The sequence below is a fragment of the Callithrix jacchus genome, chromosome 5 (assembly GCF_049354715.1).
Source record: "Callithrix jacchus isolate 240 chromosome 5, calJac240_pri, whole genome shotgun sequence".
Classification (NCBI taxonomy): Eukaryota; Metazoa; Chordata; class Mammalia; order Primates; family Cebidae; genus Callithrix; species Callithrix jacchus.
Window position 1 is genome coordinate 132,904,084 of NC_133506.1, and position 60,994 is coordinate 132,965,077.

General features: G+C 49.0%; 2 long non-coding RNA genes and 1 other non-coding gene across 3 annotated transcripts; 2 read left to right on the forward strand and 1 right to left on the reverse strand.

Annotated features, from left to right (window-relative positions):
- Positions 1-33,677: 33,677 nt before the first annotated feature.
- LOC103793391 (uncharacterized) lies at positions 33,678-35,058 on the reverse strand. The gene is made up of 3 exons (XR_620414.6): positions 34,870-35,058; positions 34,649-34,725; positions 33,678-33,976 (listed from the first exon to the last, which is right to left on the reverse strand). It is a non-coding gene; the product is annotated as an uncharacterized LOC103793391 (long non-coding RNA).
- Positions 35,059-46,473: 11,415 nt separating this feature from the next.
- Positions 46,474-54,275, forward strand: LOC103793393 (uncharacterized). The gene is made up of 6 exons (XR_620416.5): positions 46,474-46,813; positions 46,953-47,070; positions 48,757-48,861; positions 50,423-50,606; positions 51,993-52,171; positions 53,387-54,275. It is a non-coding gene; the product is annotated as an uncharacterized LOC103793393 (long non-coding RNA).
- On the forward strand, positions 47,106-47,289 carry LOC118154362 (small Cajal body-specific RNA 16). The gene has a single exon (XR_004744229.1).
- Positions 54,276-60,994: the final 6,719 nt, after the last annotated feature.

Here is a 60,994-nt window from a genome sequence, read left to right on the forward strand (position 1 = left end):
ATACTAAATAAGAGAATACATAAATATATTAGAGGGAATCTCAAAAAAAAACAAAAACAAAACGGCACAACATTATTATCACACTCTCTGAAAATTAATCTTGATTTCTCCATAACATCAAATATCCAGTCAGTGTTCAAACTTCCCTAAATGCCTTAATTTTTTTAAGTTTTCTTTTAATCAGGATTCAAACAAATTTCAAACACTTGGCCAGGTGTGGTGGCTTACACTTGTAATCCCAGCACTTTGGGAGCCCATGGTAGGCAGATCACTTGAGGTCAAGAGTTCAAGACCAGCCTGGCCAACACGGTGAAACCCCATCTCTACTAAAAAAAAAAAAAAAAAAAAGCCAGATGTGATCTCAGTTACACAGGAGCAGCTACTCAGGAGGCTGAGGCAGGAAGATCTCCTGAAACAGGGAGGCAGAGGTTACAGTGAGCCGAGATCACACCACTGCACTCCAGACCGGGTTGACAGAGCGAGACTCCATCTCAAAAACAGTAACAGCATTGTAATTGGTTGGTCTGTTTCTTAGGTTTCTTTTAATCTGTCAACTTCCCTTGCAGTTTATCTCTTAAAAAGGAGGATCATTGGTTCTGCAGAGGACCCCACAGCCGAATCTTATGCCCTGTGGTGGCCACGTGCCTCTATCTCCTGCGTTGCCAGAAAGTTTTCATGGATTGGAAGTTGGACCAAGCAGCTTATCAGGTTCAGATTTGAGGTAGTGGTAGGACTACTTTCTCAGCCATTCTCATCAGGATTCTATAATGCCTGGTGCTCTCTCCCTCTCTCTCTCTCTCTCTGCAAGTGGAAGCTATTGATAATTTTTATTGCCAGGAACTGGTAATCCACACAGTTGAAGGAGACATGTGCAATAAGCATATCTGACAAAGGAATTGTATCTGGGACACACCGAGAACCCTTACAAATCATTAAAGAAAGGTAAACACCCTTCTTGGGTGACAAACCACTCCTTTTGAATAAAAAAAATTCTAAGCTTTTTCTCCTAGAACTGAATGCAAACATTAAAATTGATGATGAGAGAAGACTTAGACTGAATTTGGGGAGAGAGTGAATGCAGAGGAACACAATGACAAATCACCCATGCCCTCAACCACAGGAGTGAACATCTCACATTTATTTTATTTTATTTTATTATTTTATTTTCGAGATGGAGTCTCACTCTGTCTCCTAGCCTGGAGTGCAGTGGCATGATCTTGGCTCCCTGCAACCTCCACCTCCTGGGTTGTAAGAAGTAAAATTTCCTCTTCAAAGTTTCCTTTCTTGTTAAAGAATAAATCGTAAGTGTGCCAGTAACTCTTTGTTAAGCCCTATCCTATGTAGCTGTTAGACATGCTTACAGACACATAGTACGTTCTATATCCTTGTACTTTAACTAAGATATCTGCGCCGGACGTGCTCACAGGCAGGTCCCAGCTCACAGCCTATGCCCCTTAACCATTTAGAAAAGTTTTAAGTTGTTAGCCAATCAGGTTTTAGTTTACATTGTGAGGTTTGGCTCCAGATATCAGACACAGCAATGGATATCAGACAGAGCAGTAAGGACAACCCCAAATGCAAAAGGGATAAATATGTCTGCTTTGCCTTTGTTCATTGTACTCTCCTGGCAAGATGGCTAGGGAGAGTACCCTTCCTGCAATGCAGGAAGTAAAAAAGTAAAAATTGCTTTGCTGAGAGATCCATTGTCTCAGTGCTGATATTTCTTTGCGCACCGAGCATGTTTCTAACATGGGTTCAAGCAATTCTTCTGCCTCAGCCTCCCGAGTAGCTGGGATTACAGGCACATGCCACCACACCTGGCTGATTTTTGTCTTTTCCGTAGAGTCGGGCTTTCGCCATATTGGCCAGGCTGGTCTTGAACTCCTGACCTCAGGTTATCCACCTGCCTTGACCTCCCAAAGTGCTGGGATTACAGGCATGAGCCACCATGCCTGGCCTCACATGTTTATTGAAGGAGGAGAAGAAAGGCTCCTTTGGAGAAACCTGTAGATCAATTTCCCAAGCCTGACTAACCAAGATTCTTCAGAGGTGCTGAGGGATTTATGTGATGGCAAAAAAAAAAAAATCAATGTCAATAATTAATCTCGAAGTCTTCTTGTTGCAGTCAGTGATAAGAGAAAGCCGCACAGCGCCCAAGTCTAGCAGATCCACAGAGAGCACTCTGGGACAAAATGCATAAACACTAGTAAATTACTTCAAAGCTTTTCTCTTTTTTAATTAACTGGAGTAATTTTGTAATAATCCCCATGGCTTGTGTCTTAAAATGGAAGTCAGTTAAGGATTGAATCCATCCTCCCACGGCATTCCTGTAGTTCTGGGGCTCCGACCACGAGTGCTCAACCCCTCGGGATGGCGGTGACTGAAAGGCTTTCATAAAACACACAGAACTTGCCAACTTCACTCCAGCCTCGGCAGATGGTAACAAGTGTCAGAAGCATTTAATTAGCCCCTGCATTTGCTCATGATTTAACAAGCCCTGTCTAGCAGCGTACCTGCGATATGTGGAGCTGCAGAGGCATCAGCTTCTGAAGGGCTATAAAAAGCTTTTTGAGAATGATGGGTTTGAGTGTTTCAAGTTCCCAGACTGCCATAAAAGGCAAAGGCCAGGCTCCCCCATTCCTCTTGACTGTGTGCTCACACAGCAAATTGAGCTTCCAAAGGCAATTAATTCCATACTCCTTAATTCCACAGGGGATCATGGGCTGTGCACACAGTTTCATAGCACCACTGAGCCAGGGGGACCTTGCCCTATATATAAACTCTCGTGTTTATACGCCTTGGAGATGCTTTTCAAAGGCAATTCGCTCACATTATCATGTTGGGGCCTCACAAAATCCTGTTAAGAACAGTTATTATTCCCATTTGAAGGGTTAAAAAAAAGCCCTGTCCAAAGTCTGAAGTCAACAGGGAGTGAAGTCCCTTCAGAACCTGTCTGCCTCCATTCTGAGCCTCTGGTGCAGGATCCAGCCAGCCTGGCCCCTGCAGGAGGTCTCAAAGGCAGGACTGTAACCTTCATCCAGGAATTGTGGCAGCTCCACAGTGCCGGGCACTTAACCATTCACTCAGGGAGAGCGACTCCAGCAGTTCACGAGGAAGATCATCCTGGGGTGTTGTTGTCTGGATGGTCAGGAGGTGAAATACAGACCCTGTGGCTTTGCTGCAGGCCTCGGTCCTCAGTGGACCTGGAGACGACTGGGTGTGCCACCTCCACCTCCCAGTTCCAGCCATTCTCCTGCCTCAGCTCCCCAGGTAGCTGGGATTATAGGCATGAGCCACCATGCCTGACTAATTTTTTGTATTTTTAGTAGAGACGGGGTTACACTGTGTTAGCCAGGGTGGTCTCGATCTCCTGACTTTCTGATCCACCCGCCTTGGCCTCCCAAAGTGCTGGGATTACAGGCATCTGCTTTGTGGGAGAGCTCCGTCCCCCTGGAGATAACAACCAAGCTAGGCCCGGCCACCCAGCAGGCCCTCTCCGGGAGGGCAAACCCAAATTCCTCACTCTCTCTTGGGGAGAAGGTGTCTCCGCCCTGAAAAACCATCCGCCGTCATGGCATACGCATGGGAGATGAGAGATTCTGGGCTCAATCTTTGTGTGTCCCCGCATTCCAGGCTGACCCCTTGACTGTGGTGGACAAAGGAACCACTCTAGGTTTTTTTTTTTTTTTGCAGACCGAATTCAGGAAACGCATCCTCCAGCCCCGGCTCTCCGGCTTTGCCAGTGGAGAGTTTTCTGCCGAGCTGGAAGGCTGCGCCCTGTCACGCACCAGGTGTGCGAGGTCCAGAGCCTTGGCAGGGAGGACGATGAGGAAATGGTTTGGAAAGAAACCCAGCAGCAGCTGTGGAGGCAGAGCCAGTAGCCCATTGGCTGAGAGGCCACATTAGCATCCCTTGGCTCCTTCAGGTGAAGCAAGTTTTACATCCAAAAGCTCCGAGGGTCACAAGGCGCCCACTCTCGGCTGGAGCCGTGGGGAAAGTGGCTGCAGGCTACAGAGGAAGGTCCTCTGCCTACCTGCACTTGAAGCGCCTGCTTGCTTCTGTCCCAAAACAAGTAAATCCAGCTCTCTAGGGTGAGTTGTGTGTATTTTGTTTCTTTTTTTTTGAGATTGAGTCTTGTTCTGTTGCCAGGCTGGGACTACAGGAACATGCCACCATGCTCGGCTAATATTTTGTATTTTAGTAGAGATAGGGTTTCACCACGTTGGCCAGGATGGTCTTGATCTTCTGGCCTCATGATCCGCCTGCCTCAGCCTCGCAAAGTGCTGAGATTATAGGCGTGAGCCACCGTGCCCGACCTCTGGGGTGAGTTTCTAACATCAGTGTTTTGTAATAGGAGAATGTGAGTACCAGCCAGAGTTGAAAATCATCCCACCAGGGACCACCAGTGCAGGGATTTCTCAGCCCTCACTGCACACTGGGATTCTCTGGGAGCTTCAACAATACTGGCTCCAGGACCCCTCTTCAGAGATTCTGATCTCCTGCTCACGGTGCAGTGGGGTGCTGGGAGTTTTGAAAGCCTCCAGGTGGGTTCGATGTTCAGACGGCCAGAGCCACTGCACTGATGCTTTTTTTTTTAAATTATAAAACAAGCTCCTGCAAGCTCTGGCTTTGAGAAAGCACTCTACTCTTCATTTTCTTCTTCTTAGAGAGGGGTCTATGTTGGACTCCTGGGCTTAGGCAATCCTCCCGCCTTGGCCTCTCTAGTAGCCGGGGCCTCACCTGGCTGAGTCTGTTCTGTGTAGCATCTGCACACAGGTAAAATTGACCTTGAAAATCTCATTGGCAAATTAATGGACAGGTAACCCCCAGGAATGATGTCATTTCCCTCGTGAGCACTAATGCTCCCAGACGCATCGTGGCCTTTAAACACTGTCTGAACCCCTTTGTGGAAGTTCTCATTTGCACATCGCCAGTGCAGCAGGGAAGCAGTTGCTTGTCTCCAGCTCCTATTTCCTCAGCTGTAAAGTGGAGCCCAGTGATGTGCTTGTGGTTACTGGGTTTGGGGAAAGCCAGGGCTCCAACCCAGGCCTCAGATTCCGGGCTCAGGACCTCTCCCACTTCACCGGCTCATGAGACACACTAGCACCAGGACCAGGAGGAGAGGTAGGCTGCCCGGGGTCAGAAGGTGGTGGTCTTTCTGCAGAAAAAGAACATCAGGGCCGGGTGCAGTGGCTCATGCCTATAGTCCCAGCAGTTTGGGAGGCTGAGGCGGGTGGATCACGTGAGGCCAGGAGTTCAAGACTGGCCTGAACAACATGGTGAAGCCCATCTCTACTAAAAACACAAAATGACCAGGCATGGTGGCGCATGCCTGTAATCCCAGCTACTAGGGAGGCTGAGGCAGGAGAATCACTTGAACCTGGGAGGCAGAGGTTGCAGTAAGCTGAGATGGCACCACTGCACTCCAGCCTGGGCAACAAGAGTGAAACTCAGTCTCAAAAAAAGAAAAAGAACATCAGAGATTGGGGAAGATCCCTGGCCACTGTGATGGTGAGGCTCCCCCAAGGCTAATTCCCCATCCCGCAAAGGCAAGAGCCCTTTCCAGATGCTCCTGCAGAGATGACAAACCGTGAGAAGGGTGCTTAGCCCTGGAGCAGGCTGGTTGGGAGGGTGGGGCTACCTTTGAGGGTGACCAGTTGGGGTGAGCCCCAGCAGGTGCAGGGCAGGGCTCCTGGGGCTGGTGACTCGAAGCCTGTCCTCCCCTTGGGATGCCGGGAACTCCCTGACATCAGGGCTCCTGCCTGGCTGTGGCTGGCATTTGGTTCTGGGTGACTCTGTCTCTTGGATCATAGAGGACGCAGAGGAGGACCCTCTATTTGGCAGGATGTCAGAGTCGCCAGGACCTCACCTCCCGCTCGCTCCTTCAACGGAGCTGTCAGAGGACTTCAGCCCAGTCCTGAAGGCAGCACAGACACAGGGCCTGCATTTTAGTCCTTGTATCACAGCCCCCACCGGGATAGATTGTGTTTCTTTCCAGAGACAGAAAGGGGACGCTCAGGGCTTTCTGTAATGTTTGTTGTATCAGTTTTGTTCTTCCCATTAGAGAAGGGTGGGGAGGAAGCTGTCCCTCTGCTGGCTGCCCCTGCCTTGCTCCGGTGGCTCCTCAGGGCTCACAGCACATGCCCAAGTCCTGAGTGTGCCAGGTGAGTCCTCCACTGGCAGCTCCTTCCCCCACCCAATGCCAGCCCATCTTGCATAAGCCACACCCTTCATGCCCTTTGGTGTCAGAAGCCCCTTGGCTTGGGGACCCCCGTGCCTTCCGTCCTGAAGACCCCATGCCTAGCACAGTCCCTGGCCCACTGCACCCCAAGGATGCCACTGAGTGAATGCCTTCATGGCTCCTCCTCCCTCCTCCTCCCTCCTCCTGAAATACTTGTTTTCCGCTCCTCCATCTGGAAATATGACTGTTTTCTCGTCCAGACACAGTGATGCAATAGTGCCAGGCTCACAGGTTGTGTGAGGGGCAGGGGAGTGATACAGGGGAGCATCTGGCACATTTGGGCATAAGGCAGTCACTGCACAGCCCCCAGCCACCACCACTGCAATCATGGGCAGTATCATAGTGGGACAGAGATTGGGCTTTGGACTCAGACAGGCCTGTGTTCTAATGGACTCTGCTTTTTTTTTTTTTTTGAGACAGAGTCTAGTTCTGTCACCCAGGCAGGAGTGCAATGGCACAATCTCGGCTCACTGCAACCTCTCCCCGCCAGGTTCAAGTGATTCTCCTGCCTCAGCCTCCCAAGTAGCTGGAATTACAGGCATATGCCATCATGCCTGGCTATTTTTGTATTTTTAATAGAGATGAGGTTATTCCATGTTGGCCAGGCTGATCTTGTACTCCTGACCTCAGGTGTTTCGCCCGCCTCAGCCTCCCAAAGTGCTGGGATTACAGGTGTGAGCCACCTCGCCCGGCTGTCAACTCCGCTCTTACTCATGGTGTGGACTTGGCCATGGGACTGAGCACAGGGCCTGCTCAGGGGCTAGTATCACCGGGAAGACAGTCCAAGCAAGCATGGCATCAGGGCGTTCAGGCTCTCTCCTGCGTGCTAAAGGGAAACTCGGCCAGGGGGACTCAGGGATGCCTATGGGGCAGTTCCAGGCCTTCCTTTCGATGGCCAGTGGGCCTCTCCCTGGGTGCCTGGGGCACTTTTTCACCCAGCAGCTGGCTGCCTGGAGTGGGTACCCCCAGGGGCTGGGTGGTCCTGCCCACATGGGTTGGCCTCTGTCCACCATTCTGCCCTTTCTACCCACTCAGTTTCCTGCGAATAGTGTCCGGCCACTGTCTGCATCCTCTTCTCCTGCGCTGGGATGAGGGAAACTTCAGACAATAGTCTGGGACTGGGGGAGCCCTGGGAAATCCTGAGGCTCCTCAGGAGGCCAGTGGAGTGAGGATTTGGGTCCCCAGGCCAAAGTCAGGCTTGCATTTGATGCCCTGGTTACCTTTGCAGCATCCAGGACAGGGTGGTGTGGAGATAGTGAGAGGGTCCTGGCAAGGACCTGCCCAGGTGGCACTTCACTTCCCCAGTGCTCATCTGTCATGCCACTGGAACCCACATCCTGCTGGGAGGCCCTCCTCCCTGGCCACCTTCCCTTTCTACCAACACACCAATGGTTCTTTTTCTCTCTCTGCCTTTGCTTCCCCAACTCTCCCCGCACCCAAACCCCCCCGCCACCCTCAGATCCCAGCTCCATCCTGGAGCCAGGCCCCACCGGGACTTTATTCCTGCAGGGCCTGCAGGGGTCATGATGATCTGTCAAATCTAGTTCTCCCCCTCCCGATGGACTAGGAGAGGGAACGGTGGGACTCCTTCCTGAAGGCCCCTCCCCACATGGGATGGGGAGAAAGAGGAAAGAAAAAAAGTGCGAATCACTGGGATAGATGACAGCCATATTTGGTGGGGGAGACTGAGGGCTGCAGGCATTCCGAGAGATAGGAGGACTCTGGGCTACCTGGCGTGTGTGGGCACAGACAGAGCCTGGGACAGGGCAGTACTAGGGACTCTCAGGGGCTGGAGAGCAGAGGAGAGGCAGCTGGGAAGCTCCCAGGGAGGCAGGTCAGTGGGAGCTTTGGATGGACACAGAGGAGACTGTCCTCCAAGCCAGGCCACCCACAGCACCTGGGGTGGAAACAGAAAACTCCCAGCTCTCTTTCCAAGGTCGACAGGTCACAGCAGAGCCAGGCCAGGACCACAACTCTGCAGGACAGCAGGAGGAGTGAGGCATCCTCCCTCTCTGCCACCTCCCCAGTGGCCTCCTGGATTGCTCTCAGCTGTGCCAGAATCTCCAGCACACTCAGCCTGGCCCAGCCAGGCCCCCCAGGGACCAGCCTACCCCATCTTTTCCTTGCCTCCAGAAAAGCACAGCCTGCCCGCTCAGGAGCAGCTGACCTGAGGGCACTTCCTGTAAGCCAGTAAATCGCTGGTGTCTGCTTCAGTCACGGCTCTGTGCAGGTGACTACAGGTAAGCAGGCGCCTAGAGGCTTGGCTTGTGCCACCATCTGCATTTTTTTTGTTAATCCTGGAGTGTCTTGTCACATTCTCTCTAACCGGTGGAGAGGCATGTGTGCATGTGTGTTTGAGTGTGTCTATGTGCACCTGTGTATATGTGTACTTGTGTGTGCATCTGTCTATATATGTGTGCATGCATGCATCCCTGTGTCTGTGCATGTATCTGTGTGCTCACATCTATGTATATTTGAATGTGTATGTCTACATGCACCTGTATGTACCTGTGTGTGCATCTGTGTGTGTGTATGTATGTGTGTGTGCATCCGTGTGTGTCTATGCATGGGTGCACGTGTCTGTGTGCTTCTGTCTGTGAGTGCATATGTATATGTCTGTGCATCTCTGCATGTGTGCATGTCTGTGTGTGCAAGTGTACACATGGCTCTCTGTGCCTGTCTCCCTGTGTGTCTGTGTGTGTGCATACATGTATGCTTGCAATCTCTGGGCGTGAATCCCAGTGGCTGATAGCAGGGATGAGATTGTTTTGCCTCAGGAAGCCCGGGGCAGAAACATTCCCTCTACACGATCAAGGCCTTCGGTGGCTGCTCGGAACCCACAGCATTCCCGGCTGCACACACAGGCACATGGGCTTGTGCACACTCACACCAGGGCCTGAGCTCTCCCAACACACACTCCACTCTCCCGCGAGCTGAGGCAGGAGGCAGGAGGCCCGCAGAGCCCCAGCCCACAGGCCTCCATTCCCAGCAGGCGCCCGGGGCCCCACGCTTTCCTGCAAGCACTGCCTGCCCGCCCCTCCCTGGCTGCCCTCAGAGAGCCCCCAGCCGGGCTGGGGAGCAGGCAGGGACACCCCAGACTCCTGCCACAGCTCCAGCAGGGAGAGCAAATGTCCTCTGTAGAAGGCACCAGGCCTCCCCAGCACCCCCAGAGCCCATCGCAAGCCCAGGCGCAGAGAAATTGTCCCAAGCGCGCTCTTCATTCTCGCCTTCAGCCCTGTTGGCACCACCCGGTGTTAGGGACGCCTCCCTGCCCTCGCCATGAGAACATTTTCCTTCTTTTTCAGGCCAACAATGAGGCTCCTCGCAGTGTCGGGAGCGCCCCCTAGTGGCCAAGACGCGCAGCACAGCGTCTGGGACACCCGAGGTCCAGGTGCCTGCCCAACATCTGAAAGGCGGGATGGGATGCAGCGGGCAGACGTTCACCCGCTTCAGTCCCCACTGATCTTCTTATCTCCAGAGTCCCTGGTGTTGAGGGAAAAAACCTGCACTTGGGTGCTTTTCAGAGAGCTGAGCCTTTGGATACCTGGAAACATAATACCTCCCTGGGACTAATGGCATCCTCAGGGCTCACCCGGGACTCCGCCTATACCTTTAGTAGCAGCAATTCTCTGGGAACACTTCGAAGCCCTCTTTGCAGATTATTTAGATTGGGTGGGGCTAAACTGGGCATGGTGGCTCATACCTGTAATCCCAGCACTTTGGGAGCCTGAAGCAGGAATCTTACTTAAACCCAGGAGTTTGAGACCAGCCTGGGCAACATAGTGAGACCCCCATCTCTACCAAAAAAAAAAGTACCTGGGCGTGGTGGCATGTACCTGTTGTTTCAGCTACTCAGGAGGTTGAGGCTGCAGGAAGCCAGGGTTGTGCCATTTGCACTCCAGCTTGGGCCGCAGAGCAAGACCCTGTCTTGAGAATAAAGATAAAAAGCCAGATGTGGTGGCTCACACCTGTAATCCCAGCACTTGGGGAGGCCAAGATGGGCGGATCACCTGAGGTCAGGAGTTTGAGACCAGCCTGGCCAACATGGCAAAACCCCGTCTCTACTAAAAATACAAAACATTAGCCAGGCGTGGTGGCCAGTGTCTGTAATCCCAGCTATTTGGAGGCTGAGGCAGGAGAATTGCTTGAACCCAGGAGGTGAAGGTTGCAATGAGCCAGGATTTTGCCACTGGACTCCAACCTGGGTGACAGAGTGAGACTCTGTCTTTAAAATAAATAAATTTTAAAAAATATAAAAAGATTGGGTGGGGATCTGGGAGGGGCAGTTCTCACCCCATCCAGAGCAGGTGCCAGGGACAGAAAGTGTGACCCTACAATTTGTGGAACCAGCTCCTGTCAAACTCTGTCCTCTCACAGGCAGAGGAAGGACAGAAAGAAAGATCTTTTGTCTTAAAATTTTTTCCAATTATAAACAGAAATCATTATCATGAGAGCCAATGTCTATATACCATATACCATCGGGCAAGCCCTGCCCTAAGCCTTTCAGACCCATTAACTCATTGAATCCTCCCAACATTTTCAATGTAGAAAATTGGTAAAATACAAAATTACAAAGAAGGAAAATAAAATGCATGGTTCCATCATGCATTTCCTCCCAGTTCTTCATCTATGCATGTGGATTTTTTTTTTTTTTTTTTTGAGATGAAGTCTCGCTGTGTTGCCCAGGCTGGAGTGCGATGCTGCCATCTCAGCTCACCGCAACCTCCGCCTCCCAGGTTCAAGCAATTCTCCTGCCTCAGCTTCCTGAGTAGCTGGGATTATAGGTGTGTACCACCATGCCCGCTGATTTTTGTGTTTTTAATGAGACTGGGTTTCATGATTTTGGCCAGGCTGGTCTCAAACTCCTGACCTCAATTGATCCACCTGCCTCCACCTCCCAAAGTTCTGGGATTACAGGCATGAGCCATCTCGCCCTGCCGCATACAATTTTAGAACAAAACAGTGATCCTGCAACAGAGCACACTTCTGCTTTTTCTTCCTAATATAATCTCATGGCCCAAGGTCATTCGTCTTGGGAAATACTCTTAATGGCTGCTTTGTATTCTGTCTTCTGAATGTACTGTCATGTATTTAACTGTTCTGGGGGGAGGGGGGAGACTTCTGCTTTTATTACAAAAAGCCTGTGGGTTGGGAACTCAAGGGGCTTGTTTCACTCCAGCCTTTGAGCCTGCTGTGTATTGACAAGGGTAAGAGCAGTGACAGTTTCCTAAACCCCCGTCTCTGGGAATCTCAGGTGTGTGTGTTACTTACGTGTGCAAGTGATTGTGTGAATGTGTGTTCCGTGCTTAGACCTGCCCTATCATATGCATACTTCCTGGGAATCTGTCCGGCAGTGGTTCATGCCTGTAATTTCAGCACTTTGGGAGGCCGAGGTGGATCACAAGATCAGGTGTTCGAGACCAGCTGGCCAACATGGTGAAACCCTGTCTCTATTAAAAATACAAAACAAATTAGCCAGGCGTGGTGGTGTGCCCCTGTAATCCCAAGTACTCAGGAGGGTAAGGCAGGAGAATCGCTTGAACCCAGGAGGTGGAGGTTGCAATGAGCCAAGATCATGCCACTGCACTCCAGCCTGGGCAACAGAGTGAGACTCTGTCTCAAAAAAAAAATTAGCCGGGCTTGATGGCGTGCACTTATAGTTTTAGCTACTTGGGAGGCTGAGGCAGGAGAATTGCTTGAACTCGTGAAATAGAGGTTGCAGTGAGCCAAGATAGCACCACTGCATTCCAGCCTGGGTGACACAGTGAGACGCCATCTGAAAAAAAAATTTTTTTAAGCTATGAAAACAGCTGGGCATGGTGGTGGCTCATGTCTGTAATCCCAGCACTTTGGGAAGCCAAGCCGGGTGGATCACCTGAGGTCAGGAGTTCAAGACCAGCCTGGTCAACATGATGAAACCCTGTCTCTACTAAAAATACAAAAATTAGCTGGGCATGGTGGTGCCCGCCTGTAGTCCCAGCTCAGGAGGCTGAGGCAGGAGAATTGCTTGAACTGGGGAGGCAGAGATTGCAGTAACCTGAGGTTACGCCATTGTATTCTAGCTTGATGACAGAGTGAGACTCAATCTCAAAAAGAGAAAAAAAAAAGATGGTTAAGTTTTTAAATACAGAGACAAAGTCTTACCCTGTCACCCAGGCTGGAGTGCAGTGACGCAATCTCAGCTCACTGAAGCCTCAACCTCCTAGGCTCAATCATGGATCCTCCCACCTTGGCCTCCCAAGTGCTGGGATTATAGGTGTGAGCCACCGTGCCTGGCCCAAGATGGCTAATTTTGTGTTATGTGAGTTTTGCTTCAGTTAAAAAAAAAAAAAAAAGCCACACTAATAGCACCTGTCAAGCCAGGCTTTCGCACAAAGTATCCCTTTATGGTCAAATCTTTTTTTTTTTTTTTTAGAGACAGGGTCTCACTCTATGATATAGCTGGCCTAGAATTAGAACCAGTACAATGCCATTTTAAAATGGGAAAACTGTTTCCATTCTCCTCACAATGACTGCTAGCCACGGCTTCTGTAAACTACTGAGATTACCTTGCAAAATGCAAAGAGAGGACAAGCTGCATACTTTCTCTTATCTGTAACTGCCAGAATTGCTGGCCTTTGTTTACCAAAGTAAGCACCCCCAGATAATTCCATCCTGGCGCCAAGTAACCTAAAATTATGTGGACCCCACACCTGTCCAAATGATGTATAAACTAATGTTTACCTTGACCTCTATAAACCACTTAAATGACAATAGGAATGACAAAAGTCCCCTGGCCCTCGGAATGTCTGGAGCCCCCTCACCCTCGTCTCAGCCTGGGAAGTGATTGACAGCTTTTATTCCCATCTCCGCTCCTCACCCCCACTCCCAAGGTGGTTTTGTGGGTATAAAAAGGTCTTGTCACTCTTCTTTCTGGGCCACAGGTTGGAGAGACGTGAGTCCTCCGTGGTCGCCGGCAATATTCGCTGCAGTTTGGCATACTTTTGTTCTGGTGTTGACTTTCTGTGCTGAGTGCGATATAACAACTCTGTCTCCCAGGCTGGAGTGCTTGCTGGAATCCTGACCTCCTGGGCTCAATCAATCTTCCTGCCTCAGCCTCCTGAGTAGCTTGGACTACAGGTATGCACCACCTCACCTGGCTAATTAAAAATATTTTCTAGAGACAGGGCCTCACTACGTTTTCCAGGCTGGTCTCAAACTCTTGACTTCAAGTGATTCTCCTACTCTTTGGCCTCCCAAAGTGTTGAAATTATGGGTGTGAGCCACTGTGCCCACCAGTGGTCCAATTCTGTCTTCCTCTTTTGCTGCCTGTCTCTTAAAGCCTGCCCCATGGGCTCCGACGGTGAGATTTAGACCTGAGTTGGTCACACACACTTGTCCTCCTCATCCTATTCTCCCCAGTTCCTTAATGTGGCATCTGTATTTGCCAGAAAAGGACTTCAGTTGCCATGGGAATCTGAATGGCCTTTGCTGAGGATTTTGGACCTTATTTTTATTTTTCAGACCATGTCTAAAAGAAACAAACAGCCCTAAGGCAGGGTTTGGGTGGCAGCCAAGCTACTGTGAGGCTCAGCTGTCCTGCTCACATAGCACTGAAAGGAAAGTAACGAAGCTAATCCAATAACCCACTGATTTGCCTCCTTAAGCCACAGCCAGGATCAGAAATCCCTTTTAATTCTCCTGGGCGACTGTAGCCTCCCCTTACGAAATGAGCCAGGGAGCATCCTCACTTCCTCTACCCTGCCCGATGGAATTTGTAGGAGACTGGCCAGGCATGGTGGCTCGCCTGAATCCCAGCACTTTGGGAGCCCAAGGCAGCTGGATCACCTGAGGCCAGGAGTTAGAGACCAGCCTGGCCAATGTGGTGAAACCCTGTCTCCACTAAAAATATAAAAACTAGCCAGGTGGCCGTGCGTGGTGGCTCACACTTGTAACCTCAGCACTTTGGGAGGCCGAGGTGGGGCAGGTCACGAGGGAGGTCAAGAGATTGAGACCATCCTGGCCAACATGGTGAAAACCTGTCTCTATTAAAAAAAAAAAAAAAAAAAAAAAAAAAACTAGGCAGGCATGTGGTGTGTGCCTGTAATCCCAGCTACCCAAGAGGGCAAGGCCGGAGAATCACTTGAACCCAGGAGGTGGAGATTGCAGTGAACTGAGATTATGCTATTGCGCTCCAGCCTGGGTGACAGCGTGAGACTCTAAAACAAAACAATAACAGAAAAAGCTTACAGGAGCTTGCAGATTCCCCTCTCCATCCACCCTCCCCTCAAATCTCCTAAGAACCCAGGGGCATCTCTTCCTGGGAGAGACTTTGCCGCTGGTCCATCCAACAGCTGAACCAGCAGGTGTGGGCACAGCACAGGCACAGTGACTCCTAGTGTGGCCGTCAGGCAGTCCCTGGTGTCTCAGTCTGACCTTAAGATGTGGACACAGGGAAAAGGGTTGTGATCTTTCCCACCCTCATGTCTCAGCATCTGGCTCCCAACATACCCCAGATTCATGCCATAGTCAGTGGGCTGGCTGGGCACCGCGTACTGCTCCATCCACTGTGTGTCGTGCTGTCGGGCAATTGCTTCTTGCTGGATCTGTTTAGTTACTTTTGGCTGCAGTAACACAGACCTAGAATCCATTATTACTAAGGGATAGGCTGTCTCACAGGGCAGGGACTGTGGAGGAAGGGCCCGGAGGGGCTGTGCCAGCTGAGCCATATTGTAACTCCTCTTTTCCAGGGCCAGCCTTAGCACCAGGACACGTCCCCTCAGGGCCATCAGATGGCAGAGGTCATACTAGGCATTGAATCCAGACCCAGCGACATCTAAAGGAAGAGTTAGCTGAGCACAGTGGCTCACACCTGTAATCCCAGTATTTCAGGAAGCTGAGGCCAGAGGATTGCTTGAGCTTGGGAGGTTGAGGTTGCAGTGAACTGTAATTGTGTCACTGTACTCCTATACGGGTGTCATAGCGAAATGCTGTCTCAAAAAAGAAAAGAAGAAGAGTTGTGAAGAACGTTCCTAGAAGCTCTCCAGGAGCTTCCCCTCAGCACTCATTGGTTTGAAAGGAGTCATGTGTTCATTTCTGAACCAGGCCCTGGCCACCTCAAAAGAATTCCCTTCATCACTTTACAATCTACAACCTGCTGCCAGACTTAGCCAATAAAACTACAGGACGCTCAGTTAAAATTTTTTTAGACCGAGTCTTGCTCTTGTTGCCCAGGCTGGAGTGCAATGGCATGATCTCGGCTCACTGCCACCTCCGCCTCCCAGGTTCAAGTGATTCTCCTGCCTCAGCCTCCTGATTAGCTGGGATGACAGGTGTGAATCACCATGCCCAGCTAATTTTTGTATTTTTAGTAGAGACAGGGTTTCACCATGTTGACCACACTGGTCTCAGACTCCTGACCTCAAGTAATCACCCACTTCTGCCTCCCAAAGTTCTGGGATTACAGGCGTGAGCCAATGTGCCTGGTCCAGGCTTCAGAGTTTTTTTTGTTTTGAGATGGAGTTTCGCTCTTGTTGCCCAGACTGGAGTGCAATGCCGAAATCTCAGTCACCGCAGCCTCTGCCTCCCAGGTTCAAGTGATTCTCCTGCCTCAGCCTCCTGGGATTACAGGCATTTGTCACCACACCCAGCTAATTTTGCATTTTTAGTAGATGGAGTTTCTCCATGTTGGTCAGGCTGGTCTCAAACATCTGACCTCAAGTGATCTGCCCACCTCAGCCTCTCAAAGTGCTGGGATTACAGGCTTGAGCCACTGCTCCTGGCCCAGCTTCAGGATTTTTAAGAGCCTCATAGGTGATCTCAGTGTGCAGCCAAGGTTGAGAACCACTGACAGACGGAACAGTACATCTGGGAGCTTAAAATTTCACACTAACATTTAGACACCGAAGTCCATGCAGAGGACATGGAAACCAAATAGAAACAGACAAGAAGGACATGAAATGCGACGGAAGCTGTGAATCGTGGCATAAAGATACAAGGTATTAAGATCATACACAAAGAACCAGCGGGCATGGAACCGAGGGAGGGGCTGGCGCCTGTCCCCGGGGCCAGCACTTGCTAAGGGCCTGCTCTGTTCCTGACACTCTGGGGCCGTGCTGTCTCAGTGAAGGGCATTGCTTAGGAAAATCCCATTCTTCCCCCCTGACAGCTCAATGGCTTGGCATCTGCCCAAACCCCCAGCTCAGGGGGTTTTGTTTTTCTCAGATTTGGTCTGAACAGTGAGGTTCTGGTGCCAGCTTGGACAGGCTCCCAAGACGGTTCAGGTTTTAGGACGTTGGCAAACCAATCATTCCATGGGACCATTATTTAATCAATTATGTAAATGTACAGTGACATCAATTAAATAAAGATACTGAATGCTCAAAACATCACTACTCATTATGTTACTACACTTTACTGCTACCTATGTGCTTTTTAAAATTTTAAGTGTGGACCTTTTTGTTTTTTCTACTTTGCTTATGTTTTATTTACTTATTTATTTTTTGAGACGATTTTGTTCTTTTGCCCAGGCTGAAGTGGTGTGATCTCGGCTCACTGCAACCTCTGCCCCTGCCCGCTGGGTTCAAGCTGTTCTCCTGCTTGACCTCCCAAGTAGCTGGGATTTCAGGTGTCCGCCACCACGCCCGGCTGATTTTTGTATTTTTAGTAGAGATAGGGTTTCACCATATTGGCCAGGCTGGTCTCGAACTCCTGACCTCAGGTGATCCACCCGCCTCAGCCTCCCAAAGTGCTAGAATTATAGGTGTGTGCTACCTTGCCCGACCTGTTTATTTTCTGTTTCCTGGGCTGGAGTGAGGTGGCCAGATCATAGCTCACTGTGGGGGGTGTGGTGGCTTGCACCCATAATCCCAGCACTTTGGGAGGCCGAGGTGGGTGGATCATTTGAGGTCAGGAGTTTGAGTCCAGCCTGGCCAACATAGTGAAACCTGTCTCTACTAAAAATATAAAAAATTAGCCAGGTGGGGTGGTACACAACTGTAATCCCAGCTACTGGGGAAGCTGAGGCAAGAGAATCACTTGAACCTGGGAGACAGAGGTTGCAGTGAGCTGAGATCGAACCACTGCACTCCAGCCTGGGTGACAGAGTGAAACTCCACCTCTAAATAAATAAATATTTATTTATATAAATAAACAAACAGAGCTCCCTGCAGCCTCAAGCTCCCAGGCTCCAGCGAGTCTCCTGCCTGAGCCTCTGGAGTGGCTGGGATTACGGGCTCAAAAGGTCCTCAGCTCCAGCTTCCCTGCTTCTATCAGACCTACATCAAATCCCAGCCTTTCCCATCCTTTCTCAGTTGGTGACACATTGAAGAACTTCCTATACAATCAGGACCCACCAGGGACGGAGCCCAGCTGAAATAGAGCAGTATCTGTCAATTGCCTTTGAACCCCAAGGCCAACCCTTCCTGTTGAAGTGTGTGTCACTTGGATGCTGGAGAGAAATTTATCTGCAAAGCTGGAGCACCTTTCCTCTAAACAGCAAATGATTGCTCATGATACCCAATTCTTTCTAAGTAATTATTTTTTTCTAATTTACTTTTGAAGCATAACGTAGATATGCTGACATATATGTATCTTAAGTAGACAATTGGGTGAGTTTTGACAAATGCACATTCCTGTGTATCCCACTCCCTGTCGCAATCCAGAACATTTATCTCATTCTAGTAAAATCCCCCAGCCCCTTCTCCCTCAATCCTTCACCCGCTCCCCAGAGGCAACTGCTATTCCAATTTCTGACATCAGAGGTGAGTTTTGCCTATTCTAGAACGTCACAGAAATGGAATCATACAGCATGTACACTTTGTGTCTGGCTTCTTTAACTCAGCATAAAGCCAGATAATTATTTTTAAGCAACTTTAATTTTCCATGCAGTCTGGGTACTGGGGAAGTCTTCTTGATTTTTTTTTTTTTTTCTTTAAGAAACAGGGTCTTAGGCCAGGTGCGGTGGCTCTTGTAATCCCAGCACTTTGGGAGGCCAAGGCAGGCAGATCACCTGAGTTCAGGAGTTCGAGACCAGCCTGGCCAATATGGAGAAACCCCGTCTCTACTAAAAATACAAAAGTTAGCCAGGCATGGTGGCAGGAGCCTGTAATCCCAGCTACTCAGAAGGCTGAGGCACAAGAATTGCCTGAACCCAGGAGGTAGAGGTTGCAGTGAGCCGAGATAGTGCCACTGTACCCTAACCTGAGGAATAGAGCAAGACTCTGTCTTAAAAAAAAAAAAAAGGCCAGGTGCAGTGGCTCATACCTGTAATCCCAGCACTTTGGGAGGCGGAGGCAGGCAGATCACTTGAGCTCAGGAGTTTGAGACCAGCCTGGCCAACATGGCGAAACTCTGTCTCTACTAAAAATACAAAAATTAGCCATGCGTGGTGGCATGAGTTTATAATCCCAGCTACTCAGGAGGCTGAGGCACAAAAATTGCCTGAACTTGGGATGTGGAAGTTGCAGTGAGCCGAGATCGTACATCGCACTCCAGCCTGGGTGAAAGAGCGAGACTCTATCTCAAAAAAAAAGAGGATCTTGCTCTGTCACCGAGGCCAGAGTGCAGTGATACGAACACAGCTCCCTGCAGCATCCACATTCTGGGATCAAGCCTCCTGTCTGAGCCTCCTGAGTAGCTGAGACTACAGGCACCGACACTACAACCTGCTAATTTTTTTATTTCTATTTGTAGTAGAGATGGGGTCTCGCTATACTGCCCTGGCTGATCTTATACTCCTGACCTCAAGTGATTCTCCTGCCTTGGCCTTCCAAAGCACTGGGATTATAGGTGTGAGCCACCACGCCTTGCGGGCTTCTAGATTTTGAATCTTTATGTTGGAATTCAAAATAAACTTTGTTTGGCCAAGCAAATATTCTCTGCCTCCCTTCCTCTGGCTCTGGGTTTCAGAGACCCCTGAGAACACAGAACTTCAAAAGGAGCTCTGAATTTTGACCTTTTGCCCCTCAGGCCTCACCTTGGCACTAAGGCAGAGAGTGACAGGCCCTGAGGGGAGGGCCAGCAACCACACAGCTTTGTCTGGGACATGGGAACAGAAAAAGCCATGACAGGTGAGTATAGTCATTTCCTATTGCTACTGGAACAAATTGGCCACAACTTTAGAAGCTTAAAACAACACGAATGTGTCCAGTAGCTCATGGGTCGGAAGTCCAGGTTGGCTCTGCTTGTTTCTCTGATCCAGGCTTTACAAGGTCAAAGTGTCAGCCAGGCTGGGTTCTTATCAGGAGGGTCAGACACCATCAGTGTCTTACCAAAGTCAGTTCCTTGAAGTTGCAGAATTGGGATCCCCTCTGTGCTGGCTGTGAGCTGGGGCCAGTCTGCCCTAGACGCAGACAAAGAAACCCAGCCGCAAAGAACCCTGCTGCGCTTTACTTAAACCAGCGCTTCCCAGCACATTTTAGCCAGGAAGCTCTTTTTCACATAATTCTCTCTCTCTCTCTCTCTCTCTCTCTCTCTCTCTCTCTCTCTCTCTCTCTCTCTCTCTCTCTCTTTCTGTCTCTCTCTGTCTGTCTGTCTGTCTCTCTCTCTCTCTCTATTTATTTATTTATACTTTTTCGAGATAGGGAATGCTCTGTTCCCCAGGCTGGAGTGCAGGGGTGTGATCACAGCTCACTGTGGCCTCCCAGGCTCAAGCAATCTTCCTGCCTCTGCCTCCCATGTGGCTGGGACCACAGGTGTGCACCACCACACCCAGCTAATTTTTATATTTTTTGTAGAGGTGGGGTCTCACCATGTTGCACAGATTGGTCTCAAACTCCTGGGCTCAAGCAATCCGCCGCCCTCCTCAGCCTCCCAAAGTGCTGAGATTACAGGCATGAGCCACCATACCCAGCGAGATGGAGTCTCACTCTTGCTGCCCAGGCTGGAGTACAATGGTGTGATCTCGGCTCACTGCAACGTCCACCTCCCATGTTCAAGCAATTCTCCTGCCTCAGCCTCCCGAGTAGCTGGGATTACAGACACCCGCCACCACACCCGGCTAATTTTTGGATTTTTAGTAGAGATAGGATTTCGCCATGTTGGTCAGGCTGGTATTGAACTCCCAACCCCGTGATCCTCCTGCCTTGGGCTCCCGAAGTGTTGGAATTACAGGTGTGAGCCACCGCACCCAGCCCAGAATCTTTCCTAAGATTCTACAAGATATTAAATTTAGGAAAAGTCGAATTGGAGCTTGTGTGATTTTTGTATCCCCAAAGTTGTTTCAGTCCTTCCTCTAAACTCTTTCTCATGACAATTTTAGCTCCCTTTCTGTTGTCCTAAGATTTGGCTGGAGAGCGTTTTTCTTGAAACCAGGCCCAGGGCCTGCCTGCTTTCAGCCCTGACTCCAAGACTCTGATGTGTGACATCACACAAGTTTCTGAGCCTTTCTGAATGTGGTTGCTTCTTCATTTTGTTTGCAATCGCAAAGGACGCTGGGAGAACTAAACTAGGTGATGTGCACGAAATGCTTGGCCTGTCATTCGCAATTGATAAATGTTACTCATCATTCTGGTTGACTTTTTGGTTTTTTGGTTTTGTTTTTGGGATGGAGTTTTGCTCTTGTTGCTCAGGCTGGAGTGCAGTGGTGCAATCTCAGCTCACTGCAACCTCCACCTCCCAGGTTCAAGCGATTCTCCTACCTCAGCCTCTCGAGTAGCTGGGATTATAGGCATGAGCCACCATAAGAACTAAAAAGTCTTCACTCACCTTCCCCTTTTGCCTTTTCATCACTGTCAACACCAGGTACCAAGAGCCTGTGAAGTGTCTTCCAGGATGGCTGCAATGTTGGCTGCAACTTGCAGGTAAACGGCCATTGATGCTTCTCCCACAGTTTTCAAACATCTGGATGAACTAATCCAGAACGATCCTGTCTGAATAAGGATGCTGCTCCAGGTGACCAGGAGGCCTCCATCTCATTCTGCGCTTATAGAGAGGGAAGGCTGTGCAGAAAGCTGCCTGTGAAAGGGACACACAGGTCCCTGATCTGATCCATAAGCATCCCACCCACCCCAGGGACCCACTCTCACCTGATGCTGTGGCTCCCCACTCACCTCCCTGGGCCTCCTTGACCTGCCAGGCAGGTGAGCACCGAGTGAGCCAGCAGCCTCTGGCTAGGTGACCCCCGTGAGGAGCACCTGTCGTTCTGGGCAGCTGCCTACTTCAAAACTGAGAGCCCAGGTGGCCTCCCCGCGGGCACCTTCTTTCTCTTTCTAAGTCAGAGCCAGTTAGGATGTGTTTTTCTTATACACAGTGAGCAAACCAGACCCAGAGCCAGCTTTGAGCCCTGACTTCAAGACACTGATTTGTGACAGCAGGTAAGTCTCTGAGCCTTTCTGAACTTGGTTTCTTCTTCCCATGAAAGTTCCTGGACTTTCCAACCTCTAGTCAGGCTCCAGCCCATCCTCCCTGAATGGTGACCTTTTGCCCCTGCCTGGTCCCTCACAGACATAGCTGGCTGTGACACCCTCCCTTCCCCCTCCCAAGGGGCCAGCCTGCCTCTGCCCGCCATGGGGCCTCTGGGGCTTCCTCCCACCCTGGCTGTGTCCGGCTGCAGCCATCGAGTGGGTTTAGACTTGGTCCAGGCTCAGTCTTGACTGCCATCTAGTGGCTCCCAGACTTCTGCTGGGATTCAAGTTCTCTGGCCCATTTTTTATGTCAATGAATATATAACTAAATTCCCTAACTTCCTTTTAAAGGCTGCATAGAATTTCTTTCTTTTTTTGAGATGGAGTCTCCCTCTGTCACCCAGGCTGGAGTGCAACGGCACAATCTCAGTTCACTGCAACCACCCCTCCCAGGTTCAAGCAATTCTCCTGCCTTAGGCTCCTGAGTAGCTGGGATTACAGGCGCCCACCACCAGGCCCGGCTAATTTTTGTATTTTTAGTAGAGATGGGGTTTCACCATGTTGGCCAGGCTGGTCTCAAACTCCTGCCCTCGGGTGATCTGCCCTCCTCAGCCTTTCAAAGTGCTAGGATTACAGGCGTGAGCCACCGCGCCGAGCCAGCTGCATTCAATTTCATCGCTTGGATAGACATGGATGAATTTGTACTTAACCAACTTGCCTAAAGCACTTTACCTTTGCTCCTCTCCACTCCCATAGTCAAATCTTGGTCCAGCCTCAGACCCTCCACTGGGCACACCCAGGGGCCAGCCCTCTGGAAAGCAGTGGGACTGAGTGTGATCCTGGGGTGGCTTGTAGAGGACTGTGGGTGGCCATGGCGTGACATCCTGCCAAGGATGTGGACCCTCCAGCACTTGCCATCCTGCCTGTGGAGGGTTTCCAGCCTCACATGGTTGCACATCACTGACATCCTGGTTCCACCCTCTGCCCACCAGATGGTGTGACGGGCAGTGTGCAGTCCCAGTGAAGGAGGAACGCAGAGGGGAGAAGGTTGGCCCTTCCAGCAGGAGGAAAGTGTCACAGAGGAGGCAGCATGTGAGGGGTCTGCATCCAGGTGGGAGGGAAGAAGGGCAGAGGTATGTGCAGGTGGGCAGTGGCCCGATCCCTGGGCAGACCCTCTGAGGAGTCAGGTGTCGAGCGCTCAGACCCTGACCCAGCCACACACTGAACCGCCTGCTTCCTCATCTGGAAAATGGTGCCCCCACCGGCCTCCCAGGCTGTCTGCAGGATCGTCAGGGTCTAGCAGATTTGGACTCGAAGGCCTGGTGTGCAGGAGATGCTTGTGTTCATCTCCTAGGGCTGCCATAACAAACGACCCCAGCAGGGGACTTAAAGCAACAGAGGTGTATGATCTCACAGTTCCGGGGGAAGTCCAGTTCTGATCGGAAGTCCAGGACCGAGGTATCAGCTGGGCAGATTCCCTTTGGAGGCTTGGAGGGAGAGTCTGTCCATGCCTCTCCTAGTGTCTGTCTTCCGTGTGACTTGTTTTATAGGTACACTCCTCCCATCTCTGCCTGTTTTACGTGGCACTCTGTGTGTGTGTGTCTTATAAGAACACTAGTTGGGCTGGACATGGTGGCTCGCGCCTGTCATACCAGCACTTTGAAAGGCCAAGGCAGGTGAATCATCTAAGGCTGGGAGTTTGAGACCAACCTGACCAACATGGAGAAACCCTGTCTCTACTAAAAAATACAAAATTAACCAGTAGTGATGGAGCATGCTTGTAATCCCAACTGCTCAGGAAGCTGAGGCAGGAGAATTGCTTGAACCTGGGAGGTGGAGGTTGCAGTGAGCCAAGATCATGCATCTGCCCTCCAGCCTGGCCACAAGAACACTACTTGTTAGGCCAGACACGGTGGCTCAAACCTGTAATCCTGGCACTTTGGGAGGGCAAGGTAGGCAGATCACTTGAGACCAGGGGTTTGAGACCAGCCTGGCCAACGTGGCAAAAGCCCATCTCTAATGAAAACACAAAATTTAGCCAGGCCTGATGGTGAACGCCTGTAATCCTAGCTATTCTGGAGGCTGAGGTACAAGAATCACTTGAACCTGGGAGGCAGAGGTTGCAGAGAGCCGAGATCACACCACTGCACTCTAGGCTGGTGGACAGAGAGAGACTCTGTCTTAAATAAATAAATGTATGTATGTATGTATGTATGTATGTATGTATGTATGATTTAGGGCCCACCCTTAGCATGACCTCATTGTAAGCCCAAAAGTATCTGAGAGAGATCTCAATTTAGAAAGTTTATTTTGCCAAGGTTAAGGACATGCCTGTGACAGCCTCAGGAGGTCCTGACCATGTGTGCCCAAGGTGGTCAGGCACAGCTTGGTTTTATACATTTTAGGAAGACATGAGACATCGATGAATATGTGTAAGGTGTGCATTGATTCGATCTAGAAAGCTGGGACAACTTGAAGCAAGGGGCCTCCTGATTATAGGTAGATAAGAGACGAACAATGCATTATTTTAGCCTTGGATTAGCCTTTTTCTGAACATACTATTTACATGTGAGAGGAGCACCAAGGAATGGTCACTTCCACCTGTGTCCAGTCTGGCTCAGTGAGGCAGCAGAGCCAAAGAAGCAGGTGTGCCTTTGTCTCAGGGGAGCAGAGGGATGACTTTGAGTTCTATTTGTCCTTTGTCCACAGAATTTTCATGTGGGCAAATTGTGAGGGAAGTGCATAGCTTTTTTTTTTTTTTTTTTTTTTTTTTAATTTTTGCAGTTCCCAGCTTGATTTTTTCCTCTGCCTTAGTGATTTGGGAGCCCAAGATGTATTTTCCTTTTACATCATCATTTTCTTTTCTTTTTTTTTTTGAGACAGAGTCTCACTCTGTCATTCAGGCTGGAGTGCAGTGGCACAATCTCAGCTCACTGCAACCTCTGCCTCCTGGGGTCAAGCAATTCTCCTGCCTCAGCCTCTAGAGTAGCTGGGATTACAGGCTAGGGCCACCATGCCCAGCTATTTTTTCATATTTTTGGTAGAGACAGGGTTTCACCATGTTGGCCAGGCTGGTCTCGAACTCCTGGCCTCAGGTTATCTCCCACTTTGTCCTCCCAAAGTTCTGGGATAATAAGTGTGAGCCATCGCGCCCGGCCTGCATCATCTTGACTACATCTGCAAAGACCCTTTTACCAAGTAAGTCACGTTCGCAGGTATCAGAGGTCAGGACTTGGACATATCTTTTGAAGGATACCATTCAGCCCACATCAGCCCTAAAAAACCACTCAAGCCCCTCAGCTGAGTGGCATCTCCTCTTGGGCAGCGGATACAGGAGAAGACGTTCACACTGGCCTCTGAGGGACCAGTGTCCGGATAATTATTCTGAATGTGAAAGAATGTTCTAGAAAGCCAGACATTCTTGAGTAAAGTGGTTAGTCTTTAAATATGTAAAGGAAATGTTTACCAGGTTCATTCAAGAGCCCCTGGGAAGACAAGGGCCAGGCAGTCAGGGAGGTGCTGGCCAGGGGAAGATGTTTGATTCGTCCAGGGCCTTGGGGATGGCTGGAGCAGGGCCCCAGAGTCTGGAGGATCTGATGCTGAATGAGCAGTACCAGAGGGAGAGCTGCCCTCCCCTCCCAGTCTCCCAGCCTGGTGCATCACCCCAGGTATGAGTCAGGTGGGTGGGAAGGATGCTAGGAGAAGCATGAGAAACGTCGGCTGAGTAAAGCCAACCCGATTTCAACCTCATCATTTTTTTTTTTTTTCAGAGGGAGTCTTGCTCAGTTGCCCAAGCTGGAGTGCAGTGTCGTGGTCTCGACTCACTGCAACCTCCGCCTCCTAGATTCAAGCGATTCTCCTGCATCAGCCTCCCAAGTAGCTGGCGTTACAGGCATGCGCCACCACACCCGGCTAATTTTTCATATCTTTAGTAGAGACAGGGTTTCACCATGTTGGCCAGACTGCTCTTGAACTCCTGACCTTGTGATTCACCCACCTCGGCCTCCCAGAGTGCTGGGATTGTGGAGTGCTGGGATTACAGCACCCAGCCTCAAGCTAATCTTTCTTAAACCAAGGTCATGCTCAGCCACACTGGGAAACTGAGGCAGCCTTCTGTACTCTCCAAACCATAGGGGCTTTTTCTTATTTTGTTTAATTGCATTTTAGGTTTTGGGGTACATGTGAAGAACATGCAAGATTGTTGCATAGGTACACACGTGGCAGTGTGATTTGCTGCCTTCCTCCCCATCACCTGTATCTGGCATTTCTCCCCATGCTATCTCTCCCCAACTCCCCACCCACCACTGTCCCTCCCCTTCCCCCCAACAGACCCCAGTGTGTAGTCTCCCCTCCCACCACAGGGCTTTTTCAATAACTGTTTTGGTTTCCTGTGGCTGCCATGACGAAGTTAACAATAACTGAGTAGCTTAACAGACATTTCTTCTCTTGCAGCTTTGGAGGCCAGAAGTCTAAGATCCAGGTGTCGGCAGGGTTGGTCCCTTCTGAGGTCTCTGAGGGAAGGGGCTACTCCCGGCCTCTCTCCTCAGCTTGCAGATGGCATCTTCTCCCTGCGTCTCTGCACATTATCTTCCCTTTACATGTATGTCTGTGTCCAAATTGTACTTTTTTTTTTTTTTGAGACTGAGTCTCCCTCTGACCCCCAAGCGGGAGTGTAGTGGTGCAATCTTGGCTCACAGCAACCTCCGCCTCCCAGGTTCAAGCGATTCTCTCGCCTCCAGCTTCCCGAGTAGTTGGAATTAAAGGTACCTGCCACCTCGCCTGGCTAATTTTTATATTTTTAGTAGCAACGGGGTTTCACCATGTTGGCCAGGCTGGTCTCAAGTAACCTGACCTCAAGTAATCCACCTGCCTCAGCCTCCCAAAGAGCTGGGATTACAGGCGTGAGTCACGATACCTGACCCAAATTTTACTTTTCACAAGGACACCAATCTTTGGATTAGCGCCCATCCCGATGACCTCATCTTAACTTGATGACCTCTGCAAATACCCTATTTCCAAATAAGGGCAGAGTTCTGAGGTCCTGAGGGTTAGGACTCCAACATCTGAATGACAGCAAGTGACCCCTCTTCTCTGATGAGAACTGGTGGGAAGGCACTGGCGCTGCCCTCCAGCCAAGCACCGTGCCGTCAGACAGGCCTTCAACGAGGCTCTTGTGAAACGCTGATCTGTGAGAAAGTTCCAGGCAAATTAAATAGCACCCAAAAAGCCAAGTGGCTTGGAAAATGCACGCAAGGCTTCAGAAAAGACGGAGCAGTTGGACAGGCAAGTGAGGCAGCGCTAATTGGCAGCCACGTTTTGTTTTTTCCCCACAGCTGCCTCGTGAAATTGTCAAACAACCGTACATGTGGAAGCAGTGAAGTTAAAAACATTAAAAAAACGGGTTAATGTTCTCAGAGACCATGCTTTAAAGACAGCTTTTGTTCCATATTTTGGGTTTTTTCAATCAGCAGAAAACACTGTCTCCAGTTGACAGGGGCACAAAGAGATAAGAGGGAGATGCCATCAGGAACATTTCTAGAGCAATTTTCTCTTCTGTCTTATCACTGCCTTCAAGACACATTATTTTCATCTGAAGTGTGGTTCCAATTTGAGGGAGTGAAAAAGCCTTTTCATCTCTCCCGTTCCTCTTTTTTTTTTTTCCTCCTCTCTCTCTCCTGAGGGAAGCTTAGGGGAAGAAGATTCCTCCACTCTCCATGGTTTTGGAATCCTGTAAAACATGCCAGCGACTGGACTGTTTGGGACTGATAAACACCTTTCCAACCCCCCGTGTGTGTCCAGCACAAGCTGTCATGGCCCCTGGTGCGGGGACAACCAACATGGCTGGAAGAAAGCAGGTGAGAGACGCAGACACGAAGAGGAGCCTGTTTGCCACCCTCTGTCCCCACTCCTCCCACCGCCCAAAAGCCAAGGGTGCTGAGGGCTGGGCAGGCAGCTGTGGGTCCCATGTGTATCCCCCCCCACTTTTTTTTTTAAAGACAAAGTCTCACTCTGTCACCCAGGCTGGAGTGCAATGGCACAATCTTGGTTCACTGCAACCTCTGCCTCCCAGGTTCAATCAATTCTCCCGCCTCAGCCTCCTGAGTAGCTGGGATTACAGGCATGCACCGCCACACCCGGCTAATTTTTGTATTTTTAGTAGAGACGAGTTTTCACCATGTTGGCCAGGCTGGTCTCAAACTCCTGACCTCATGATCCACCCACCTTGGCCTCCCAAAGTGCTGGGATTACAGGCGGGAGCCGCCACACCCGGCCTCCATGTGTCCTTTATCCACCATTCCCTTTCTCAAAGCCAAGGCCTGCATGTGTGTTTTCATTCACCTGTCACCAGTGATTCTGGCATTGGAAGCTCCTTGTCCTTGAACACTTTAATCACAGAAGGGGAGAGCCTGGAGGCCAAACCTTCCCTGGCCTTTTTCATATCTGCCCCCTTCAGACTGGATAAAGGCGATTTCAAGAGCAATTTGGTGGGTGATAGCGATGGCCAGCTTCAGGGATGGTCTGAGCTCCTGGGACCTGGAGGTCACCCAAACTACTTGGGCAGATGAAGGCAAAGGTCCTAATGGGGCATGATCTATGGAGAAGTGACTCTCAAACTCTGGCATGAAGTAACCATGCTGGGAGAGCTATGTTTTGTGATGCCTTTAGAAGCATTTACTGCCATTATTATGAATTCCTTTCTTCATTTGAAAAATATCTTTTGTGTAATTCTGTGCCAGGCCCTGCTCTAATTATTGAGGATATAACAGTTTTAAAAAAAATTATTCCCTTGGCCAGGCAAGGTGGCTCACACCTGTAATCTCATCACTTTGGGAGGCTGAGGCAGGTGGATCATGAGGTCAGGAGATCAAAGACCATCCTGGCCAACATGGTGAAACTTCATCTCCACTAAAAAATCCAAAAATTAGCCAGGCAAGGTGGTATGCACCTATAGTCTCAGCTACTCAGGAGGTTGAGGAAGGAGAATCACTTGAACCCAGGAGGCGGAGGTTGCAGTGAGCCAAGATCACACCACTGCACTCCAGCCTGGGCCACAGAGCGAGATTCCATCTCAGAAAAATAAACTATTCCCTACCCTCATGGAATCCCAACTCTACAGGGGCTGAGTAGACAGTAAATAAAAAATCAACACTGGTTACAATTCAGTGACTCATCAGCAAGGTGTTGCCAATGGATTTGAAGTGTGTCCTGCTCAGCCACTGCCCAAGCCAAGGACGTACAGCCTCTCTGGGGCTGTTGTCACACAACACTTCACTTCTTCCCTGGTTTCCAGCAGGGTATACCTCACTCCACCCTGTGTCACACGACCACGCAGACCATCATTACTCTAGGAGCCCACAGTTAGAACCAGAATATTGGTGTGATGACGGCTGACATTGGACAGCTCCAGGAGGGACTGGAGTAGCCCAGGTTGAATGCAATCCTCCTGAGTAGCTGAGACTACAGGTGCCAGTTACCTCCTTATAACACATCTTCCTCGTGGGTGCTCCTGCAGAGGCAGCCCTGTTTCTGGGGAGACGATGTGTGGAAAACATGAGCCTGACTTCCCTTATTCTCTTCTCCCCAGTTTCACTTCATTCTGTCTGCAGAGGCCTCCCTGCATATGGGAGAGAAGTGGCACGGTCGGGGAGTGTGGGGATTAAACACACTGCTCTCTCCAACCATGACTCGTGGGTAATGTGTGGCAGGAACCTGGTGAGGAGAAGGAATGAGGACGTGTCCCACCCGTGCAGGGTGATGGAGCACTACATTTGTGCAAGGGCACTGACATCCACAGACAGCCCTGAGGCAGCTTGAAGAAGGAGACCCCCCTTAGAGACACAAATATGGGACAGTGAATTATTTTAGCTGGCCGCAGTGACTCATGTCTATAATCCCAGCACTTTGGGAGGCTGAGGTGGGTGGAACATGAGGTTAGGAGTTTGAGACCAGCCTGACCAACATGGTAAAACTCTGTCTCTAGTAAAAATACAAAAATTAGCCAGCTTGGTGGTGCACACCTGTAATCCCAGCTACTCAGGAGGCCGAGGCAGGAGAATTGCTGGAACCCAGGAGGTGGAGGTTGCAGTGAGCCGAGATCTCTCTTGCCACCGTACTCCAGCCTGAGTGACAAAGTGAGACTTGGTCTCAAAAAATATATATATATTTTATCTCAAGAGTCCTTCCTTTAATGCCCTTTCTCTCTCTATCTCTCTCCCTCCCTCCCTCCCTCCACCCTTCTCCTCCTTACACTATGTCTCTGTGAGAAGGACCCTTCCTCCTATCTGTCCTGTCCTCTCACTTGTGGCTCAAAGGGGTGCCAAATGAAGGGGGACATCTGAGAACTGCTGTGTCATGTGATTCAGGGAAACTCAAGTGTTGTTTCAAAATCGTGCCTCTCACCTCCCTCCTTAACCAAGATGAATTCCGGTGGAATTATAGATACCAGTGTAAAAAATAAAACCCTTACAGAACTAGAACACCCGGATAAATAATTTTAGATTCTCAAGACAGAGAAAGCTGTCTAAGTGTGGTGGGTATACATCCAAGTCAACAAATTAAGGAATACGGGAACATGTCTTTTTTGTTGTTGTTGTAACTTAATCTGCATTTCAAACAGGCTGGTGGGGCCCCAACTCTATGAGTTAGGGGTCGTGCCTGAATCCCTGAGCCTTCAATGGTGTTGGCAGAGGGGGTCTGGCCTGGAGTACTTGGCTTAAGGGTCACTCTGTCAGCATTATTCAAGCCCCAGGTTCAGCAGTGGCCTCTGGCCATCCACCCTCTTCGAAGTCAGCAGCCTCTATGCACAGGTGCCTTCAGGTACAGCAATGCCAGATGTAGCAAAAAATGAATGAATGGATACATGAATGATGAGCATGCAGTTAATTTGAATTCCAGACAAACAATGAAATAATTTTTAGTATAATTACATCCCAAATATTGACAGCCCCTCCTCACAAATCATTGCATATCTGAAATTCAAATGTATTTATTTCGTCTTTGAAATTTAAATTAAATTTGGCTTCTCATATTTTATCTGGCAGCCCTATCAGTAGGATGGCTATAACCACCATGACCACCTGCCTCTTCTTTTGCCTGTGGGAGTCAAGAGAGGGATGAGGAGAGAGACCAAGAAATACACCAAGGGAGGCACTGGGAGGGCTTCCCCACCAGCCGCTGAGCAGAGCCTTTTCCTTGGCCTACAGGAGCCATCTGGGGTCACGTGCTCACCTCTGAGCCAATCACAGTCCCAGGGGCATGCCCTGCCCTTAAGCCAATTGCTGGCCAGGGCTTGTGGGACCCTGACTGGCTGAATCCCTGACTCCGCCTCCAGTGTGTCTTTAAATTCGAGATCAAGGTAAATGTCTGCAACCTGGAGAAACTGCTCTTGGCAGAATCAAAAAAAAAAAAAAAGATTCTGGGTCCTCTTTTTGTTAGGATTTCTTCAGATGACTCTTGAGATAGACCTTGATGGAGTGGTTCTATCTTCCCTCCCTTTTTTCTTTCCCTCCCTCCTTCTTTCCTTCCTTCCTTCCCGTTTTGCAAATGGAGCAGGTTCTATCTTTCTGACTTTGCCTGAAAGACTGAAGCAAGTGAACACTAGGGATAACATTTTTTTTCCATGAGTAAAATCACCCTAGCAGGAGGATAACTGTGGTTACATCTAACTCAGGGAGTTCCAGAAATAAATAGTGCATGCTGGACCTGAGTGTGTCCTTGAAAATAACCATGACACTGAGCTTTTCTTTCTCTCCCTCCGTTCTTTCCTTTTCCTTCCTTCCTTAAGCAAAAGGGTGAAACCAGCTTGTGACATTTTCCTGCTGGCAGGGGACCTAGGGAGATGGGGTTGAGGGAAAACATGAGGATTGTAATCAAATGTTTAATTGGTTTATTGAGCAGTCTCAGACTCAAGGGATATAAACATGAAATGGTTTTACATTTTCTCTAATCAATGCCTTCAGCTATGCTCTGTCAAATTCCAATTTCTATCTCCAAACGACATTTTCGGCAGATCCTATATTATTTTCCTGATCATTTGCAGTTATTTGAAAGCCTTCCAGTTTTAAACCACAACCCCATGTCTAATTCAAAACTCTCAGGTCCCATTCCCCCTGCAGCAGCCCAGCTGTGGCTCTGAGATAAGAATGGAGACACTCCCCACCTCTCTCAGGCTCTGGTACCACCTGCCCTGGGTTTGTCTCCATGGAGATGGTGTGCCCATCACTCCCCCACCACATTTCCTGGAGTGATGTTCAGACTGATACTGGACATCTCCATTACTGAGGATGCCTTCAGAAAGGGGTGTCCGGCCGGGTGTGTGGCTCACACCAGTAATCCCAACACTTTGGGAGGCCAAAGCAGGTGGATCGCCTGAGGTCAGGAGTTTGAGACCAGCCTGACCAACATGGTGAAACCCTGTCTCTACTAAAAGTACAAAAATTAGCTGGGCATGGTGGCAGCTGCCTGTAATCCCAGCTACTGGGAGGCCAAGGCAGGAGAATCGCTTGAACCCAGGAGGTAGAGGTTGCAGTGAGCCAAGATCGCACCATTGCACTCCAGCCTGGGTAACAAGAGTGAAACTTTGTCTAAAAAAAAAAAAGAAAGGGATGTCCATGTTTCCCTTCAAGCCCTGCCAGTGGTCCATGCCCTTACTACCGTCTCTGGGTAAGGTGTCCCTTACTGAGGGCACCCTGGGCACTGGGCAGGTCATGGCTCCTGCTTCCCCTCGGCATCATGGTCATTCACCTGGAGCCACAGGAATCAATGAGGTCCTCTGCAATGGCTTCCTTTTTTTTTTGAGTCAGAGTTTTGCTCTTGTTGACCAGTCTGAAGTGCAATGGTGCAATCTCAGCTCACCACAACCTCCACCTCCCAGGTTCAAGCGATTCTCCTGCCTCAGCCTCCCAAGTGGCTGGGATTACAGGTGTGTACCACCATGCCCGGCTAATTTTGTATTTTTGTAGAGATGGAGTTTCTCCATGTTAGTCAGGCTGGTCTCAAACTCCCAAAGTGCTGGGATTACAGGCATGAGCCACTGTGCCTGGCCCTCTGTAATGGCTTCTAAGTGCTGCAAACATATGGGGTGGAGGACCCCCATCCTTTTTTCCTGTGTAATTGCATCACAGTCCCTACCTGCACAGCCATCACCAGCTGCACCAGTCAGATTCTTTCCAGATGGGAAGCAGACCCAGGTTTCTATGCTCATATATACACTATATTCCTGGGAACCCAGGCCAAGCTCCTGGGCACACCTTCTCCATGCCCCAGGCTGTCCTGAGAGCAGGAACAAAGGAGACTGCAGACTCTGAGCTGCCCGTGGCCTCTGCTTGCCGGCACCCACACCCTTGAAGGGTTATCTTTCTAGAGCCCCACTTGTTTGACTTGCCTGAGAGGGAAACACAGCCTGAGTTGACTTGGGTTTTGGGGGAAGAGCTCCTGTCCCCTCCCTCTACTAGAATGACAGTAAGTAGAATAAACCCATAATATATTAAACATTTATAATCCAAACAATTCCTGTACATGATTTCATTTACAATGATAAATATTCTACTGTTACTGCCATCTTATGATAAGAAAGTCGAGATTTGGCCAGGCACGGTGGTTCACACCTATAATCCCAGCACTTTGGGAGGCCGAGGCAGGCAGATCACATGAGGTCAGGAGTTCGAGACCAGTCTGGCCAACATGGTGAAACCCCATCTTTACTAAAAATACAATGGTGGCATGTGCCTGTAATCCCAGCTACTCAGGAAGCCGAGGCAGGAGAATCACTTGAACCCAGGAGATGGAAATTGCAGTGAGTTGAGATCATGCCACTGTACTCCAACCTGGATGACAGAATGAGATCCATCTCAAAAAAAAAAGAGAGAGAGAAGTTGAGATTTAGGGGCGATAAGTAATTTGTTCAAGATTGCACACACGGAAGGGTATATTAATCAGTTTTGCTCTGTAACAAAGAAAATTCACACATCTCTATGGCTTACAGCAAGGCTGGCCAAACTCCTGCCAGTAAGACACTTCTAGCCTACTGCCTACTTTTCTGTAGCCCATGAGCTAAGCATAGATTATGTTTTTAAATGGTTAAAAAAAATCAATAAAGGAGTATTTCCTGGCACAAAAGAATGATGTGAATTTCCAATTTTAGTGTCTACAGATAAAGTTTTATTGGACCCAGGAACGCTCATCTGCTTCTGTGTTGTCTGTGGCTGCCTCGGTGCTGCAGGAGCAGAGTTGAGAAACTGCATCTGAGATTGTCTGGCCCTTTACAAAAAGAATCATGCCAACCCCTGTCAACATTTATTTTTCTCACGCACAGTTCTCTGGGTTGGCCGGGATCATCTCCAGGTTGCAGGTTGGGTTCAGGTTGGCTCCACCCTCATCATTCTGGGCCAAGCAGCCACCCGGGCATATTCTCCTGGCAGATGGAGGAAGCACAGGAGAGACAGACAAGGACACATGAACCCACCGAAGGCCAGGTTCACGGTCATTTCCTCGCACTCACATGTACTCTGCCCATTCTAGCAAGAGCTGCTGCAAGGTCACATTGGGAAGGATGGGAAATTGTCATTCAGAGACCAGGAGGGAGTAAAGAATTGGAAGCAAGGATCTCAGTGACTGCAGTTGAAGGATCAGGATTTGAACTCAGGGCTGGCTGACTCGAGAGTCTGTGTGCTTGTTCCTCTGCTACATGGACTCCTGTCCTAGACAAATTATTAGGTTAAGAAAAGAAGAGTGGGCTGTGTGCAGTATGGCTCATGCCTATAATCCCAGCACTTTGAGAGGCTGAGGCAGGACGACTGCTTGAGCACAGGAGTTCAAGACCAGCCTGGGCAACATAGGGAGCCCTCCTTCTCTACAAGAAATAAAAAAAAAAATTAGCTGGGTGTGGTGGCGCTTGCCTATGGTACCAGCTACTCAAGAGGCTGAGCTGGGAGGATTGCTTGGGCTCAGGAGATCAAGGCTGCAGTGAGCTGTGGTTGCACCACTGCACTCCAACCTGGTGACAGAACAAGAGCCTGTCTTGAAAAGAAAAGAAAAGAAGACAGTGGAAAAACGAAGGCAGAACGATTCTCCCATCATTCTTTACCTGTGAAGTCTATTCCTGGACCTCCTGGGTATCATCCCAACATATCACCATCTCCAAGTCACCAAACAAGCCAGCAACTGTAAACAAAATCAAAACAGATTCAGAAGACCCTGGAAAGCCCCAGCAAGTGCTTGCAAGAGCAACACATTCTTCAGGAATGCCATCAATAACTGCATAGTGACAGAAACTTGAAAAATTCTGAAAAGCATCATTTCGATTACCCAGCAGGCGTTCTTGGAGAAGCTTCTTTCAGAGTCCGACTATCAGTAAGTTATGTGTGTCTGGAAGCACTTACAAACGAGCAGAAGAAGATGGGAGAATAAAACTTTACGATTATGCCTCTGCCAGTTTTTCGCAAACATGGGGAGGAACAGACCACTACAGACTGTTGCCCATCGGGTGTGAAACATGAGGCCTCCCGGAAGTCAGGAGTCATTAAGTGTTTGTTGTGCTGACTGTCAAGTCTGGAAGCAGCATGGGAGAGGATGATGAATAAGTGCCCTGGCATTACCGCAGCTCAATGAGCCTCCCACGGCCCAAAGCTGATTCTCCATGTCGTAATGAAATCAGACGCTTGCCAGGAAATCAGCAGGAGAGAGAAAGGAGTTATAAAACACAGGCATGCTCCTCCTTCTGTAGCTGCTGTTTTTAAAGAAAGATACAAGAAGAAAAGAAATGTAGTGAATGATACAGTGGTGCTGGCATGTTTTAGGATGTGCTGGGATGGAGATTTCCTTTGCAAGTGTTACTGAGCATCCCAAAAGCTAAGAAACCGTAGACATAGAGAGTCTTTGAAGAACCACATGTCCTAAATATCGTACCTGATGACATATCTTCTGGCTTCAAATCCCAACATATATTGTTCTTCTGAGTGACGCTCCAGGTAAATCAAATTTTTCTGGGCAAGTATCTTTGCTTACATGTGGAAAGGTATAAAAACTATCATTTGGGCCAGGCGCAGTGGCTCACGATTGTAATCCCAGCACTTTGGGAGACTGAGGCAGGCAGATTGCCTGAGGTCAGGAGTTCAAGGCCAGCCTGGCCAACATGGTGAAACCCCGTCTCTACAAAAATACAAACATTAGCTGGGCACAATGGCAGATGCCTGTAATCCCAGCTACTTGGGAGGCTGAGGAAGGAGAACCTCTTGAACCAGGGAGGTGGAGGTTGCAGTGAGCTGAGATCACACCACTGCACCCCAGCCTGGGCAACAGAGCAAGACTGTCTCAAAAAATGACAATAAAATAAAATTAAAATAAATAAAACTACCATTTGTTGAGAACTTCCATTTAACCCTACTTATTATGTAGGCAGAGCTATGCCCACATGACACATGAAGAAACTGTGACAGAGACGGAAAGATTTAGCAAATTGCTTAAGACAGCCCAGTTCAGGAGTAAGACAGCTAGGGTCGAAAATTAAATTTGTGGCCAGGCACGGTGGCTCACGCCTGTAATCCCAGCACTTTGGTAAGCTGAGGTGGGCCGATCACTTGAGCCCAGGAGTCGGAGACCAGCCTGGGTAACCCCGTTTCTACAAAAAATTTAAAAATTAGCCAGGGTATGTTGGCATGTGCCTGTAATCCCAGCTACCTGAGAGGCTGAGGTGAGAGAATCTCTGGATTCAACAGGAGACGGAGGTTGCAGTGGGCCAAGATCCCACCACTGTACTCCAGCCTGGATGACAGAGGAGACCCTATCTCAAGAAAGTAAAGGAAAGAAGAGGGGAGGGGAAGGTAGGCGAAGGGAGGGAAAGGGAGGGAAAAGGAGGAAGAGGAGGGGAGGGAAGGGGAGAGGAGAGGAGAGGAAAGGAAAGGAAATTTGTCTAAGTCCAGACCAGTGTTTTTCATTCATTAAATTGTCTCCCAAAAGAGTAGGTTAAAACACTTTCTCTAAGTGGACATAATTTAGCCAATCTGTGTTGCTGCAAATTACTTTTTACAAGATTAAAAAGTCATCCTCCCAATTATGAGTTTCCTGTAGCCCTGACTCACCTACGCATCACACCCTCAAGGAGCCTGGCACCAGCCCCAGTCAATCGCCAGCTTGTTGTGCTTCCTTTATCGTTGTGATGAGACTCACTGGACTCCCCTTCAGGGCCTCCCCCACTGGGCTCCCTCCCTAGCTATTTCCCTCTAGTTTTCCCCCAATGTGCTGTTATAAGCATTTTCAAATGTACAGCAAAGTTGAGAGAATGCTGCAGTGAACACACATATACCGACCACCTAGATTCCACTATTAATACTTGATTTCTCTTGCCTTATCACATATCTGTCCATCACTGCACCTAATTTTTGATGCATATCAAAGTAAATTACTGTCTAAATTACTGTACATTCCCTCTAAAAAAACATAACATGCCTATTACTAGCTAGATCTCTGTATTTATTTGCATTTTTCCTTTTTTTTTTTTTTTTTGATGGGATCTCACTCTGTTGCCCAGGCTGGAGTGCAGTGGCATCATCTTGGCTCAAAACAACCTCTGCCTTCTGGGTTCCAGCGATTCCCATCCCTCAGCCTCTCGAGTATCTGGGAAAACAGGCACACATCACCATGCCTGGCTAACTTTTGTACTTTTAGTAGAGATAGGGTTTTACCATGTTGGCTAGACTGGTCTTGAACACCTGACCTCAAGTGATCCTCCTGCCTTGGCCTCCCAAAGTGCTGGGATTACAGGCAAGTTCCACCACAACTGGCCTGCATTTTTTTTTCCTTTTGAGGCAAAATTTACATGCCCAGAACCCACGAGTACATTCACAGAGTTTTGACAAATGCATGTACTGTGTATCCCAAGGCATCATCACTACATAAAGCATTTCCATCACTCCCAAAAGTTCACTCCTGTCCCAATCAATCCCCACCTTCAACTTCCAGAGGCAAAGGAGGTTGGTAATATGCTCATGACTGCAAGATCCATTGATCTTGACATATACTCCCCCATCTGGAAACATCCAAACTGAGAGAGTGGTAGAATGGCCCAGTAAAGGTCCATCCGAGGCCCTGGAGAAGGGGTGATGTCTTGCAGCTGAGGTGTGCTGTCCTCTGGGATGCAGTAGATATACTAAATCAATGGCTGCTACATGGAGCTTTGTGCTAGAATATATTGGTCCAGGAAGCAAGTGTAGCGTCTTTCGCCAACTCTGCAAACTTGAGTTCTGCCAGGTTAAAAGTCCTGGCTTCTTGGAAAGTAGGGAGAGGCTGGGGTTGTTTCCACCAGAGATACAGTAAGAGTCCTACTAAACTTGAAACTACAGCTATTTATTTTTCTTTTTTGAGACGGAATCTCACTCTGTTGTCCATGTTGGAATGCAGTGGTGCTAACTTGGCTCACTGCAACCTCCGCCTCCCAGGTTCAAGCAATTCTCGTGCCTCACCTTCCTGAGTAGCTGGAACTACAGGTGGGCACCACCACACCCGGCTAATTTTTGTATTTTTTGTAGAGATGGGGTTTTACCACGTTGTACAGGCTGGTTCTCGAACTCCTGACCTCAGGTGATCCACCTGCCTCGGCCTCCCAAAGTGCGGAGAGTATAGGCGTTAGCCACCAAGCTGGGCCTTTTTTTTTTTTTTTTTTTTGAGACAGAGTTTCGCTCTTGTTACCCAGGCTGGAGTGCAATGGCGCAATCTCGGCTCACCGCAACCTCCGCCCCCTGGGTTCAGGCAATTCTCCTGCCTCAGCCTCCTGAGTAGCTGGGATTACAGGCACGCGCCACCGTGCCCAGCTAACTTTTTGTAATTTTTAGTAGAGACGGGATTTCACCATGTTGACCAGGATGGTCTCGATCTGTTGACCTCGTGATCCACCCGCCTCGGCCTCCCAAAGTGCTGGGATTACAGGCTTGAGCCACCGCGCCCGGCCAAGCTGGGCCTTTTTTTAGGGGGGGGATGGGTCTTGCTCTGTCACCCAGGCTGGAGTGCAATGGCACAATCTTGGCTCACTGCACCTGGCCCTTATCTTAAAAATATTTGTTTCTGGCCAGGAGACAGGAGAATTGCCTGAACTCAGGTGGATCACCTGAGGTCAGGAGTTTAAGACCAGCCTAGCCAGCATGGTGAAGATAGCTGTCTCTACTAAAAATACAAAAATTAGCCAGGTGTGGTGGCATGCACCTGTAGTCCCAGCTACTCAGGAGGCTGAGGCAGGAGAATTGCTTGAGCCTGGGAGGTGGAGCTTGCAGTGAGCCAAGATCGAGCAATTGCACTCCAGCCTGGGCAACAGAGCGTCACTCTGTCTCAAAAAGGAAAAAAAAAAACCAACACAGTGAATTAGGTGCTGATGAAGTGTCACTGGTTAATCCGTGCTGCTGACCAATGGGGCAGGGCTCCTCAGAAACATTTATTGAGCACCTGCTCTTTCCCTGGCCCTGGACCAGGTGCAGAGAATAAAGACGTCACAAACCCGGACTAACCAGCAGGGTGAAATGTGGGTCCCCAGGACCCTGAGTATAGTAGGGGAGACAGCACTGCATGATAGAGCTACAGCCAGGTGGGGTACTGGGCACATAGGGCTGAGGAGGAAGGGGCACCACTCTCCCTCCGGGGGAGCCAAAAGGCAATTTTCAAAAAGTTGCAGACATGACTCTCAATGATAAAATAAACATGTGTAAATAATTTCATTCAACTTGTTAATTAATGAGGGAACCAAGAAGCTGTGAAGAGCAGTTGAAACAGAATCTGAAAATCAGCTATATATAGATGCAGTTAGGAATGCTAGGATGAATTCACTAATAGATACCAAGATGGTCAATGGCCTACAGGACAATAAAATGTCATGTTTACAGTCATCTTTTCTATGAGACGGACACCAACTGTGTCTCTGTGGGACAAAATCCATTAGCATTGTTATGGACAATAATTATTTCCATTTTCTACCACTTAACGCCTCCCCATCAGAGGATTAAAATAGCCTGGTCAGGCCAGGCTTTGTGGCTCACGCCTGCAATCCTAGCACTTTGGGAGGCGGGCAGATCACTTGAGGTCAGGAGTTCAAGACCGGCCTGGCTAACATGGTGACCCCTCATCTCTACTAAAAATACAAAAATTAGCCAGGCATGGTTGTGGGTGCCTATAATCCCAGCTACTCAGGAAGCTGAGGCAGGAGAATCACTTGAACTCAGGAGACAGAGGTTGCAGTGAGCCAAGGTCAAGCCATTACACTCCAGCCTGGGCGACAGAGTGAGACTCTGTCTCAAAAACAAGCAAACAAACCAATAATTAAATAAGCCTGATCAACAGAAAGACACGGAACAGAGTCCTGTGTAAACAGCGAATCCCTGAAATCCATGGAAAACATGCCCAGAATCCCTCTTCCGTCTCCAAGTCTTGGACAATTTCTCCTGATGGGGACGACTCTAGCCTGTTCACACATCTGCAGGACCACCGAGGGCGCCTCTAACGGAGCACACTGAGTCACCCAGGGAGCTTCCAAACATTCTGCCCCCCAAGCCACACCCACACCCATAAAATCAGAGTGTCAATAGGTGGTTCCTTGCTTTAGTATCTTTTTGTTTTTTCTTGAGACAGAGTCTCACTCCAAGCTGGAGTGCAGTGGCACAATCCCAGCTCACTGCAACCTCCACCTCCCAGATTCAAGCGATTCTCCTGCCTCAGCCTCCTGAGTAGCTAGGATTATAGGCGCCCACCACCACATCCAGCTAATTTTTATATTTTTAATAGAGACGAGGTTCCACCATGTTGGCCAGGCTGGTCTCGAACTGCTGACCTCAAGTGATCCTCCCAAACTGCTGCGATTACAGGTGTGAGCCACCACACCTGGCTGCCTTCAGTATCTTTTAAAGCTCCCAGATGATCCTGATGTGCAAACAACATTGAGAACCACAGCTCTGAGGACATCCAAGCAGAAGCTCCAGCAGTCTGTCCTCTACCCGCCTCCCCAGCCTTCCCATCTCTTCCTCCTCCTCACAAGGCTTCCTTTGTGTCTTAAGAGGTAGTCACTGCAGCCTCTTCAGGCTCCTGAAACTTCCCTGCTATTTTGCATAAGTGGCTAACGGGGCAGCCCCGAACGATTCCACTTTTTTTTTTTTTTCAGTCTCGCTCTGTCCCTCAGGCTGGAGTGCAGTGGTTCGATCTCAGCTCACTGCAACCTCCACCTCCCAGGTTCAAGCAATTCTCCTGCCCAGCCTCCCGAGAAGCTGGGATTACAGGTGTGTACCACCATGCCTGGCTACTTTTTGTATTTTTAGTAAAGACGGGGTTTCATTGTGTTGGCCAGGCTGGTCTCGAACTCCTGACCTAAAATGATCCACCCACCTCGGCCTCCCAAAGTGCTATGATTACAGGTATGAGCCACTATGCCCAGCTGACAATTTCCCATTCAAAACTCCCTTCCCAGGAGTCCCAGGAGATGCCATCTTGTGATTTGCTCCAGGACACAAAAGGAACCCACAGCTTGAGAGCAACAAATGAGAAGAAATCTATCATCCTCAGAAAATTGGCTCCTGGCTGTCCCGCAGAGTGACAGTAATCACAGAGGCCTCTTAAAGTGCCCGGCTAAATAAATAGGTTGAATAGTAATGAAGCAGCTGAAAGCTTGTAATCATGATGTGGGTCGGCTCTGGGGCTGCCTGTGTATGCCCGCCAGCCCCCTTTGCAAGAGCATAAATCCAGGCACCATAAGGAGAGGCTTAAGCTCCCAGCTGGATCCTTCTACAGAAAGTGTAACGAAAGATGTCTGCTTTCAGCTGCTGAGGTGAGTCTGCAGCCTGGGGAGAGCTGCAATCACAAAAATCCCCAGGCCTCCCAGTCTCACCCCAAACAGCAGCCCTGGGGAAATGGTCTGGGAGGACAGGACTGGCTGTTACTGGAATTGGTCAGATATCCTGGCAGCCAAATCCCTGAGCAGCCTGTAATCCCAGCACCTTGGGAGGCTGAGGCAGGAGGATCACCTGAGATCAGGAGTTTGAGACCAGACTGGGCAACATAGCAAGACTCCATCTTAAAACACACACACACACACACACACACACACACACACACCCTGAGTAAGTTGTTGGGCCAGAAGGCATGGGGTAGAGGTTGGGAGGAATGCACTCCAGGTAGAAAGAAATGGCTAACTTGGAGAAATGGTCACTGGGATGACTTTGAGGATGTCATTGATTCCAGCAGACCATAGCAGGCAATCAAGGATTTAGAAGCTTAAAATCTTGACCCTGTTTCTTGTTTCCTGGGTGGCCTCAGGCAACTCACATGACCTTTCTGAGCCTTTAAAACATGAGCACAGGCTAGGTGCAGTGGCTCATGCCTGTAATCCTAGCACTTTGAGAGGCCAAGGCAGAAGGTAGATTGCATGAGGTCGGGAGTTCCAGACCAGCCTGGGCAACATGGTAAAACCCCTTCTCTATTAAAATACAAAAAAAAAAAAATTAGCCGGACATGGTGGCATGTGCCTGTAATCCCAGCTACTCGGGGGGCTGAGGCAGAAGAACTGCTTGAACCTGGGAGGCAAAAACTGCAGTGAGCCAACCTCACACCATCGCACTCCAAGGTGGAAACCAAGGTGCCGGCTCCGCTGCTTCCTTCTGGGGACTCCAGGTGAGAATCGGTGTTCTTGCCCTCTCCAGCCTCTAGAGGCCTCCTGCACTCCTTGCTACAGAGGCCAAAGCAACTCCATCTTGGACATGACTGCCATGTTGGCTTCTGATTAGCCCCTGTTCTTCCAAGGCCTTTAAGATTTCCAACTGGTCTATTGTTCCTTGTCTAAGGACAGCTGCTTACTGTAAATCCAGCCCTAATTATCTCATACATCCCTTCTGAACAACCCCTTCCCTATGGAACATAAGCCCTGGGTCTGGGGATAATGGCCCAGGGATCCATTATCTTGTCCCACTGTCTTCTGTGACACAGACATGTCTTCTGTTCATAAGCCCCTATTAAATTGTTCTTTTTAAGAAACTAGCCAGGCCCGTGGCTCACACCTGCAATCCCAGCACTTTGGGAGACCAAGGCAGACAGACCACCTAAAGTCAGGAGTTGGAGAACAGCCTGGCCAGCAAGGTAAAACCCCATCTCTACAAAAAGCACAGAAAATTAGCCAGGCGTGGTGGTACACATCTCTAATCCCTGCTACTCAGGAGGCTGAGGCAGGAGAATCCTTTGAACCTGAGAGGTAGAGGTTGCAGTGAGCCAAGATCCTACCACTTCACTCTAGCCTGGACAACAGTGAGACTCCATCTTAGAAAACAAAACCAAAAAACAAAAGCTTGGTTGTGTCAGCCTCTTTCTTTTTTTTTTTTTTTTTTTTTTGAGATTGAGTCTCGCTCTGTCACCCAGGCTAGAGTGCAGTGGCGTGATCTCAGCTCACTGCAACTTCCTAGGTTCAAGCAATTCTCTGCTTCAGCCTCCAAGTAGCTGGGACTACAGGTGTGTAGTATTTTTTTTGTATTTTTAGTAGAGACGGGGTTTCACCGTGTTAGCCAGGATGGTCTTGAAATCCTGACCTAATGGTCCACCTGCCTTGGCCTCCCAAAGTGCTGCAATTACAGGTGTGAGCCACCACGCCTGGCCTCTCACCACATTCTCTCTGGCAGCAGGGCCAGGACCTGCTAGCAGGGTCGGTGGCGTAGCAAGCATCTGGCCAGGAAGGAGATGTGCATCTCTGCTTCCTGTAGCCCTACCCAGCTCTGGGGGATTCTCCTGGGGTAATATCTCCTCTTGTCTTTGGGGTGGGGGCAAAGGCTCCCACTGCAGACCTCGTCTTCCCCATAAGGCTGAGGATGCTGAAAAACCCTTGCCTTTACAGAGAACAGCCCCACTCCACAGAGACCAGATGTGTTCATTGAAGGGTGTGTAGCAAATACCCCAGGGGACACAGGACACGTCAAAGAATTGGCACCAGAGAGCATCTGAGAAGAAACCATCACCTGTGACCAGAGCTGGCTTCAAAGGGCAGGTGTGCTCAGCTGAAGTGCAGATTGGTGGCATGTCTGGGAGCTGAGCTGGGCAGAATGGCCAGAGCAGGGGTTTGTGTGGGGACAAATGAAAAAAGAGGTCAGATCAACAGGGCCAGCAGAGCTAAAGGTGATTTGTTGAGTTTTGGTTTTTCCTAATGAAGCAGAAATGGAAAAAGAGAGTGAAAGCAATCATGTGGGCTTTATCCTGCAGGTCAGACAGGCAGCCCCGAGATGACCTGCCAGGTGCAAGGCTGGCTGGCTTGTTCTGACATCACCTGTGGTCAGCAGTGCCACCAAGAGCCACCACCAGGGGGCAGAGGTGGGGCCATGGAGTAGACGCCTCTAGTTTTTACCTGCCCAGGACACCTTCCCAAATCTTCTGTACCGTCACCCCTGCTTCCTTTGAGAAATGACCCTCTCCCACTCCAAGTGGTACTGGTGGGGAACACACACACACACACACACACAAACTGGAAGCTCCTTTCCTGGGGGACCTTGGCTTCTGCTCAAAAAAAAAAAAACAGTTGAGCCCAGTGCCTGCCCAAAGCCACTTGTGTTGTTTACAAACCTATTTATTCCACTTAAGCTAATTATACAATTATTTCATTCTTATGTAGACTAATGAAAAAGGGTAAAACAAAACAGAATTTCGGCTCCTGCATCAAAACAAAACTTAAAGTTGAGTATTTCGGAGTTAATAAAGCTAAAGTTATGTATTGTTGAATGTAAGACAACTCATGAAGGAGGTGTAGTCAGAGAAATCTAGATACATTTCCGCTCATGTTACTTTACAGGTGTCTTTCAGGCATCCGGACTAAGAGAGTTTCATGCTGAAAATAAAAGGTTTTCACTTCATATCAAAAAGTTGGTGAATGAAGACCACATGCAGTGGTTCACACCTGTAATCCCAGCACTTTGGGAGGCTGAGGTGGAAGAATTCACATGAGATTATGAGTTTGAGACCAGCCTGGGCAACAGAGTGAGGCCCCATTGCTACAAAAAATTAAAATTAAAAAAATTAGCTGGGTGTGGTGGTGCACACCTGTAGTCCCAGCTACTCAGGAGGCTGAGGAGGGAGGATCCCTCAAGCCCAGGAGGTCAAGGCTCCGGCAAGCTGCGATTCTACTGCTGCACTCCAGCCTGGAGGACAGAGTGAGACCCTGTCCAAAAAAAAAGAAAAAATATTTATTGTGAGAAAATATATATAATGTAAAACTTAGCATTTTAACTATGTTTGAATGTATAGTCTGTGGCATTAACTACATTCACAATGTTGTGCAACCATCACCACTATTTCCAACCCTTCATCATCTCAGAAACTCTGTAACCAGTAAGTAATAATTCCTCATTCTCCACTTCCACTTCTGCCAGGCCCAGGCGAGTAACTTCTTTTGAGACAGACTCGCGCTCTGTCGCCCAGGCTGGAGTGCAATGGCGTGATCTTTTTTTTTTTGAGACGGAGTTTCATTCTTGTTGCCTAGGCTGGAGTGCAATGGCACAATCTCGGCTCACCGCAACCTCCGCCTCCTGTGTTCAAGGGATTCTCCTGCCTCAGTTTCCTGAGTAGCTGGGATTACAGGTGCCCGCCACCATGCCCAGCTAATTTTGTATTTTTAGTAGAGAAGGGGTTTCTCCATGTTGGTCAGGCTGGTCTCAAAATCCTGACCTCAGGTGATCCACCACCTTGGCCTCCCAAAGTGTTAGGATTACAGGTGCGACCCACAAGGCCCAGCCTCGGTGGCACAATCTTGGCTCACTGCAACCTCTGCCTTCCAGATTCAAGCAATTCTTCTGCCTCAGCCTCCCAAGTAGCTGGGATTACAGGCACAGGCCACCACGCCTGGCTAATTTTGTATTTTTAGTAGAGACCGGGTTTCACCACATTGGACAGGCTGGTTTCGAACTCCTGACCTCAAGTGATCCACCTGCCTCGGCCTCCCAAAGTGCTGGGATTACAGGCATGAGCCACTGTACCCGCCTTTTAAAAAAATGGTTATTCCTTGATGATATGTTAAACAAAGGGTGGATTATTTATGCCTCCCCTTTTTAGACCCTGTAGGAGAGCTTCCTGACGTTGCCATGGCATTTGTAAATGGTCATGGCGCTGGTGGGAGTGTAGCAGTGAGGACAACCAGAGGTCACTCTCATAGCCATCTTGGTTTCGGTGGGTTTTGGCCGGCTTCTTTACTGCAGCCTGTTCCATCGGCAAGGTCGTTAGGACCTATGTGACCTAAGAATGCAGCCCAGCAGGTCTCAGCCTTCTTTGACATAGCCCCTATTCAAGATGGAGTTGCTCTGATTCAAATGCCTCTGACACAAGGTCCAGCAATTCTTCCTTGGTTGTGAGATTAGACCCAGGGCAAGATTCCTATTCGTTGCTTGTGCCCACAGGGACACTGCACTGTCTGGAATGCACCAGGTCTTTTGGAGGAATAGGCTTTCCAGGGGTGTCCCAATAGGCCAGGTCGGCCTGCATCTTCACGTAGCCCCTCTCCTCTTAAGCTTCTCCTTCCTTCCACCTGGGGTGGTGGAAAGGGCATTGGGTTTGGAGCGGAAATGACTCAGGTGTGAACTCAGCTCTGCCACTTCCTGGCCGGCTGTGCTTGGGAAAGTAACCAAGCGTCTCCAGAGAGCCCATTTTCTCATCTGCAAGACAGGAGTGTTCTTTGCACTTAATTCAGAGGACTGCATGAGGAGTAGAGGGATAATGTTTTCAAGAAATAGGATGTTCCTTCTGCTTCCCTCGCTCCAGGGCCCTCCGCTCTGTCCCAGGCTTTTAGTTCCCATTAATCACCTCGCGCGGGCTGCGACCCCTTTAAATCCGCCTTGGATGACCCAGATCCAAATTTAGGGTGACCCTCTAGCTGCTATCTCGATGGTAAGTTCTCACTTCCGGCCGGAAGTTGTTGGCGGAGCTACTTCCGCCCAGGGGAATGGGGAGCAACTGGAGACGCGTGCTTTGTCCTGTTGGCGGGGAAACCCACTCTCGCCTCCTGGTGGTCGCCGACTCGCGGACCACTGGATGACGCAGGGCACCCCGACCACAGTTCCGCCGCCACCGGCCCTAGCCTGCGGAGTTGGGCCCGCCCCGGGACTGTAACGGAGCTCTGACAGGGACTGGAGGCACTGACCGGGCGACCAGAGTCCCCCCCCAGTCTGTTCCCGGAACTTCACGGACGGCTCGTCCCATCGCAACTGGAGCTTGGACGGGAGGAGACAGAAGGGAACTTGGCCCGCACACAGCCACCGGAATTGGAGTGAGGAGCTGTAGGGAGGCCCCGTAGCCTGCAGAAAAGCACTGGGACCCTTGGCAGGGTTAGCCCGGGTTTCTAGGAGTGTGGTGAGCATCGAATAACTGTTGTCCTGTTAAAGCACATTATTTACTTTTTCTCCAAGGTTTCAACAGAAACTGAGAAATATACACCGATTTGTTGGCTGAGGCCGTAGCAACCACTGTTTTCTTCCTGCTCATCGTTGATTAGAGCATTCGAAGCAACCTCAGCCAGGGATCCAGGTATGTCACGCATGGAGACAAAGTGTTCAAGGCACACGGTCTGGGGAAAGGCTCCTGTGTTGTTGAACCTGCCCACTTGTGGGTGCAGCATTGTACCAGGCAGCCCAACCCTGACCTAAAGTAAATTCCCAGAAGTCTTTCCTGGGTTTTGAATTTGCAGTAACAGGTGTGAGCATTCTAGCAGCAGTTTGATGATCATGTATGATACTGCAAACAGGACCTACATTTAAAGAGAATGGTTGTAGATAGTATCAGAGATCACTTGGTTTTCAAAACTTCATAAACAATGATACTGTCATGTCTTTCACTCAATAAACATTTGTTGATACATTGGCCTGACATCATGTTAATGTTAGGGGTACAGAGATGAAGCAAACAGTCATGGCCGTTGTTCTCAGGCAGCTACAGCCCAGTTAGGGAGACAAGGTTGAATGATCACACTTAAGAGGGCATAATTCAGGCCGAGTGCTGTGGCTCACGCCTGTAATCCCAACACTTTGGGAGGCCAAGGCTGGCGGATCACCAGACGTCAGGGGTTCAAGACCTGCCTGGCCAATATGGTGAAACCCCTTCTCTACTAAAAATAGAAAAATTAGCTAAGTGCAGTAGCACATTCCTGTAATCCCAGCCACTTAGGAGGCTGAGCCAGGAGCTTGAACCTCCCCCTCCCAGGTTCAAGCAATTTTCCTGTCTCAGCCTCCCGAGTGGCTGGTATCATAGGCACACGCCACCATGCCTAGCTAATTTTTGTATTTTTAGTAGAGACGGGATTTCACCATGTTGGCCAGGCTGGTCTCGAACTCCTGACTTCAGGTGATCTGCCCGCCTTGGCCTCCCAAAGTCCTGGGATTACAGGCCTGAGCTACTGCACCCAGCCTGTTTATGGAATGTAATATTGATTTTCTCAGCTGGAGTTCAGCCTGCTCCTTCATGAAGCAGCGTCTTCCTTTTGTCTTTGCAGGTTTTTTGTCAGCACACAGATTGAGAAGTAACATTATCAGCACAATTAAGTACCTACAAGGGTCAGGACACCAAGTCCTATGCCTTGGAGGGAATATAAAGAAAAGTACCATCCCTGGTGTTAGGGGCTTAGAATCTATCGATGTCAGTAAGCGCTGTGGAACAACAGGAAGGAACGTTTTCTGCTGGACCCTTCACGGGATGGGACCCTGTCAGGGAAGTGAAGGTGGTTTCCAGCTGCTGAAACGTGACAAAAGGCAGGAAGCATGGAAGTGCTTGGGAGGATGTGGGGATCTCCCTGGTGAGAGCTGTACTGGGTAGTATGTGGCTGGAGGGAAGGGAGGAAGAGTAAAATTGGAATATGTAGATTGATGCCGGGTGGTAGGGGCTGTGAATGTCAAAGTTCAAGTGATTTTTTTAACAAGCAGGTTTCTGAAGGTGACATGGTGGTTTAGAGATGATAGCCTGGAGAAAGATGGGTTAGGAGGTCCCTGTGATGTCTTTGAGTAGGAGGTGAGCAGCCCTCGGCTCAGTGGTACCTGTAGACTTGGAAGAATGAGGGGTTGGGGGGGGGCCCAGTCCCTGCGGGGCAGAATCCTGAGCTACCTCCCATGGCATGTTGTAGGTGGAAGGTGGATTTTAGAGAGGATTTCTGGTGCTCACAGTTTTAAATATTCAGTCTTGGTAGAGCAGAATAAGAACTAATGCGTACACTTTTCTTTGCAGGTCGGTTTCCTGGAAGAGTTGCATGTGTACTGGGTAAAAATCTGGTTTTGGCTCTGCTGGGTCTGTGTGCCTGGAAAGGAATTGTTTCAGCCTAGGATCGTCCAGGTTTGTTTGGTTTAACCACATATTTTTTTAATGGTGACTGCTAAGACCTTGTTCTGTATGATTGTAAACAGAGTCAGACCCACCAGGGTGACTTTTCACATTCTCTGTGGTTCCTGTGCCCACCGGCAGTGTGTCTGTGGAGCCTCAACCTCTAATATTCACAGCGGGCAGTGCTGTTTCCACCTGTTTTGAAAAGAGTGACTTGGCCAGGCATGGTGGCACACACCTGTAATCCCAGCTACTTAGGAGGCTGAGGCAGGAGAATCGCTTGAACACAGAAGGTAGAGGTTGCAGTGAGCTGGGTTTGCGCCACTGCACTCCAGCTTTGGTGACAGAGTAAAACTCCATCTCAAAAAAAGAAATGTGTCATAAATTATAGTGTTCCTTAATTACAGCTCAGTGTAACTTGGTACTTTCTTCCATCCCCCAAAAATGAGAGAGAACCAAAAAATTGTATAGATAGATAGGGAACCAAAAAATTATATGTAGATATATTTATATAATGTAAATGCAATACAAATAAAATATGAAAAAAATAATTTCCTCTTTGGTATAAAAACTAGATTCTCATCTTGAGAGACACACAGACAGACATGATGCTGGGTTTGTGAACTGAGAACACTTGACTTTGGATAGAATTTGCCAGAGTGACTGCCAGCCTCAGAACTGGGCACGTGCTGCATCTCAGTGCCTGGAAGGTGCCTCTGTTCCGTCCTGTTCTGGGGCTCTTGCCTCCTCCACCTGCAAGCCTGGGTCCCATGTCCCCAAGGGTGCTTCCAGCCCTGCCCTCTTCAGAGAACGCAGTTCCTTCCCTTAGGGGGCTTAGTGCCAGCACTCTTCCTCTGGGCTGCCACCACCCTGGAGCTATAATTTAGTCCCTCTCTACCCCGACCCAGGGTTCTCGGTGGGAGCAGGACTGCCACCACCACTCACTGCTAGTTGTACGAATATGAGGGGTCATTATTGTCACAGAGATTGGGGACACTGCTGGCTGGCATTGGAAGGACTCGCCATCTATTTATGGAAACAAATGCACATGTGCCTTCACCAGTCTGTTTTTCAGCTGCCTTGTTTGTAAAAACATCTGACCATTTCATGCAGTCTTGTTAGGTTCAGAGCCATGCTTTTGATGTCGTGTAGAAAGGCCTTCTTGGGCCAGGCACGGTGGCTCACGCCTGTAATCTCAACACTGTGGGAGGCCAAGGCAAGTGGATCATGAGGTTAGGAGATCGAGACTATCCTGGCCAATATAGTGAAATCCTGTCTCTACTAAACATACAAAAAAATTAGCTGGGTATGGTGGCATGTGCCTGTAGTCCCAGCTACTCAGGAGAATCCCTTGAACCCGGGAGGCAGAGGTTGCAGTGAACCAAGATCACACCACTGCACTCCAGCCTGGGTGACAGAGTGAGACTCTGTCTCAAAAAAAAAAAAACAGGAAGGCTTCCTTGGACTTCCAGCCTAGCACTGCCAGACCCAGGACCCCTGCCTGTCTTCCTCCTGATGTTCGTTTTTCTGGACTGACTTACCAAGCCTCTTGACTTAATGATCTCTCACCCAGCCCTCATCTTGTCCAGCTGTGTTCCCGGAGGATGTGGCCCAGCTAGTGTCTGCCCAAAGCCAAGAATGTGATTTCAGTACTGTGAGCTAAGCTGCGGCGGGTTTGCGATCATTCACTAATCATGTAAAAGAACTGCAGCGGCAAAAGGGAGGCCTGGCCCCATGGGAAGTTTTGGGAGCAGCAGGTAGGTTCAAACAACCCAGCAGGTGCCTCCTCAGCAGTTAGAGGCTAGAGGCCACCACGTTGTCCGCGTGGGTTTCAGATCCCAGCTCCCCACCAGCCTGCTGGACCTTGGGCAGGTCACTCCCTGTTTGTACCTCCATTACTCCTTCAGTAAGATGGAGACAGTGAAGATGACCATGCCTCCCACCAGCTTGGTGCTTTTTTTTTTTTTTTTTTAAAGGGACAGGGTCTCACTATGTTGTCCAAGTTGGTCTCAAGCTCTTGGCCTCCCAAAATGCTGGGATGACAGGCGTGAGCCACTGCACTGGCCCAGATTGGTGCTTTGGAGGGTTAAATGAGCACATCCTGTAGAGCACTCCGGAGAGGGCTGGGGCCTGGGAGCACTTGGAAGCTATGTTGTTGTTATTTACCTTTTTTCTTCAGACTTTCAAAGCATTTTCAGCTGTGAAACTCCCTGGGCTGCTGCAGTAGAGGAAGGTGTGGGGTCTTAACAGGTGCTGTTGGCCACAGGAAGATGCCTTCCTGCTCCAGGCCAGGAGAGCTGAGGTCAGGCTTGGCTGTAGGCTGTTTTTTTTTTTTTTTAACCTCTTTGTTTGCATAATTTGGGCCACTCACAAGAGTGTATACCCCACGATAAACAGTTACCTTCCTTCTCCTCTGCATGTTTGTCTTTAGAGGAAGAAATGTATTAATTTCCCAAAGTAATATGTTAAGATGTGATATGTACTGGAAAAAAATAAGTTGCCATTCCTGGAATAAACCACTTTGATGCCCAGTTACTGACTCATTTTTCCATGTGGTGTCTCCCCTGTGTGCAGAAGGCCGGCTTCCCCACAGGGGCTGGGGGTGCCTTGTCTGTCCTTGGAATATGAGTCTGGGCAAGCAGCCGCTGCCCATGTGCATGGTTCCTTGGCGAGTCAGTTCAGTCTTGGTTTGGGAGTTTGATTGGAAGGATTAGATCCTTGCCTCCCCCAAGCAGTAACATCTTATTATAGTGTGGAAAGTAGATAGAGCTGTTGATACTCAGAAGAGCTTTCATTATCATCACCCCGAGGAAGGTCCCTAAGTCCCCAAGAGGTCACCTTTGTTGATCTGCGCCTTTCGGGAGGCGGAGGTTGCAGTGAGCCAAGATCACGCCAGTACACTCCAGCCTGGGTGACAGCGAGAATCCATCTCAAAAAAAACAAAAAAAAATCACTATGGGACCCGCAAGCCCTGTATCAGAAAAGGTATGGAAATTGAACTAAAGAATAGTTGATAAGTCAAGATTTTGAACTTCTCTTTTCGTCCACTAGAGGATGTAACACACCAGACTGTTCTCTGTTGTAACTTGGTACAGAATTTGGCTTTTGGGTTTCTTTGTTTTGATTTTGATTTTGTAATTTAGCCAGGACTTTCTGACACCAAAAAGTTATGCAGAAGATTCATCTGCGGGGTTGGGCTCTTAGGAGTCTATCCAGGTGCCCCAGTGGAATCAGCCTGGGTGTATCCATTCCTGATAAGATAAGTGCTTTCCTGGGAAGCATTTAGCAAGTCCTGAACCAAGCACAGGCACCGAATGTGGAGGTAAGAGCATGTGCTAATACATTTCTCCATTCTGATGGACTCCCAGTGCCAGCTGCTGGGAACATCGGGAAAGAGTTTATAAGGAATCCAGTGTAATCTAGTGTAACATTACTGATATTTGAAGTCCCAGACAGTGTGCATTAAGGGTTTAGAAGTGTCTCTGGCAGGAACGTTGCTCATATTTGAAATTGACGGGTACCTATCAAGACCAAACAAAGTTTGCACAAAGCCAGCACAGTTAAGACTGCTGACTGTTAGCTGGTGGGAAAGTGAAAGTGGACTTGCTGGGCAGAGATTGACCATTCTGAAAGTGTAATCTTAAATAGAGTCCTGTATGTTCTCTTATTAGTCTGGTTAACAGCTTTCTCATGGTTTTAGTTGAACAAGTACTGCTGGCTACATTAAACTAAAGCCAGAAGCAAAACAGACTCCCTCCTCTTAGAGAACTTACTTCCAGGACAAGGGAGACAGGAAGCAGGTCATTAGAATATGCAGGATAAGGCCGGATGCGGTGGCTCACACCTGTAATCCCAGCATTTTGGGAGGCTGAGGTGGGCGGATCACCTGAGGTCGGGAGTTCAAGACCAGCCTGACCAAAATGAATAAACCCGATCTCTATTAAAAATGCAAATTTAGCCAGGCGTGGTGGAGCATGCCTGTAATCCCAGCTACTCGGGAGGCAGAGGCAGGAGAATCACTTGAGTGAGTCTGTCTCAAATTGGGAGGATCCCAGGTCTATGCATGGGGTCACTATCTTTTTGGCTCCTGTTAAGCCACATGTCCTGCAATGAGTGATACTTGGAAGAGTTCTGGTATAGACTGTTCACATAAAGATCGTGTGCCCTTCACTGTGGTGATGAAGCTGGAGACTGTCTTTCTTTGTGACGAGGGTCTCAGCCCTGGGTCTGTCCTCTTCCAGTGCCCACCTCATTCATGGAGCTCACCCTGTGACTTTGGAATTGTTTGTTTCCTGGCCTGTGCCCTGGCTTCCCTGAACACTACCTCTACACTAGCTCCTTGAGGCTGGGAGCCCTGGACTTACCCGATTTTTCAACAGAGTAGATGTTTTTTTTCATTTATATCAGTATTTAAATTGCTATCAACAAGACCACAAAGACTACATTCTCACAGAAGCCTGCTTGGGTTTTATGTGGTTACATGTGATGAATGTATTTAAAATGATTGTTCTGGGTTTTTTTTTTTTTTTTTTTTCAGATCAATTATGCAGCTACAGCCAAAAACAAGTTCTCTTTATTGCAATGGTAATGAAAGTAGCTCCATGTAAGTCATTGGAAGAAGGTCACGTGTTCACAGACTGTCAGCTGTGGAGGGTTATGTAACTGGTTATGCAATGCCATGTTAGAACTGCAGCTCCAGCAGCAAAACATTTAGTTATTTTATTGAATTAAAATAAGACTTCCACTTTCTTTGAACGACAAATCCCTTTTAACAAAACCAAGACTTGGGTTTTAGTGTTCACTCCCACGTGAGGCTCTGTAAGCCACATTTCACTTCCTGTGCGTGGCTGGTCCCATTGAGTAGATTTCTGAAAGTTAAATTTCTGACATAAGCCTGTTTGAAAACTCTGCTCAGTTGTCCTCTTCTATCAGGTTGAGTTATGGGCAAATCCCCCCATAAAATCTACGGCACATCATGAAGCCCCTCAAATCTGAAGGCATGGTCGGGTATGATGGCTCACGCCTGGAATCCCAGCACTTTGGGAGGCCGAGGTGGGCGGATCACTTAAGATCAGGAGTTTGAGACCAGCCTGGCCAACATGGTGAAACCTCCTTTCTACTAAAAATAGAAAAATTAGCCTGGCCTGGTGGCACATGCCTATAATCCCAGCTACTCAGGAGGCCAAGGCAAGAGAATCACTTGAACCCAGGAGGCGGAGGTTGCAGTGAGCCAAGATCACCCCACTGCATTACAACCTGGGTAACAAGAGTGAGACTCAAAAAAAAAAAAAAATTCTAAGGCGCATGAGTCTCCTTCCCTAATGTACTGTCTTTGTTCCAAGATACTTCACCCCTTTAAAAGTTAATAGGGAAGATCAAGGGAGGTATGAAGAGATCAAAATGAAATAAAAGCTCACTTCCTCTGACTTGGTGTTTTGTTTTGTTTTGTTTTGTTTTTTTAACATGCCCCAACATTGTAACAAAAACATCTCTTTTTGTTTAAATTTTTTTCCCCAAAATAATACATGCATTACTTGGAAAAATTCATATAACTAAAAGGCTTCTAGGAGTAGGCTAAGCTTCCCTGCCCTGGCGCTCCCAGCGGACACTGCTTTCCATCCCTTCAGCTTTGCCAGCTTTGTTTCAGAGGAGCAGGCGTGCTGCACTGCTTCTCTCTGAGTCATCTTGGTCCTCGCCGTTGGACTTCCTTACTGGTAGATGTGGACTGAGCTCTTCCTCATCACCCTCTGCTTCCCCTTCCGCACCCTCCCTGCACCATTGTCCTCTGTACATGCAGTGTTTACGTTAGTGTGCATACACAAAAGCTTCCCACGGCCTCATACTCCAGTTCGCACTCTACAGTTGTTTTCCCTGTTAATTTCCCCTTCCTTAGCTGGCTTTTTCTTTTTTTTTTTCTGATACAGAGTCTCGCTCTGTCACCTAGGCTGGAGTGCAGTGGCACAATCTTGGCTCACCGCAACCTCCACCTCCCTGGTTCAAGCAATTCTCCTGCCTTAGCCTCCCGAGTAGCTGAGACTACATGCACCCACCACCATACCCAGCTAATTTTTGTATTTTTAGTAGAGACAGGGTTTCATCATATTGGTCAGGCTGGTCTGGAACTTTTGACCAAGTGGTCCACCGGCCTTGGCCTCCCAAAGTGCTGGGATTATAGTCATGAGCCACCGTGCCCGACCTGGCTTGCTTTTACTTTAGCTGGGCTTTCTCTGAACTGCCTGCTAATAGTTCTTCCCACATTTTCTGGTGGCCTCTCAGTGTAACTTTACATAAGGTCAAATTAATTTATCCATTCCCATTTTTTCTTAGATGAGTAAGAGAAGACTTTTCAGACAGTTGCATTAAAATTGTTACAATATTGTATGCAGGGGCCAGGCTGTAGTAAAATTCAGAAGTTCCTGTTTACGTTGGGATGTTTTATAGGAAAATATGAGAGCTGGATTATTGTTGTTAGGCCAAATCCAGAGTCACCGGCTGGTGGTCCTGACAGGAAGCTGGGTGGGTGAGTAACTGGTTTCCCAGAAAATGCCTTCCCAGTCTTGCCAGTCTCTACACCGAAGGAAGTTAGGAATTTATGAAATTATACCAGGTAGAAAGGGCTCTGTCCCAAGCCTGGGTTAGTCTTCAGCTTATAGTCCCTGTTTCTTTTGTTTTTGAGATAGTCTTACTCTCTCACCTAGGCTGGAGTGCACTGGCACAATCTCTGCTCACTGCAACCTCCGCCTCCCGAGTTCAAGGGATTCTCCTGCCTCAGCCTCCTGAGTAGCTGGGATCACAGGCGCCCACCACCATGCCTGGCTAATTTTTGTACTTTTAGTAGAGATGTGGTTTCGCCATGTTGGCCAGGCTGGTCTTGAACTCCTGACCAAAGGTGATCTGCCAGCCTTGGCCTCCCAAAGTGCTGGGATTACAGGTGTGAACCTCTGTTCCCGGCCCCTCTTGTTTGACCAGACATAGTAACTGCCTTGGTTAAATCCCCTGTGTGTCTTGGTTCCGAAGACCCTCCTCTTTGCATTTTTGGTCTAGGAACATAAGTGAATTTGTTGTCCAGCTCAGCGCTTCCCAATTTGCAAAGGACTTGCCTGGGGATGCCGTCAAAACGCAGCTTCGGGTTCCATGGATTTGGCCTGGCTTGAGAGTCTGCAGTTCACAAGCTCGCAGGCCATGCTGATACTGCTGGTCTGAGGACTGCTTTGTCCTTTCTCAGGGTTGGTAGGACTTAGGTGTGGCCTGACTTTGCAGAACACATGCATCATCCTGACTCCTACTGGTGCTTATTTACACATTGATGTTATTCCTTTAAGCCCGTTTCCGTATTAGGGAAAGTGTTCCCAACAGCCCCGTTGCAGTGACCATTTCTCCTGGATTATTCACCTGGGTCTGTATGTCATGCAAGGTGGGTTCTGTGAGGTCTCTTATTTACATAGGTGCAGCAAGAGGCAATGATTAACATCCAAAGACCTGTTTGCTGTTTGCTTAACAACACTGCACTCACATGTTGGGGAAATATAATTTAAAAACAAAATCCCCCAACCCAGGGAGCCTCGCCACTAAGGTAAAAACAAAAGAAAACAATTTTGTGATTGAATAAGCATTAAGCCAAAATGCGATGAGCACCACAGGGAGCCCCTGAAAGAACTGCAGAGACAAATCCCCACTGATACAGCTAAGCGGATACATCCAAGCACCGTGTAAGTGGGTTTTGCCATTTAGAGTCAGGTGACGACTGAAGTTGGGATCACCTTTCCTCTCCAGAAAACAGTTATCTTCCTTGATTACAGTTCAAAGGGGCGGCTCAGGTCCTTGGGGAAACATAACTTGAGTTGGGAAACTGCCAGGAGACTCATTTCACCACTTAAAAGATGTATACACTTTTGAAGAGGACAGAAAGAAATTCTGAAAGAAAGGGGGTGGAAGTAAACCTTGTTTTCTTTCTTTTTTTTTTTTTTTTTTGATATGGAGTCTCGCTCTGTTGCCCAGCCTGGAGTGCAGTGGTGCAATCTGCAACCTCCGCCTCCCAGGTTCAAGTGATTCTCCTACCTCAGCCTCCTGAGTAGCTGGGATGAGAGGCACCTGCCATCACTCCCAGCTGATTTTTGTCTTTTTAGTATAGATGGGGTTTCACCATGTTGGCCTGGCTGGTCTTGAACTCTTAGGTGATCCACCCACCTTGGTCTCCCAAGGTGCTGGGATTACAGGCATGAGCCACCTCGCCTGGCCTTGCCTTGTTTCCAACAGGGATAATTAAGCCTCTAATTTTTGCCCTAACTTTAGTGATTCCTAAAGTCAAAGAACTGACAATCTGTCTTAAGAGTTTAAGAGATTCCTGAGCAACGGTATTGTCTTCAAAATTTTGTTCTAATTGCCTTTCATCACCAGTACTCTCTGAAACCATAAGCCAAAAGCCATGTAAATGCCCCCCCTCCAGGTTTTCCCTGCAGTGCCCATCAGTGTAGGGCTGCCCATATTTTCTCGAGATTCCCAAACCTCTCTGGTGTGCCTGGCCTGTGGGAAGAGATATGTACCTACCTGTAAGGCTGGGACTTCGTGGCATCTCATGGGAAGTACAGTCTTGGTCCCCAATATGACACATCTGGCATAAAGAAGATTATAGATTGGCTATATCTAATTAAATTCTGGTAGAGGCCAGGCACAGTGGCTCACGCCTATCCCAGCACTTTGGGAGGCTGAGGTGAGTGGACAAGTGGATCACCTGAGGTTGGGAGTTCGAGACCAGCCTGACAAACATGGAGAAACCCCATCTCTACTAAAAATACAAAATTAGCCAGGGGTGGTGCATCCTAGCTACTTTGGAGGCTGAGGCAGGAGAATCGCTTGAACCTGGGAGGCAGAGGTTGCAGTGAGCTGAGATCATGTCATTGCACTCCAGCCTGGGCAAGAAGAGTGAAACTCCATCTCAAAAAAAAAAAAACAATTCTTTTCAGGTACACCAGAGTTCACAGAAAAGTGTGACTCAAGGTTAAGTGGTTAGGATTTGGGGCTTGTATACCATCTTCATGGAGGGGGACTCTTAGGAAGGATGAATGGGCCAGAGGAGAACAGCTGGGATTTATGTTAGTCTTGTGACAACAGCTCTTTAGGTGATTGCTTATCCTGGTGAGTGACCAGTGAGAAGAGTCAATTTCCCTAAAAAGCCCCGGTGAGGGGATCTGTGACAGTTGAATTATTTTGGGAGGTTCTGATTTTAAGCAGATAAGTAGAGTTCAGAGGAAAAAAAAAAATCAGTCTGGATATCAGTTCCTCTACCTCATTTTGCCATGAATCAAGGAAATCACCCTGTACTTCTCCCTGGTCAGGGGACATTGAAATTACTTGGTTCTGGCAGGGCATGGTGGCTTACGCCTGTAATCCCAGCATTTTGGGAGACCTAGGTGGGTGGATCACGAGGTCAGGAGTTTGAGACCAGCCTGGCCAATATGGTGAAACCTCATCTCTATTAAAAATACAAAAAGTAGCTGGGTGTGGTGGTGTGCACCTGTAGTCCCAGCTTCTCGGGAGGCTAAGGCAGGAGAATAGCTTGAACCCAGGAGGCGGAGGTTGCAGTGAGCTGAGATCACGCCATTGCACCCCAGCCTAGGCAACAGAGTGAGACTCCGTCTCAAAAAAAAAAAAATTATGGGAGGCTGAGGCAGGTGGATCATCTGAGGTAGCAAGTTGGAGACCAGCCTGGCCAACACAGTGAAACTCCATCTCCAGTAAAAATACAAATATTAGCCAGGCATGGTGGCGCATGCCTGTAATCCTAGCTACTTGGGGTGAGGCAGGAGAATCACTTGAACCTGGGAGGCAGAGGTTGAGGTGAGCCGAGATTTACATTACATTCCAGCCGGGGCAACAGAGCGAGACTCCGTCTCAAAAAAAAAAAAAATTAGCTGGGTGTGGTAGCACCTGTGGTCCCAGCTACTCAGGAGGCTGAAGTGGGAAAATCACTTAAGCCCAGGAAGTTGAGGCTGCAATGAGCCCTGATGGCGCCACTGCACTCCAGTCTAGGCAACAGAGTGAGACTTCCTTTCTGAAAGGAAGGAAGGGAGGGAGGGAAGGAGGTAATTATTACTCCAGTCTAGGCAACAGAGTGAGACCCCCTGGAAGGAAGGAAGGGAGGGAGGGAGGGAGGAAGGAAGGAAGGGAAGAAGGGAAGAAGGGAAGGAGGGAGGGAGGAAGGAAGGGAGGAAGGAAGGGAGGGAGGGAGGGAGGGAGGGAGGGAGGAAGGAAGGAAGGGAAGAAGGGAGGGAGGGAGGAACGAAGGTAATTATTTGGTTCATGGAGAGAGGCAGGTTGTGCTCTCCAGCCCCACACTTTTCCTCTCCGCCCACCTTGCTGAACCCCCATGAATACTTGTATCCAGCCACCAGGGTGGCATTTTGCAGAAAGCAATAATTTGCCCATCAGCTAAAAGAGTTCACACTTCCCCCATGGGGTGTAATATACCATCAGGATCACTTAAGGACTGGAGAGAAGCAGCTGATCAATGAAGAGCTTCAATAACTTCAGAGTCTGGGGCAAGGGAGAATCTAATTTATTCCAACACGGGGGAACCCACAGGGGAAAGAACAAAGAGCCACAAACAAAAAAATCACTTCTCCTTCAGAACCACGTAGCCCACGCCAGGCACCGGGCTCCGGGGTCAAGGCTCCGGGCTCCGGGCTTTACCTTCATCTCACATAATTCTCAGAAGAGTTTCTGAGGCTGGCATTGTTATCTCCACTTTAAAGACAGGGAAAGAGACCCAGGGACAATCACTTGCCAAGGTCACACAGCTAGTGAATGTTGGGTTGGAAGGAAAAGAAACAGGCCAGGCGCAGTGGCTCAGGCCTGTAATCCCAGCACTTTGGGAGGCCTGGGTGGGTGGATCATGAGTTCGGGATTTCAAGATCAGCCTGGCCAACATGGTGAAACCCTGTCTCTACTCAAGACTAAAGGTTGCAGTGAGCCGAGATGGTGCTATTGTACTCCAGAAAAAAGGGTCTCGTTCATGTAGTTTCAAACTAATGAAAAATGTGAACATATTTAAAAGTATTTTCAGTACAAAAAATCTATTATGTATTTCTATTCTGTTATGCCAGTTAATGAAGACATAGATGAAAAGGAGAGAGGAAGAGAGAGATTGAGAAAGTCCAAGAAAACAGGAAGAGAAATGAGACACAGAGGAGGCCACAGACCATGTCAGAAGATCCCGCCCGCAGCAGCAGGTAGCAGAACCAGTCATGACCTCCTCACCCACCGAAGGGCTCGGGGATTCCCGGTGACTTAAAGGTGCCCTCCTTAACTTGCTCCACAGGGGCATTCTAGAGGTTTCCCAGGTGCTGACGGCTGAGCTGGTTTTCAAGCTTCACTTGGAGCTTGCTGACATGATCACAGACACCTGAAAGTCACTTTGAGAAAGGAGCTATGCTGGCTGGTTTTAGCCCACAGTCTATGAACACAATTTGGTATTGACTATCTATCTATCTATCTATCTATCTATCTATCTATCTATCTATCTGAAAACAGGATGGGGTCTCAATATGTTGCCCAGGCTGGTCTGGTTTCAAACTCCTGGGCTCCAGTGATCCTCCTGCCTCTGTCTCCCAAAGTGTTAGAAGTACAGGTGTGAGCCACCACTCCCAGCTGGTGTTAATGTTTGTGTCAGTTTTCAGCCCTCTGTTCCATGTCCCGCTATACAAATGCACACACACACACACACACACACACGGACTTAATATTCTCCCCATCTGAGTGGCTTTCCTCCAACGGAGTGAGTGTGCAGTGCCATATAAATGTGCTCAATAAAGCCCGTGGTGATGACGCAGCTCAGCACTGTCTGAGCTCCTCCACTGTTCTCATCTGGAGTCCTAAGTTTCTGTGTTAAAAGTGGTTGTCATAACCCAAGCCCGGTGGGCAGGAAGGCCTTGCTCCTAACCTGGGTGCAGCACGTCTCCTCTAGAGAGGTGGGAGGCAGCAGCGCCATGCTTTGTGTGGGTCCTTCCCATAGGCAAGCAAAACAGAGGGCCTGAGGGACGGGACCCCAGCATAGGAGATGAATGTTTAGGCCGGGTGTGGTGGCTCATACCTATCATCCTAGCACTTTGGGAGCAGAGGCAGGCAAACCGCTTGTGGGTCAGGAGTT